The sequence below is a fragment of the Medicago sativa genome, chromosome 1 (assembly GCF_051527215.1).
Source record: "Medicago sativa cultivar Bolivia chromosome 1, Bolivia_mono, whole genome shotgun sequence".
NCBI classification, from domain to species: Eukaryota; Viridiplantae; Streptophyta; class Magnoliopsida; order Fabales; family Fabaceae; genus Medicago; species Medicago sativa.
Window position 1 is genome coordinate 59,956,632 of NC_140749.1, and position 63,758 is coordinate 60,020,389.

The 63,758-nt window shown below is 32.3% G+C and overlaps 4 protein-coding genes, 2 long non-coding RNA genes and 1 other non-coding gene across 8 annotated transcripts in view; all 7 read right to left on the reverse strand.

Annotated features, from left to right (window-relative positions):
* LOC146955940 (uncharacterized) overlaps window positions 1-42 on the reverse strand; it is a 450-nt gene extending 408 nt beyond the window's left edge. Inside the window, exon 1 of the long non-coding RNA XR_015012611.1 lies at window positions 1-42. This exon is cut by the window's left edge and continues 81 nt beyond it. This is a non-coding gene — a long non-coding RNA (uncharacterized LOC146955940).
* An 11,609-nt stretch (window positions 43-11,651) lies between these two features.
* On the reverse strand, window positions 11,652-14,031 carry LOC146955941 (uncharacterized). The gene is made up of 4 exons (XM_085715703.1): window positions 13,940-14,031; window positions 13,122-13,188; window positions 12,178-12,579; window positions 11,652-12,092 (listed from the first exon to the last, which is right to left on the reverse strand). Exons 1-3 carry the CDS (start codon window positions 13,957-13,959, stop codon window positions 12,184-12,186), a joined length of 483 nt encoding a protein of 160 aa, XP_085571829.1. The 5' UTR covers window positions 13,960-14,031; the 3' UTR covers window positions 11,652-12,092; window positions 12,178-12,183.
* Window positions 14,032-21,372: 7,341 nt separating this feature from the next.
* On the reverse strand, window positions 21,373-22,247 carry LOC146955942 (uncharacterized). The gene is made up of 2 exons (XR_015012685.1): window positions 22,108-22,247; window positions 21,373-21,649 (listed from the first exon to the last, which is right to left on the reverse strand). It is a non-coding gene; the product is annotated as an uncharacterized LOC146955942 (long non-coding RNA).
* Window positions 22,248-24,321: 2,074 nt separating this feature from the next.
* ACR10 (ACT-like superfamily protein) lies at window positions 24,322-28,351 on the reverse strand. The gene is made up of 6 exons (XM_085725087.1): window positions 28,021-28,351; window positions 27,381-27,599; window positions 26,247-26,352; window positions 25,758-26,094; window positions 25,364-25,648; window positions 24,322-24,752 (listed from the first exon to the last, which is right to left on the reverse strand). Exons 1-6 carry the CDS (start codon window positions 28,172-28,174, stop codon window positions 24,615-24,617), a joined length of 1,239 nt encoding a protein of 412 aa, XP_085581213.1. The 5' UTR covers window positions 28,175-28,351; the 3' UTR covers window positions 24,322-24,614.
* An 18,620-nt stretch (window positions 28,352-46,971) lies between these two features.
* Window positions 46,972-48,930, reverse strand: LOC146955944 (uncharacterized). Of its 2 annotated transcripts, none has more exons than XM_085725110.1 (4): window positions 48,724-48,930; window positions 48,549-48,626; window positions 48,374-48,469; window positions 46,972-47,216 (listed from the first exon to the last, which is right to left on the reverse strand). In XM_085725110.1, exons 1-4 carry the CDS (start codon window positions 48,724-48,726, stop codon window positions 47,145-47,147), a joined length of 249 nt encoding a protein of 82 aa, XP_085581236.1. In that variant the 5' UTR covers window positions 48,727-48,930; the 3' UTR covers window positions 46,972-47,144. The 2 variants fall into 2 exon arrangements, with proteins under 2 accessions (XP_085581236.1, XP_085581228.1); XM_085725102.1 differs by having other exon boundaries at window positions 46,972-47,219; window positions 48,724-48,862.
* Window positions 48,864-48,950, reverse strand: TRNAY-GUA (transfer RNA tyrosine (anticodon GUA)). The gene is given in 2 exon segments: window positions 48,864-48,899; window positions 48,914-48,950. It is a non-coding gene; the product is annotated as a tRNA-Tyr (tRNA).
* Window positions 48,951-52,736: 3,786 nt separating this feature from the next.
* On the reverse strand, window positions 52,737-55,416 carry XTH32 (xyloglucan endotransglucosylase/hydrolase 32). Its single transcript, XM_085725055.1, has 4 exons — window positions 55,091-55,416; window positions 54,774-54,874; window positions 54,441-54,658; window positions 52,737-53,344 (listed from the first exon to the last, which is right to left on the reverse strand). Exons 1-4 carry the CDS (start codon window positions 55,293-55,295, stop codon window positions 52,978-52,980), a joined length of 891 nt encoding a protein of 296 aa, XP_085581181.1. The 5' UTR covers window positions 55,296-55,416; the 3' UTR covers window positions 52,737-52,977.
* Window positions 55,417-63,758: the final 8,342 nt, after the last annotated feature.

The window sequence follows — 63,758 nt, forward strand, 5'->3', positions numbered from 1 at the left end:
GTAAGCGTACTAATTTGCAATCAAATCAATTTAATGTTGGTGTTAAAAAAAATGTCTAAGGAAAAGTGTAACAAAATTATAAATTATAATAGCTGCATTTTTAATATTAACTCAAATGCATACATACCGCAGAGACGAGAAGTGGATTGTCTTTGCACCGCAGCAATTGAACAAAGGAAAGAATTGCATTGCAAACGAAAATCTGCAAGTATAGTTGTTGTATATATAATACTGGTTTTTACAAAAAAAAAAGTCACGAAAAGGGCTTTTGATGTGGGTTGGAATGTTTTGAATTGTGATTGCTGAAACTGTGAGTTAACTCTTGGTTTTGATGGAAATAGCTTCTGATTTCTAAGCTGTTGCAATCGTTCTCACACAGTCGGCAAAACTCACAAAACTAATAAATTCAGTAATAAATTCGAACTATTAACTACCTGTGCATAAATTGCAGCATCTTTAGAAAGATTGCTAAGTGCATATGCACGTTTTCTGGACCCTCCTGTTCTCAAACCGGCTAACATAAGTCACAAGAGTAGGAATACCATTTAGATTGCTGACAATGTGTCGAATGTTTCCAAACCAGACTGTGAGAAGAGTCATTGATTTCACAATTGCAAAGATGATTCTACATATTCCCAGTGTGCCCGGCAATGGTTGCAACCTTTTAAGGATGTCAATAATATATAATTTATATTACATATAAATTCATATTTAATATTTTATCTTATACACGTATCATTTGGAGTAAGTGTAATGTCAAAAAACATAGTTTCGTTTTCTTTCAAGCTTCGACTATGAAAATTGGAAATTTGGTACAACAACCGAGTTCTCTGAACATGATCACACTAAATAGATTGCGACCATAATATCCAAAAACGATTTCAACATTATCCGAAAAACCATGAAATTCATTTAGTTGAGCCCATCCATCGGATAAATTAGGATTAATTAAACTTTCATTAAACTTTAATGGATTAACTCCTCCATCCTCATTCATAATTGTCCAAGGATCACGAATTGTGTGATGGAATATTTCTACGAAAGTAGGATCAACTTCAGCATGGGACTATTAACATAAATGAATTAGTAGGTACAATGTATTAACATAAAACACAATATAACATTAAGTAAAATCAAACCTGAAATGTCAAACGAATAGCCGAAAAGGTATGAATTGGATCCTTTAGGAGCAAAAGTTTGATAGATATAGTGATGAATGTCAATGGCCTAGGAATTAATGTTTCAGTTGGTAAAAGCTTGGTGAAATTTATTAAATCATTATAATGTATATTTATAGTGTTATATGGTTATATAAGTGATAGTAAAAAGTTAAAATTGTAGGAAGCATGCTGTAAAAATCATTAGTTGTTGTGTTTTAAGCTGCTACATGTGCAACATGCAAGTTAATGTGTTTCTTTCTCCTAGCAACAAATGTGTCAATTTTTGTGTGTAAGCTACACATTGTTGCACATACATACTACATAACATAGATAGCTATTATAATAATATCTTAATATTATTTTTTTATATAGCCATTAATTGAGAAATTAAAAGATGCTTTTATATGATGGTTTGAATAAAAATATTTGTGAAGTTGTGATGATTAAACGACATTGAAATTACTTTAAAAAAATAATGAAATTAAATAGATTTTGTTTTATCTTAAATTTTTTTGAGACCATTAATAATATCATAGTGTTTATTTGTGATTTATGAACACATGTTAAGAAACATAAAAAAACAAAATAAATGTTTTCTGTATTTGATCTATTATTTTATACCTTGAGGATATAAGTATTTTTCCTAATGATATTGGAAGAGGCAATTTTGTTGTTTATGATGCCACGTGAATTTTTCATTTGATAGTCTCCACATACTATAAAATTAATTGATTATGTACTCCTAGGTTGTTACACGTGCCATATGTAGTGTTATATATTTCTTTCTCTCAACAACAGATGTATAAATTTATACATGCAAAGTGATGATATTGGAGGAAATAGTTGAAGGAAAATCGAAAGATATCATACACAGCGGAAGAAGAAGAAGAAGAAGAAGAATTTCGATTTTCTTTCCTTGGATCATTACGAAATTCAAACATGAATCAGTGATTTGATTGTTACCTCGAAATTTGGAATCTGAACGTTGGAAACTGCAAACTGGAATCTAGATCACAGCCAAGCAAGCAGCAAGCAGCAAAGCCTCTAGCAAGTCCACACGAACAGTGCTCCTCCAAAACTCGGTGCTAGCCAAGGAATCAGAAGTGCAGAGAAGAGGGTTGCTTCAAAACGTGTAACCTAAAACTTCAGCACTAGAGTTCTATTTATAGAACATCTAGTGTGCTCTGCAAGTCAGAAGTTACTATTGGGCTTTAGTAAGCCCAATAACGAGTTTAGTAACTCTGCTAACTAATTAGCGTTATTTACTAAATGCACCCCTTATATAAGTCATACTTATATATTTCTCTTTTGACTGTTCTTTGTGTGTGACCCTATAGGTTCTAGTCACGTTGGCAATAATATTAAATCTAATATTTAATACTATAAACAATGAGCGGTATCTAGCAACACATCATTGCTACCCAAGTGACAAGAATGTCAAGTGATCTGACGAAACCTTTCCATGATAACACTCATGTGTATATTTACTCCTTTGTCTCGATATCTTCATTGATCCCAAGGCATAGTTATTGTCACCCTTGTATAGATCAATATTTATATTTCTTGATTCCAAAATATACTGAATAACGAATAAGTCCAATATCTTATATTGACTTAGTTCGGCATGGCCATGCAGTTTTACAGTCATATTTCATCAAGAGGCCTAAGATATATCTCCTGTTATGAAGGAGGGACAAATCCCATCTAGGACACTCATGTCCCTCAGCATGATTCTTCAAGTACCCATCAACCAACGTTATAGTCATCTAGTTACAGACAACGTTTGAATGGCAACAAAGCACTTGAGTCCACATCTAGGGATCATAGTGGTTTCAGGTCTAAGAGTGATATACACCATTATCATTGTGAGAGTATCTTATGACAATTGCATAACTTACTATGTAGTATTCTCACGGCGGGTCAATCCAGTATAAATATTACTCCTAATATTTATACCTATGTATAGACTTAATATCTCAATATCAATGACCCATGAGATGCGGTCATCAGTCTACATACATAATAGTCTTTATGCTTTATTATTATCCCAATTCATATTAAAGCTTGACTATGGATATGTTTAAGAATAGCGTTCTTTATGTAATGTAATCTCATGATTAAGTCACACTTAATATTTCATTACATGAACTATCTATTCTAGGGACTTTATTATTTTGAAACATAACAAAATCAATAAAGAAATGCCTTATTATTATATATATTCACAATATATATTTATATCAATATCATGATACAAAGTCAAACCCAATCAATATTGATTGGATATTAGGGCTTACTCCAACAATCTCCCACTAGCACTAAAAGCCAATCAAATATTAACTCAATATATATTGATCAAGTGTTAGCATCAAGCACACCCTGGGCATGATACTATTCTAGTAGATAAGGAACTCTTTCCTATGTTGGTAGGTTACACTTCTTTCAATTTCCATTTTCGATCTTCCATCGAAAAGAAATTGAAGTGTCAAAGTATACATTTGGATTATTGGTGAGATCAAGTATTCATTGCTCGCAAGATTAAACCAATTTCACCTCAGACGGGATCAATGGAATCCGCAACGCAAGAGACACATGGTTTCGCTCAGTTATGAGCTAAACAATCCAAATCATATATATTTGACATATGTAATAGAAACAACAACTATTTGAAGCTTGTACTTTTACAAATTTCATAGTTGATATCCAAGCATAGCATTTATTCCAAATTGCGATTTGGATATACTGTACACCGATATTAAAGTCAGCATCATTGTAACTTCTTTACAATGTTCCTTTAATCCGTGTTCAAGAAACAATCCTTAGTCCTTTAAGACATCCATGAATATTCTTGAAAGTATTCTAGTGTCGAACACTACAATCAATTTTGGTACATATTGAAAATAATTTTCTAACCATGTCTCACATGTGTAGATAAATTATTTTGGTGACTAGTATGTCATCCACATACTCCACCAAACTAATATCAATGCTCCCACTATTCTCCTTGTGTGCACAAGATTTTAATCAAAGTTTTTCATAAAATTTCACTAATAAAACAAATAATTCAACTTCAAGAAGCTTGCTCCAATATATATACCTTTCTAGCATCCTTTGGATTAACGAAACCCTACATATATGTCAAATACATATACAAGGTCATTCTAATTAAAGAATGCAACATCGTTGTCCATCTCCTAGAATTTGCATTATACAATAATGACAAGTGGGATCGTTAGATTTAAGCATTATGATGATGTAATAGTTTCGTCATGATTTGCATCATGAGTTGCATGAAACCTTCTACAATCAATCACATCTTAAAGGTATTCATAATACCATCCATGTCAATTTTCTAAAAGAAAAATCACATTCCAATATCCATATATGGTTTGTGTACATAGATTCTTTATAAGATCCCATGGCATATAGCTACTTCTCAAAGTTCAAGCCATTTAGATCTTGTGCTACTCAAACTGATGATTTAACAACAACCCTTTGTTGAATCAACTCGTGTTCCATTCTTAGAGAGATGTGTATTTTGTGTTACTTGACTTAATTCAAGTTCTACATCACTCCCACTGGCTCCTGTAGAGACATACTCCTTGAAAAGGAATACTCCAGTTCTAGCGACAAACAAATTTTGTCAAAGAAGAAGATGTAAAAATAATATCCTTTAGTTTCCTAAGGATAGTTACACAATTATACATTCATTAAATTCGAAGTTTAGTTTATCTAATAAACCATATAACCTGAAATTATCATAAAGTCAAAACTAGGTACTCTTACCTCCATATCTAATATGGTGTCTTTATGATTACTTAATTGGAACTTTGTTGTGGGTGAAGAATAACTGTAATTTAATTAATTTCAAGAGTCATTGAGTTATAATCAAACTATTTTAGATCGAGTCATGTCAAACATGAAGCGATATAAATAATCATTATACTCATTAATCAAACATTTACCATCACGACTTACTCGTATAGTCTTTATACTTTTCAAACTTATTCCTTTTACTTCATTGTTAAAATCTTTGAACAATTTCAAAGTTTTCTTGAATCGTGTCAAATACACTTTTCTTATCTACTAAATGATTTAGTAATGTTAGATGAAGTAATAGAAACAATATCTAGCAAATATGTTTAGTTCTCCATATACATCTCATATGTATATAAACTTAAATAAATTACGTGCCCTTTCACCTTTGTTGGTGACCGGTGTACTAATCTATTTTTGAAAAGTGGAACTCACATCCTTCAAATGATATAAAACCAAATGAGTCCAATAGTCCATATCCATGGATTTTGGAAATGTGAATCACACTTGTTTGTACTAAACAGTGATGCCAATGATATACAAAAGGTTCAAATCTCATTTGATCCTTTTCTCATATGTTATAGACTAGCTTATCAAGATCATGGAACTCAAATCCATTACTTGATCAGCACATTGTATAGAAAACATTATTAGGACAATAGGACAATATTTGTCTATCATTCAACTACATAATCCTTCTCTTGTCAATACAAGATTTATGATTTAATATTTCTATTTTATATGGAATTTAATAACAATTATTTGGTTCCATATCAAGTTAAGTTTAAGTCCAAGCATAAGCTCCTATGTCAATAAAACAATTTGTTTCATTCTAGACGTAAGTGGACTTCACTTATAGTTAATCTCCCGCTTCTTTAGAACTCTCTATATTTGAACAAATATGAGACTAATCATCAAATATCATATACTTATGATGCAGAAGTAGAAATTTAACTTTCTATAACTATATGGGTAGATAAGAAGTCTTACTTCTATCTTATATTTTGACCCTTTCAAAACTACGAGCAATTTTTGTTTTTCAACTTTTGAAATAATTGCTTCCCCTTTTTGCAACCGTGTTTAACCTTTCAAAGGTAGAAAAACAGAATTTGAATTTTATTCTTATCCATGTACATCTACTTGATAGGTTTAAACTATTCATCTTATAACATTGAGGTTGAATGATCATATCATTCTCCATCGTCGTTACCACTATGAGATATCCTATATCTACTCATTTGACTCAATGCTTCTGATAAGCGTTGTTTTTCAAATATAGACATAGAAAGTTGCTAGGAAATAACTGCTCTAGAATATACAGTTTTTCTCATTCTTAAGAACAATTCTTAAATTTTGTACCAATTCAGAAACTCTTTTCTGAAAATTTTGTTCTTCATAAGAACTTTTAACAGTATAATAAAATTTATATGCTAAAGAAATTCTAAATACAGAAAATAAATAAAATAAATGTATCATGATTTAAAACATATTTAAATAGGTCTTTAATTAAATACGCTCCCACTATTTTACTCAAAACAAATGACCTTCAACATTTGAATCGGAAAATCTCATTGGAAGATTTTCTAGTGGGTTGAAATCCATATTTCACCTTGCTTTAAGTCAACGGGGGCTGTACTCAAAACTCAGTTATTTAGGTAGGAACTCCTTCCAATTGTATCTCATACAACTTTCAAATCATTTGAGTGAATAACTCCTTACTCTAATCTATCATATAGATGTTCCCAAACATTGCTTCTAAATTTATTTTAATCTTATTAAAATTAATTTAGTTAAGTTAAACCCAAAAGAATAACACTTGGGTAAATTGGATTACCGCACCGCAACTTACTAGTATAGAAAGTGCACCTCGCGGAGGCGAAACCTACACATTTCGATATTAGTCTTGAAGGGTGTTAAACTTTTGGAAAGCATTAAACTTAATATTTTGAATTGAAGGATTTTTATTAAGTTTGATCTCACCTCACCACGGCTTATATATCACATATATTCGCACTCCAATCATAACATGCATAACAATTTATACAAAAATAAAGTGACATGATTATGGCCATCCTAACGTTATGACTCTCTCAAGCCAATGAGAGAATCCAAACTAATCCTAGAAACGACCTTGCTTCTACAAGCTTGACTTCCAGGACTATCCTAACGTCTTGAGCCCTATTACCTCCTTGTATTCTATTTACATTACATATGAAAGAAAACTCGTTTTACATACGAGGGAGTGGATGAGAAGAGAATGTACAATAGAGATATAAGAGAGAGGCACGACACGCAGGCCGTATTTCAAAATCCAAAAGAAATAAAATAAAAGGACTAAGGCCATAATCATTCACATGATAATAATAACAAACACACTTTTATTATTATTAATTATACCTTATAATTAAATAAATTAAATTAAAATTTGACATATGATCACACTACGCAGATTAGCTGGGGTTTTAATTGAGTACCAAAATATATTATATTGAGTACAAAAATATATTATATTAAGTACAAAAATATCTCATATTATGTACCAAAATATATTTTATTGAGTACCAAAATATATTATATTATGTACCAAAATATATTTCAGATCAAGTACTAAAATATATTAGATTGCATACCAAAATATCTCAGATTGTGTTCCAAAATATTCTAGATTGCGTATTTCGCATCAACACTTGACACGTTTATGAACACCCAAATCGTTTCGGCAAATACTATGATCAAATCCAAAAGATCATATATGATATTGAAACTCTTTCAAATCATGATTCTTTTAAATTATAAACAAATCAAGTTAAAGTCATGCAAATCGATTAAATAATTTCAAAAGATCATATATGACATTGAAACTATTTCAAATCACGATCTTTTAAATTAACTATCAATTTAGGATCGTTTATTACCTATCAAACAACTTTTGAAAAACAATCCAAAAGGTAGAATTTTTTATTTACTTAATTATAGTAATATTGACACTCAATAATTATTATAATTAAATCTGCTTTATTTAGGCAATCAATTTGTTTCCAAAACAAATTACAGGGCTAAAATTAAGCAAATATTTTATTACCAAATTCAAAAATCATATCTGATATTGAAACTCTTTCAAAATCATGATCTTTTAAATTTACTACCTTTCTCCAATTAAATAAATTAATTAAACATAAATATTTTCAAGGATTGTTTGTTTAGCATGAACAACCGGATCTATGATGCTTCACCAGATTCGGATATTGAAGCTCACTCTCACGAATTGTTCAAATTCACAACAATCTCTTTGAAAACAATTGATCGAAAGATACAACCATAATAATACAACGCTTGTATAGTTAGGTATCCTAATACAACAATCAAACATCAATAGTTTTAACAATTGTTTGTTCAGTATGGACAACCGGATCTTTGATGCTTCACCAGAATCGGTATTCGAAGCTCAATCTCACGAGTTGACTACAAATTCACAATCAATTATATAAAACCTATTGAACGAATGATATCATCAATATATCACATATAATGATGTTGTATTAAAATCATATATCACATATATGATATTGATCAATCAATTTTAATTAATATTTAAATTTAAATAATAAAATATTAACACTTAATATTCTATTTTATTAACGGATTTGCATTCCAAATTAATTCCTTATAGATTATCAAAATATTAGCAAATCAAATATTTGCGAAAATATTATTATCTCATAAAACAATTTTAAAAGATAATCTAATTTGATTTGTTTCCAATCATGTTCCCGTCGATATGTATAATCGATATGTCGATACTTCACCAGAAACGGTTTCTGAAACATCAAACAAATCGAAAAGCCATGCACAGAAAACATGATACGATGCCAATTTTAATTCTCTTTATTATTTAATTCCGATTCAAAATGTTTAATCATATTAAAACATAAAGCAGTAACAAAGCAATCCGATTCATGGTTTCGTAATTGGCTCTGATACCACTGAAGGAAAATCGAAAGATATCATACACAGCGGAAGAAGAAGAAGAAGAAGAAGAATTTCGATTTTCTTTCCTTGGATCATTACGAAATTCAAACATGAATCAGTGATTTGATTGTTACCTCGAAATTTGGAATCTGAACGTTGGAAACTGCAAACTGGAATCTAGATCACAGCCAAGCAAGCAGCAAGCAGCAAAGCCTCTAGCAAGTCCACACGAACAGTGCTCCTCCAAAACTCGGTGCTAGCCAAGGAATCAGAAGTGCAGAGAAGAGGGTTGCTTCAAAACGTGTAACCTAAAACTTCAGCACTAGAGTTCTATTTATAGAACATCTAGTGTGCTCTGCAAGTCAGAAGTTACTATTGGGCTTTAGTAAGCCCAATAACGAGTTTAGTAACTCTGCTAACTAATTAGCGTTATTTACTAAATGCACCCCTTATATAAGTCATACTTATATATTTCTCTTTTGACTGTTCTTTGTGTGTGACCCTATAGGTTCTAGTCACGTTGGCAATAATATTAAATCTAATATTTAATACTATAAACAATGAGCGGTATCTAGCAACACATCATTGCTACCCAAGTGACAAGAATGTCAAGTGATCTGACGAAACCTTTCCATGATAACACTCATGTGTATATTTACTCCTTTGTCTCGATATCTTCATTGATCCCAAGGCATAGTTATTGTCACCCTTGTATAGATCAATATTTATATTTCTTGATTCCAAAATATACTGAATAACGAATAAGTCCAATATCTTATATTGACTTAGTTCGGCATGGCCATGCAGTTTTACAGTCATATTTCATCAAGAGGCCTAAGATATATCTCCTGTTATGAAGGAGGGACAAATCCCATCTAGGACACTCATGTCCCTCAGCATGATTCTTCAAGTACCCATCAACCAACGTTATAGTCATCTAGTTACAGACAACGTTTGAATGGCAACAAAGCACTTGAGTCCACATCTAGGGATCATAGTGGTTTCAGGTCTAAGAGTGATATACACCATTATCATTGTGAGAGTATCTTATGACAATTGCATAACTTACTATGTAGTATTCTCACGGCGGGTCAATCCAGTATAAATATTACTCCTAATATTTATACCTATGTATAGACTTAATATCTCAATATCAATGACCCATGAGATGCGGTCATCAGTCTACATACATAATAGTCTTTATGCTTTATTATTATCCCAATTCATATTAAAGCTTGACTATGGATATGTTTAAGAATAGCGTTCTTTATGTAATGTAATCTCATGATTAAGTCACACTTAATATTTCATTACATGAACTATCTATTCTAGGGACTTTATTATTTTGAAACATAACAAAATCAATAAAGAAATGCCTTATTATTATATATATTCACAATATATATTTATATCAATATCATGATACAAAGTCAAACCCAATCAATATTGATTGGATATTAGGGCTTACTCCAACAATAGTTTGGATGTTTATAGTGTTATTTTTAAGGTAATGATAAAGATGAAGGCCTTGTGCATGTTATCCAGGTGGAGAGGAAAGAAAGTTATGGAATACATATATGATTTTACAAATCAAATAATCATATAAATTAATATTAATATTAACATTAATATGAATTATTCTCGATAATTATATTACTATGTTTTAGAAATGTACATATAATTGAGATTTGTGCAATATGCTCGATTAATTTTCATGTTTATGAACAACAACAATTTTTTATAAAGATACAGTTATTTCTCTTAATTTGCTCATTTTTTCTTCAGAACAAAGTTTTTTAAAAAATAAAATGAAAGTGATTTATTTAGAATATTTGAGTTTGTGCAATATCTATTAATATGAAGTATACTCCATAATTATATTACTACTTTTTTAATCTCTTTAGTATCTATTTAAAGACCTTTGAATGAGGTATCATGTGCATCTCCACCAAGTCATAGTAAAATAACACTGAGATAGAATCTATTTCTTGGACTCATAAGTTAACTCAAAGGTGTATTGATGACATAACTGTTATGGTAATCTTTATTTTTAGTTCTACACCAATTTCTCTATATTTTTTTATATAATCATTGATAATGTTGATTTGTATATGGTTAATTTTTTTACAGCATTTTCCAAAAAAATGTTTCTGAGCAACTAATTCTGAATAATCACACCAGTTTAACTTTAGTAGATGAAGAAACGGAGACATTATATGAATGTGCTATTGTGTCCGATCCAAGAGATGAAACTTTAAGGTACATTGGTGACGGTTAGTTTGACTATATTACCTCAAAGAAATTTGCATATTGTATGTGACACTTATTGAGTGTATGTAGAGATAGTTAGTAATATATTGTAAGAATAAAGGTACAATGCAAAATTAAAATAATAAAGTTGTATTCCTATCTTTAATGTAATGTTAAGCCTTTCTTATGTTTGTGTAATAAATATTGATTGTTTTATATTATGAGATTTTGTTTTGATTCAAATTATTTTTAAGGTTATGATTATCAGATAATATTAAATTTAAATATATAATTAATATACAGAAGCGTAATTTTTTTTAGATATCTATACTTTTGCTTTTAATATATTATTATAAGGTAATATGATGAATAAATTTGATTTTATTCATAGCCATTGTTTATTGAGAAATAGCAATTTAGGTATTCGATTTAGTTAATTTGAAATAGACAAAATCATAATTATAATTAGTTGCATTCAGTGCACAGAGTACATCAACATATTTCATTTTACAGGCACATAAGAATTTGTAATTTGATTAGCAAATGCCAGCAAAACTGAAAATATAATGCCATTGTTTAAGGCGTAATAGACATCTAGAACAAAACAGAAGCATCTGGTATGATGTGCTTGCCTATCTAGTTAGCAATATTGTTTCAGACAATCTCAACAAATAATGACTTCGGGGGGTCATGTAGTTTGAAGAACAGCCAATCCCCTTGACGCTATTTGCTGTCCTTCAGAAATTTGTTCCAATCTTCTCCTAGATATTTTTCATTTGGACCCTTGTTTGAAGTGATAAGTTTGTACTCATATTGTTTTTGGGTATTCCAATTCACTAATGTAGTGGTGTGTTGTGTGTCTGGAAGTACGTTGATGGAGATCATATTGAGGAAGTGCTAGAAAGGGAATAGTAACATGATTTAGTTAATGACTACGATTAGAAAGATTAAATATTAAAGTGGTAGTGTAGGTGTTACTTACCATCACTTAAGATTTTTGTTTATTTTCCCAAGGCCTAGTTACTTTTTTTCCAAAGTGATACAGATCTGGGTTGTAATAGTCTTCATTGTCTTCTGAATCTGAGTCAATTTCAATGACCTCTTGCTCAATAGTTATGTCTTCAAAAGGAGCATTGTTGTCATTGACCACAGCTATCTTGAACCTATTGAATTTACCGGTAAATTCGAACTTAACCCTCGTTGGTTTGTTACATTGAAATGATGCTGCAACATCTCTAGAAAACGTGATAAAATTATGTTTTTTTGATTGTCCAAACATTACCCTTACAATTTTTTCATTTTGGTCTATGAGTCTTGCATAAGGATGTTTCTTTAGCTTGTTGAAGTAACGTTTGAAGAATTCATGGCAGACACGAATCCTCGTCTGAAATTGTTCACAGATATATAGATATTTTAGAATATAATCATTAGAAGGAAGTAGAATGTATAAAGGAGTTTATTTCCAAATATCAAGTTTATTTCCAGCAATATTAACCAATAAATTATTGTTCATTTTAATTTCTATTATGTATAGTAGAACTATAAATAGCAGAACCAGAAATCATCAAATTTGATCTACCAAATCATAGTATGTATATGTATTTTGCATAGCAAGATATTAAAGGAATAATGTAGTTAGTCATTTGTGCATATGTGTTTGAGCTAAAACTCTTGAAAAGATTTTAAGGCAAGCATGTGGTTACATGCTTGTGAAACATTAGGAATTTAAGAACTTCAACTCTGGTATTTGTCCTTAGATTTTAAAAAATCATTTAAAATGAATTATGCATCATGAGACCTTTCAATTCTGCTTTTTGTCTTATACCAAGCAGATATTCAATTAAAGATATCAGAAGAGCATGACAATCATTATAGATCCTTTCTTTAAAACGAAAAACTGATTTAATTCGAAATTCTATTGAGTACCTGGTATGGATAAACAATTGATTCAAAGCAGTGGGGCAATATTGTGGAATGTATTTGTTTGAATTTCCTGAAAAGAAACAAACAAAGAATTTTGGTTCTTATAAATTACATATAGTAACTTAACAACAAATAATATGTGTGATAATCACTTCCACACTGAATGTAAAGAGAGACCACATTATGACCAAATTGAAACCAAAAATAAGATAAGAACCTATCAGAATTTATTAACTACTACTATTCAGTTATATATGAAAAACATTTATTGGATTATCTTATGTATATCTAAGCACACTTCATTTTTCTCTTTTAAGCGGTCATTTGAAAACAAAATCAACAAAGTCCAACACCTTTTGTCTTATCTTAATGATGTATCCAAAGCTGCTCAAAATAACAGAAAAATACAGGGACAACATAGAATAAATATAAACTCAATCATCAAACTCTAAATTCCAATTCAAATCAAGGACTTAAAAATTGATTTATGTAATACCCAAAATCAAAGTTATGCGATTATTTTAGGATCAAAATTATGACCACAAAGGTTTTATTCTTAACTTTTTCATGTAAAACTCTTTAGATTATAAAACCCTAAGCATCAAATCAAAAATTCTAAATCATATCTAAACTGAGAAAATTAACCTCTGATTGAGATGTAAATAACAAAAATGACATGCATGCATGAACAATGGGTCAGAAACAATAATACCGAAAAAATGAAAATCAAAAGCATACAAAATGATGAGATTGAGATTAAATAACAGAAAAACGAAAATCAAAACCAATAGCTACTCTTGTTTTGTACAAATCAAACATACCCTTCCAAATTGGCAGCCATTTTTTGAGTTGCTGGTTGCTAAGAAAAACGTCGATAGTTGTAGAGAAAAAGCAACTTTTCTGCTGTTGTAGTAGAGAATAGAAATTGTATCTTTTGTCCCTTTTGTTTCTCTGGAGAGTTAATGGGTCAAGTTATTGGGCTTTGAACAAATTCAGAACATTTGGAACAAACTCTCTCAAATGTGACATGTTAGTATTTGTATTGGTGCAAATAACAAAACTATAAATTAGGCATGAGTAGTTAATTAAAATTTTGCCTAAATGTCGTTTTTGATTTTAAATTACAATATTAACTGCTTTTATTTATTAATTAAATTTTGAACGCATAGCCGGTTTTTCTCATTCGGTGGTTATCCGATTCTTACGAAATATTTTCTGATTGTTTTACCTGTATATGTTATGCTCCTTTACAAAGGGTGTAGTTTATGAGTGATGGGAATGGTTCGTTTTTCTTCCACATTTTTGGGTGAAGAATCGCTTTTTTATTTTTATTTGCCGAGAATATATTTTTTTAGGCTTAATTGGACTTTTGGTCCCCTAAATAAATTCTTGTTTTCATTTTGGTCCTATAACTCCTAAAATCAACGTTTTGGTCCTTCAACTTTTAAATCAGTTTTCAAAAACATCCTTTCCGTCAAATAAATCACTGTTCCGTCAAACATCCGTTAATTATTTTTTTTTTAATAAAAACATTACAAAAAAAAAAACCCATATTCCACCACCTGCTTCTCACTCACGTAAAAAAACTCTTCTTCTCTCTCACAAACACCACCACCACCTACTTCCAGCCACCACCACCATATTCAACCACCGCCACCATCATCCTCCTCATCGCCGCCACAACCACCACCACCACCAAATCACAATGGGTTTGACAGAACCCAAAATCCTCTGAACATACCCATCTTCACAACCCAACAACAACTAAGAATCTCATATCCAAATTCAAGCTCAAAGAATCTCTTCATCGTTTATCTTCTTTGTTTCTCTTCTTCACTTCTCCATCCGAATTCAATGCATACACTTTCAATTTCAACAGCTCTTCTCCATAGTTCACAAACCCCATCGGATCCCAATCTCACCATGTCAAAATTGCAATCACAAAACCAAACACTAAAAAACGAAATTGAAAGCTTTTGTTGCATATTCGATTCCCAATTTTGATGAAAAGAAAACCCTTTTACTTGGTTCTACTCCAGAAAATGAATTTATATAAAAAAATAAAAAAAATATAATGGGTGAGAAGCGATATTGACGCAGAGAGAAGAGTGAGAATTTGGATCTGTGCATGGTGAAGGAAATGGCAACTACTAGCATATCTTCCATCACCGTTTCAAATCTTCGATTCCATGGCGCCGCCAACGGCAGTAGTTGAAGGCGGAGACGCTGATGCAGCACCGCAAGGAAGACAACAAGCCGGTGGTGGATTTAGCTTAACCAGAATCATTCATATGGTTGTTTCCTGGTATTTCGCTTCTAAAATCTTCTCGCCTCTAAAAAAATCACCTAACAATCTGAGTTCAGAAATTGTAGATTTTGTAGGAAAGAAGGAAAATAGATGAGAATGGAAGTGTGATTTTTATAATTAGTTTCTGGATTTTTTTATGTAAATGATGAAGATGATGTTGATGTTGAAAATGATGAAGAAGATTTGTGAGGGAAAAAAAAGAAAATGATGAAGAAGAGGAAGGAAGAAGATGAAGATGAAGAAATGGAAAATTAATTCGCTGTTGTTGACTCACCGTAAGATAAAATAGACCTGCGTAATCCAATGGTCCTCTTTTAAAATAAAAATCAAACGGTTTAAATTAATATAATTAATAGGATCTATGGTGGACCACTTTTAATGTTGGTCCACCATAGATATTTGAGGTTAAAGTTAACAGCGTGGGACCATATTGACTGACGGAGCAAAAACAAAGGGACCAAAACGTTGATTTTAGAACTTATGGGACCAAAATGAAAACAACAAATTAGTTAGGGGACCAAAAATCCAATTAAGCCATTTTTTTATCAGTCATGATTTTGTTTTTTGCTTGCAGTAATATAAAATTAAAAAGATTCTTTTATTCATTAAATTTGAGCATACAGAAAAGATAAATATTACAAATTGATTCAAAATAAACAACCTAATTGTTTATTTTAAAAACATGAACATAATGGCTAGTAATTCCATCAAAAAACTTGAACCTTATTATGTCATCATGTTCAAATTCGTTTTCAATCGAAAAAGATTCCAAGCCCCGTTGGAGTGTTCCCATGACAATGCTTTCATGCCGTTGAAATCTAACCTCACACATTGTTCTTGGATTGTGTAGTTTTCCGCAGAGGATGAGGTGGTCAAAGTCATATTCCCATAGAAATTCCTTGAAGTCTTGTGTAACCACCTATATATAGCAAATAATATACATATATATTTGGTTAAAAGATTAATTCAAAGAATAGAAGTAAAGAGATGAGATTTACTAATAGTTCGAAGCATGTACTCAACTAATTGATGTGGTTCAACAAAATCAAGTTCACCCAAAGTGAACTCAAAGAATACCGCTCCTTCGTTGGTGCTAAGGCTATGGTAACTTGGTAAGCGATGAAAATTCATGTATGTACTTCCCAGAACTAATAGAAATCGATTCCTTCCGAGATAGTTGAGGAAAATTTGTCTAAGACTGTTTAGGCTGTAAAATTCTTTTAACTCACTCCATCCTTCTGTTATCAATGGATATGCATAGTCCTTATTGAAAGTTAGGTTGTGAGAGTTCCCTGAATGGTCAAGAATGTTCCAGGTTTGTCCTAGTTCTTCCTCAAAATCCTCTAGAAATTTAGGATCTATTTCAGCGTAGTCCTTAATTGAAGAAATGTTGTTAGTAAGAAAATATATAGACTAATTTTATTTTTAACAAAACATATACAATCATTTTTAAAAGGATATGATAATGAATTCAATATATCCCCTTTTTTTTCTTCACACTAACATATTGTCTAAAATTGTCCGTTATATATATTACTATCTTTTCTAACGCGTGAATAACTTCAAAAACACAGACATTATTAATTGAAGAAATAATTATATGTATTATTACCTTTCCCGGTACATGAACAACTTCGAAAATGCCTAGTATTGGTCTTCTAATGACAATTCTATATGCAGCCATGTTAGAGAAATTGTTTTGATTTTTGGTATAGAATGAAAGAATGGGATGAGCATTGTCTATAGGACCTCGTTTTTTATAGTGAGATATGAACATGTTGAATAGTAAGATACTTAATTGATGTTATTGTGCTACTGTTTTTCAAATTACATGCATTGGTGATGTAGTATTTTTCTATCAATCAAAAGTAAGTATTTTTGTGTATCGTCCATAGTTGTCAAAGCGGAAATGCGGCGCGGCGCGGCCACCTCAAAAATTGACGCGGCGCGGGATGTGGGAGCGAAGCGGGCGATATTTCATGACGCGGACATTAATATATTTAATATTAAAATACTATAATGTTAGAAAAAAAATACTAAAACACCTTAAACATCACTCAAAATTCATGAAAATACTAAAATACCATATATTACTACTATTATTTTATTGCTCAAGTAGTGGTCTATTAGTTTTTATAACCATTATTGATCTATTATTAATAAATAATACAACATTCATAATGTTAAATTAAAAAACTAATTAATTTACGAAATATGTCTTAAAATATTCATAATGTTAAATAATATCTAATGTTAATACCATTGTGTACATTTTGTTTATAAAATAAAGATCAAAAAAGAAGAATGCATGGGTGTATTTAGATAAAAAACTGAAATGAAAATTAAAAAAAAAAAAGACCCAATAGGCCCAGCCCAATAAGATACTATGAAAGTGGGTTATCTTATTATACAACCCTAGTTTTTTATACAGCCGCCAGCCACCTTCTTCATTTGTCTTTCTTCCCTTCCACCATTTTGTCTTCTTCATCTATCTTTCTTCCTTTTCTTCATCTATTTTTTTGCTTTTTTTGCTTCTATTTCTGGAGCAGCGCTACTGACCGCTCCCAGACCGCACCGCACCGGCTAAAATCGGCCGCTTTTGACCGCATCGGCCATCTGACACGCACCGGCACAGCTCAACGCGGAGAAGCCAAAAAACCCGCTATCTCGGTCGCGAAGCGGGCGGCGCGGCGCTATTGACAACTATGGTATCGTCTCCACAGGAACTAGCGCGATATTCAAGTCATTCAACAATCAATATTGTTCTAAGTATATGAATTTAAAATGTGTGTTTGGTAAACCTATAAACTATTTGACATAAAATAAAATAGAGAAGAGATATGACTATTTTGCTTGGGGTCAGAGACACTCAACCAAGCGTAACAACTGCAATCTCTCGATCAAATAACGGATTCTAGCTTTTTAAACAATATTATCACAATCACTCGACAATATCATTTGTGTCCAAATGATATCGTTATTTCTAAGGGATCGTATAAATGTCGATTTCCCAAACATCAAAACAATCACAAAGTCGATCGGATCGTTTAATCGACGATTTCTCAACCGATTAAATGACCCAAAAGCATTAAGTTCTAGATTAAAAGTGATTATCAAAGATTAAATCCTATGTCTAGAATGAAAACCTAGATAGATTATTATTCTAACCATAGATCCAAAAGTATTTGTCAATGGTTAGAATAAACAAAAATTCCATTTAAATGACCCAAAAGCAAAAAGTATAATGTCTAGAATGAAAATCTCTAGAAATGCCATCTCTCTCTAAGAAACCAAAATAAACAAAAGTGTGATTTCTGCCCTTGTTCCAAAACGTGATTCCATGGCATTTGTGTAGCGCAGCTCCCCTTCCTAATATCCTCCCCTTGTTGTTTTCGGGTCAGCTCCATGAAATTGCTCCTCATTACTTTTTCTCCTTGACCCATCTAGCACACCAATGGTTGCTTTAAAGCCCAATTATTCTTTTGATTCCAGCACCCCTAGTAGCTAGAGCACTAAACCACATTTCTTTTTATCTCATTCTCTTTGGTCTTAAAAACATGTCTCACTAATTGACCAATAATAATAATAATAACACACTACTTGACTTAATAAATAAGAAAATAGCAATTTATTTAAAATGACTTTCAATTAAATATTAAACTAAAAAAAATAGATTAAAAATTTAACCAAAAAGACTCTAAAAATTTGATATGACAGACTGTCATCAATTGGCTTGTTTGTGGAGTAATGTGGCAGTCATGTTACTTCAAATTTACCTGCACAGATCTTATGAATTCTGTAGGATACATCATGTGTTACAATGCTTATTCATTACCATGAAAATTTGCTCCAAACAGCTCTGAAGATTGGCTTACACACATGCACAAGGATTTATGGATTAATTTTTATCCAGAGAATCTATGATAGATAACATTCAGCCAATATAGTATATTTTATCAAAATATCAGCAAGAGACTATCTTAATACAACAAAGGAAAATATTACAGATTTTTTTGAGCTCTAATATAGAAGTCAAATGTGGCTGCGATATTGCGGATTATGAATTTTCTGGTGGAATTTGATAGAAATTCCAATGCATCTCATCCTGACCAACAAAGACTTGCCTAGATGTTTCTGCAATTTTTTGTAAAAGTAAGTTTGATGTGAACTCAAATCACAATTAACATTAGATGAAGAATTCGATGTACATATTACATGTTAAAGTAAAGTACCCATGTAAACAGATGCATAAGAATAAGGTGTATGTAATTCAGTAATAATAACATATGTTCAAGTTAAACAAAATATTTATACATTACTTAAATATGCAATTTAAGTGTACTTGCAACATTTAAAATTTCAGTCGTAGCTATCTTGTTACTTGATGTGTGTGCTAAATCAGAAAAGTATATTCAACTATACAAAAATCAGCGAAGACTATAATTATTGTTGATTCTTTTTACAAATAATTGCATTAATTGTTCAGCATGCATGTCATTTAGTTTATATTATACATATGCATCTTTAACATATTTTGTAAAAAAAAATGTTCTAAAAGAAAAATAATCAAATTAAGGGAGATAGTTGCATTTTTCTAAGAAATTGTTATTGATTATAAATGTGAGAATTAAGTAAACATATTACACAAACATTAGAAATGTGCACCTTTTTAAAATATTTATCAAAGCATCAAAAGAGCATATACTACAATCAACATTCGAGATAGTAGTCAGGTCTATCTATTTAGATACACCACTAATTATCTCAAATAGCTAAAATAGACCCGTATATATACATTAGCGACATTGAAGAGATCTAAAGACAATCGAATTTTATAGAGTAAAAAATCAGTCACCCCTAAAAAAAAAATTGCTACAAAGACTTCATTCCTTTTGAATAGTATTTGAAGATGCAGTATACAATTTTTTTTTATTCTGATCTTCAATTACAATACTTATTTTTTGACGGACTTTTGACTACTGAGCAGTATTAAAACTTTAACTTGCATAATTATGCACGATTATCAGGTATGGGATCTGGAACACACATATATAGTTGCGTTTGATCTCTTCCCCATCCATGTTATTTATGTAGTAATTTCAAAATCAGAAGAGTTGAAAAAGATTGTTGATCTAGGAGTATGGATTGTGGACGTAGTACTCCAACATTCTTTTGTTTCAAACATCATAAATTGAGTTGTTTCCTTCTTAATTTTATTAACTCATTTATGGATGAGTAAGAACTATAATTCGAACCTTCATTTTAGTTATAACTTAATGATATAGTGGTGTCCTTCATCTCAAAAAGACAATAATGTAGGAGTATGGACATTCACATTTTTAGAATTTTTCTTCCCTAAAACTCAATGCAATATTTTTATGAAGTCTCAACTTAAAATACTTTCAGAAGGTATGCAAATGAGCAGAACAGCTGCATATGTTTATGGTATTCAACATTTTATAAGCAAAGCTAGAAGATTCAGAAGACAAGATACTTCTGTTAATAGAAAATAGTAAAAGATGCATTCACATTGCAGGCAAGCAAAGTTATTCGCTGGTTAGGTTATGTAAGAGAGCCATCAAAAATAGGTTATACAGGAGAAGTGAAAATGCTCCTAATCCTACTTGAACGCCTAACCGAAGTAACTATCTCCTCTCCACCGCGTCCCTGTAAAAACAATATGATGAAACACATTAGAAACAATTCAACATGTTAACAGTTAACAAAGATAAAATGATGATTCAATTAACAATCAACAATACCCACCTTTGGAATTTTCTCACACACTGTTAGGCTTCCATAGGATGGTGAACTCAAGTAGTATTAAATTCCCCACAAGTACCCCTATATCTATTTGTTTTCTATATTTGGTCAAACCTATTGAACTCTTGCTGCAATTACTTAATCTATGCTATTCAAACAATTCAAGCAATTACGCACCATGGATGAAACTGAAACTTATTGGACCAAACCCAAATATCATAAATTAGTAATAATGAATTGCTCTGTATCTATCTAGTACTAATAATCATTCTTTCTGGCATGAAATTATTATGGATAATAAATTTAAAGTGCTTTAAGTGGTTTGAGTGTTCGATTGGTTGCAACTATCCTAGTAACATACACTTGCCCACGCGTCACATCTTGAGAAGAATCCCATCACCTTCACTCATTGTCTTGATAAGCCAGTTAACCTTAGCAGATATTTAGTTTTACTATATCTCTGCAATGAAAATTAAACCAGTCAATCTCATTATTCACAATCTGTCCTACAAGGTTCTCTTTATTCAAAATTTCCACTCATAGTAATTAGGAGAATATGATTGCAAAAACAATCAATCCAATCCTCTATCCATTTAGTTATTCAAGTTGAAAAATGTGTGTCACCCTCCAATTCTCTATTCATGTGATTTTGCAGTAGAAAAATTTCATGAACAACTTTCTAAGGCACTAATCAGATTTTTCAATTGTGGTCTTTTGATTTTATGAGATTTGAACTTGCAATAACAAAATAGATTCAATATTTGCTGAAAGTAATGATATAACAATTGATTTTATTAATCCATTAATTCCTTTGATCGAAACCCGTATAGATTAAAAAGTCTTGGATGGAAGAATTGGATATGATAACTATTGAAAAAGGAAGCTAAGTTATCAAAAGTAGAGACGGAGAGTTAGTACCGAATTGGAAGGAAAAGCAGGAGAACCAGAGCTGAAGCCACATGTTATTGCCCTTCCGGCCAGCTGCAACAATGTCCTGCAAATGAATACATTGCAAAAAAGCACACAATGAGTTCACTTAATCACAAGTCTGATAAGTGTGAATGTTCGACTATCAAAGCTATATAATTCAAGTTAAGTCATATTAATCCTTACAAACTTTTAATTTATTATTTTTTTATGGTGTCTGGGGTTCGAACCCCGGACTTGACATATATTTATGCATTGTTCCTATCAATTGAGCTAAACTCATGAGGACAAAACTTTGAATTTATTATAAATGAACATAATAAATAAAAAAATGTTTAAAATATTTTCTAAAGGCTAAAAATGTTAAATTTTTTTTTTTTTTTACAAATACTATATTGACTCAATAACGTTTATTTTGTGGAATATGAATACAAATTTGTATCATCATATAAATGACTTGTTAAATATTTGAATAGGAGAAACAATTTAAGGAGCCTGAAATAATAACATAAATAATATCAAAATAGTTGGTTTTTTCTATTTCAATTATACTCTATAACAAATTTCGTTATAAGAATACCATATTTTTGGTGTCTTTCAAAAAGATAAGAATATATATTATAAGATATTATATTTGTTACAATGCAACGCAGAAAAAAATTATGCGCATTAGCGTAAAAAAAAACACACACATAAAGTATTACTCTAAACGCTAATGTGTGTGTGTGTGTGTATTTGCGAGGTTGAAGAAAGAAAATAAAAATATTTGGTATCATTAAATGACAGCGTGAATAAAATTATTTGTAAGATTGTGATGATTAAACGATATTGAAATTAAATATATAAGTGATAAAAAGATAATAAAATTCCTTTGAAAAAAAGGTAATAAAATTAAATGGAACCTCCTTAAAAAAACTTAAATGGAACGGTTAAAAAAAAAATTAAATGGAAGAAAAAAACATATTGAAATATAATATTAAAAATAACAGAAAAGGTTCTCAACGTGAATTGAAGAGAGATGCTTGTGAAATAAATTGTCAAGAAGTAGTTTTTTGAAGTAGCATTCAACAACTTTTGACCAATGCTCATTCCATTCAATTTTATACATTAAAAAAAGTACATTTTTTAGGAAGTACTTAATTGATATTGTATTTGGCCTAACTTCTCCTTAAAATGTAGAGAAGTTGAAAAAAAAAACTGGGTCAAACGGTATTTTAATGTCCCACAACGGCAGTGTAGAAGCAACTGAATTCGGGAGAAAAAAATTGGAAAATAGTTAAAAGTTTCTAAAAATATAAAAATTGGAAAATAGTTAAAAAAAATCGATGAGGTAGCACTCAACCAAACAACACTAAAAAAAATGATATGCATTAGCGTAACAAAAAAACAGACAGACGGACATAAAATATTACTCTAAACCTTAATGTGTGTGTATATTCGTGAAGTTGAAGAAAGGAAATAAAAATATTTGGTATCATTAAATGACAACGTGAATAAAAATATTTGTGAGTTTGTGATGATTAAACGATATTGAAGTTAAATATATAAGTGATAAAAAGATAATAAAATTCCTTTGAAAAAAATAATAAAATTAAATGGAACCTCCTTAAAAAATTAAATGGAACAATTCAAAAAAATAAAATAAAATAAAGTTAAATGGAAGAAAAAAAAAACAAATTGAAATATAATATTAAAAAATAAAAGAAAAGATTCACAGCGTGAGTTGAAAAGAGGTGCTTGTGAAATAAATTGTCAAGAAGTAGTTTTTAAAAGCAACATTCAACAACTTTTGGCCAAAGCTCATTCCATTCAATTTTATGCATTCAAAAAAAGTACTTTTTTTGGTAAGTACTTAATTGATATTGTGTTTGGCCTAATTTCTCCTTAAAAATGCAGAGAAGTTGGAAAAAAGCCGGGTCAAACGATACCTTAATCTCCCACAACGGCAATGTAGAAGCAACTGAATTTAGGAGAAAAAATTAAAAAATAGTTAAAAACATAAAAATTGGAAAAGAAATCCACCAGATAATTACAAGTGGATACGAATAATGAGCTAACAATTTTTATATATCAACGAGATAAACTGGATGCAAACTCATGTAGTACGAGGTGAAAAAGTAGGTAAAAATAAGAAATGATTAAACATATTTTGGTAATTTGTATGATGATATGTATCAATGATCACATGGGTCTAAAAGGATTGAATTTAATGGAGTAGAAATTACCACTTTATTTATTTAACATCGATTATTGTAGTTACCACCAGAACATGAAAGAAGTGAATAGATTTACCACTTTACAACATTCACTTCATTTTCGTCTACTTGCTAGTGCCTTCTAAATTATATACATTAAGTTAGAATTACAAAAGGTATAAAAAACATATAATGTGGCAAAGATTATAATTTGCATACCATATATTTCACAATTACTTCTAGTAAACTAAATGATATCATTATCTGTACATAAGCAGAAGTTCATCCAAAAGGTGGAATGGATTAGTCCCAACCCATCAGCATCTTCCAAACTCCCTCCTCAATCTTGTTCCTTGGAACAGACATCCCCTCCCCTTCGTCGAGTAAGATTCTATAAACCTCCCACTCACGGTCTTCAATCACGTGTCTCCCGATTTCAGCCTGTTGAAACAATTAACCAGAACAGAATATTAACATATTGTCAGCCGAAAAACTAAAAGAGATTGTGAATTACAACATAAAAACTCAAAAATATCTATCTATTCTGATAAATCTTCCAACTACATAGTGGACTGTTGAGGTCCGTATGATTCATGTTCTTCATTGGATAATAGCTTACTATCCTAGAAACGCTATTTTTAACTTCGTTGTAAATAAGTTATTGATGATGTACTTGATATAAAATCTAAAAGATCATAATATGGCTCTATCATAGATGATTGTAGAACCATTTTAGCTAATAACAACAACTTTCAGATTGTTTTACTAGGCGACAAGCTAATGGTGGCGCTCATGCTCTAACAAAGACGTCGATCTCTTATTCTCCTCATAACGACTTACATTTTTCCTTTTGGTTGTATTCTAAATTTTATTGGAAATGAAACGACTTAACTTGGTTTGAGTAAAAAAAAATCTAGCTAAGTAACATTTGTTAACTACTTGTTTTTTTTTTTTTAGCAACTAAACACTGCTCAAGGAAGTTAGATGTTTGAACATTGTGCAGACTTCATAAACAGTGAACAGTTGGAAGCATGAAGGAGATCAGTAATTACCGAAAATATGCAAACATCGAGCATTTTGAGAGCAAGAGTAATATCATAAAAAACTAGAGGCCGTCCATTGCCAGACAACTCGACAGGGTTTGCAACCAGAAGCTCGGTATCAGGGCCTCTACTCACAATAGCTACTCTGAGTGGACGAAGTAGTTCCATTCTAAAGCGCGAGGCTAAAGAATTTTGCTTGTTAGGGTCAACTATTTTTTTGCCGTCTGCTTGCATGATGAACAAGTCCATTTCACATTTTCGTCGAGGTTTTGTAGTGAAACGCCCGAATGAAATCTGGTTAAGTGACAAATTGGTTTGTACATTAAGATACTAAAGGTGATTGCAGAGGTAGAAAGATTAACGTCCAGAAACATTGATTTATCATGATTTTAAATTAGCATACCTTAATGTTGTAGTCCTTTAGAGTTCTCATGATGTCATAAAGAAGACCTTTGTGGTCTTGGCACATGATTTGGAAGAGGGTATGAGCCGGACTAAGCAAGTTGTCCATTGTAATAGAAACATAATCTGATCGAAGAGTTCCACTTCGAACCGAATCCGGCAACATCAAATTATAATTGTCTTCTGTGATTGCAGCTGGAAGGAATGAAGATGCCTGGGCGCAAGCAGTAATTTCTGGGCCAACCAATTCAATGTCGATAATAAGGACGGAATCCTCCAAAACATCTTTTAATTGTTGGATCGTATCGTCCTTTCTCTTTTTTGTATGTAGAAGTTCCCTGTTATTGTAGATTCAAGATTAACAAGTAAATTAATAAGTAAACTCAAAGGAGATAGAATTGTCATCAAAGGGGCATTTAGAAAAACGATGAAGATGTTTCAGGAGAAATGAACTAGCAATTATAGAGTAGCTAATAGAACATGTAAAAACCTGGTATCTGTGATGAAAAACAGATCCATGACTTTGCCATCAGGTGTAGTGGAAACCTTAACTTTGGTAATAATAAGCTCTAGCTCGCAAAGAACAGCTGTAACATCTGTCAACATTATAAAGAGATTCAGCTATTATGTTCTGTCTATCAATTCCATACAACATCAGTGTCACAAAGTAAAAGAAGATCCTATAAAAATAAGCCATGAGATAACATAACTTCAAATCATAAATATCATTATATCTTGGAAATGTTGCAAAATTCTGAAAGAATGTATGTATCCTATTAATAACACATAATGAAGCTTCAAATTTTATGAAAGCATTCTAGAATTTGACATCAATGACCGTCTTACGGAAACCGGTTCACTTTCCTATTTGCATGATTTTCATAACAATCAAACCGAACCATGCAATCCTTTTACCATTCCGCCAAACTAGTGAGAACGAAGGGGGATCATTGTGACCAAAGATTGAAGATAGATGAATTAAGACTTGCAAATTTTGCAGATATGAAAAACAAAAGTTCCAAGAAAAGAAAATAACAAACAAACAGAAACTAAATGCAAGGTCTTAATTCATCAACCATCAAGCTTCGGTCATTACAAGGCTAGCAAAATAACACGTAGAAGTTGATGAAAGAAAAACCACAGCATATCAAGAAGCCTCTAAGTCTTTATTCTCGTCCTTATATCATATTCTGTTTATTGCTGAACAAACTGATATCAAGAAGTCTTGGACTAATCAATAACTAGTAGTGTCTAAATTCTATCAACAAGAACAAGGGAAAACATGCATGTTTGGATTCACGTGAGTTTGAGAAAATCGGCATGAGCCACCTTGCAAAAACTACACTTTGGAGCTTCAATAAAATCATGGTGCCACAGTGATTTTCACAAAACCACTTTGATTCCAAACATGCACATAGTGTATCATTGGCTCCACTTCTGGTGGAGTAGAGCTGATTTTTAGATGTTCAGATGCTCGGAGTAGAACTGATTTTGCATCCAAAATTGATTCTAACATGAAACACTTATAATCAAAATCAATTCTACAGAATGAAATAATCAATTTTGTTACCACATAACCAAACACACACAGACTTCAACATCTATGCTCAGTTTCCAAAATTACCGTGTAATAGTCCTTTTCGATCACGACAGCAAAATTTCAAAAGGAAAACATCAGGAACCTTTGGTTGCTGCAAATCAGTGCGATAATATGAGATTCCAGAAGCTGAGGAGCAAGTAGGACATGCTTCAACCATCCTCTTCTTCAACAAACTCCACCTTGTCTTCTGTTTCCCAACCACCCAGAAAACTATGTAGCACCATTTTCCATCAGTTGACACGTCTTCATCACCACACAAAAAACAACAAAAAACAAAAAATTGTTATTCTTAATCTCAAATTTATGAAATTCAATGCAAAGCTGTTAAACACGGAGTCAGACCACAGACACCAGACACAACACTGACCCATCGATACTAATATAATTTTGAGAAATGATATGATTCAATGTAATCATATGTGTCAGTATTGTGTGGGTGTCGGACACTGACTTGTGTCGGACACCAGGACATGTTTTCGGTGCTACATAGCTTGAAAGTGTCAAAACACAGAAACCAAAACAAACCCATCTCTCAAATTAAGTAAACTCAAACACCCATTTTTCAAATTTAAAGAAAAATGAAGAATTTATGATAAAAATTTGATTTTTAAACGGAATTCAATCTCAAAAAATTCTGAAGAATGTTAAGAAAGAAAAGGGTTACCTCCTCTAACAATGTTAAGGCCAAAGATGAGTATGATACGACACAAGTCACAACCAAGACCAGTTTTGTCAGGACAATTCACGGTAATGACTGTTGGGTCACCTTCTTTCTCTGGCGGTCTCATAATCACTACATCATCGTATAGTATTCCCATATTTTCTTCTTCTTCTTCTTCTTCTTCTTTGTTGTTGTAATTCAAGAGTGACAATGGCTTGTGCTTAAATTTACAGGTTGGTGATGTTGAATCTTTGTTGGAGAGAGAGAGAGAGAGAGAGAGAGAGAGAGAGAGAGAGAGAGTAGCGATAGTGGTATGGTTGGCGCCGGGTTGACTAGTGATTTTTATGGGCAGATGCAAAGGTTTACTACAGGAATTCTGCTCTTTCCAAATGGATTTGCTCATTCCCAAAGTAAATGACCAAAATGCCCCTGTGCATGTTAACTCACACTAGTGTAAATGGCAACGTGAGTTAATTTATGCTGCGTGAGTTAACTCACGCTACGTGACTTACGTCACGTAGGTGTTAAAAGGCTGCGTGAATGAAGGTGAGTTAAGTCAGGTTAGTTTTTCACTGTCATTTTCTTTCTCTTCTCCTTCTTTTTCCCATTCCAATCATTGATATCAATTCATCATATCCCCTTCTTTTTTAAATCCTATCATCTCATCATAAACTTGTTTCAATTTTCTGATTGTTTAATTTCATAATTAACACATACCAGAATTTTCTTAATTGAATTTCCACATTCAAATTCATATAAAAAAAATTGCATCTTTGATTTATCAGTTTTTTTTTCATGGATCTTTATGGAATATGATGTTGTAATTCAATCGCATTCATATATGGAATTTTTTAAAACAAAACATTAGCAATTTTTCAAACGTTTCATGGATTGCGTGTGTGTTTGGTTCAGCTTTGAATATAATTGATTCTGACAGAATTGATTCTGATAGAATTGATTCTGACAGAATTGATTCTGAGAGAATTGATTTATGTTTGGATACAATTATGTAGAATTGATTAAACAAACTGATTTGTGTTTGGATACAATTATGTAGAATTGCTTTTGAATGTATAATTACTAAAATAGACATAGCTAAAGGAGAATTGATAAAGAAGGAGAATTGATAAAGGGCAATAAAGGAAAATAATAGGTTGTAATAATAAAATATAATATTTACTGTTTATAATTGATTCTAGAAAAGCTAGAAGCTAGGATTTGTAGCTTCATGGAGAATTGCTTTTGGAGGATAAAAGCAATTCTGAAAAGCCAAACCAAACACGTTGTTTTTGGCTAGAATTGCTTTTGGCACTGTAGAGAATTGCTTTTGGTTGGGCAGAAGCTGAACCAAACAGGCCCGCACGCATAAATCAAAACAATACGATTTCATGAAACAATAGCAATCGCGTTTTTCAAAACAATCCATAAAACATAAATCAAAACAATCCATGCAATTTTTCATGAAACAATAGCAATCGCACGTTTTTCATGGTTCTTTATGGAATGGGATGTTGTAATACGATTAAATTGTAAACCGCATATCGCTTTCTGGAGAAGAAGAGAAGGAAATCTGCAGTGAAAAACTAATAGCGTGACTTAAGCTACGTGACTTAAGTTACGTTTCTGTTATAACTAGCGCATGTTAACCCACGCTACACATGTTAACCCACGCTACACATGTTAAGTTGCGTAGGGGCATTTTGGACTTTTACATTGGGAGTGAGCAAAACCATTTGGGTAAAGAGCAGAATTCTTACTACAGTGGTGATTAATTAAGTTAACAAGTTTATTCTCTCTCGTCATCAAAAAAGAAAAAGTTTATTCCTTTCTTTTTTTGGGTACTAACTAAGAAAAAGTTTATACTTAGTACAAAAAAAAACGAGTAAATAGTCAAAGACCCCCCCGAAATTGCAAGGTTCATCAAATACCCCCCTGTAGTTAACGAAACATCAATTACCCCCATGAAATTGCTTAACAATGATCAATTTCGTCCAGCCATCCATTTCTGCCGTTTGAATGGTGACGTGGCCGTTATAGGGGGGTAATTGACTATTTTTGTCATAGGGGGGTAATTGACTATTTTTGTTAAAAAAATTTTTTGCTTTTTCTTCTTCTTCTTCCTTCCACATCTTCATCTTCTTCAACATCACCTTCATCATTATTCATAAAAAAATCCAGATTTTTTTTTAGAAAACAACAACAAGTAACACCATCACCTAGAAAACAACATTCATATTTCAACTCATAAAAAAAAGGTTGGAGCAGTGGTTTGATCTCTAAGGATGCAGCAAGGTGGATTGATCTCTAAGGATGCTTTAGACAAAGGTTTGATTATTGATTCAATTTCTGTGTTGGGATTAGATGGAAGTGTTGGAGCAGTGGCTTCACTTGAGTTAGATGGAAAACCACTAATTGGCTTGTCAAGTGTGAATGTTACTACTTCTGAACATGTGCATTTGGAAGGTGAAGGAAATGGTGAAAGTAAGACTGTGATGGTAACTTTGAGAGGGTTGAGCATTCCTGTTGGTAAAAACTTTGCTATGACATGGAAAATGGGATGATTTAGATTGTCTCATCTTAGTTTGTTTCTTTTCAATTTTAGCATGCCAAGACAACAACAAAGGCTTTTTTTTATGAGTTGAAATATGAATGTTGTTTTCTAAGTGATGGTGTTACTTCTCGTTGTTTTCTAAAAAAAAAAAAATCTGGATTTTTTTATGAATAATGATGAAGGTGATGTTGAAGAAGATGAAGATGTGGAAGGAAGAAGAAGAAGAAAGCAAAAAAATTTTTTAACAAAAATAGTCAATTACCCCCCTATGACAAAAATAGTCAATTACCCCCTATAACGGCCACGTCACCATTCAAACGGCAGAAATGGACGGCTGGACGAAATTGATCATTGTTAAGCAATTTTGGGGGGGGGGGGGGGGGGTAATTGATGTTTCGTTAACTACAGGGGGGTATTTGATGAACCTTGCAATTTCGGGGGGGTCTTTGACTATTTACTCTAAAAATACACATGTTTTTGTTTTTGCTTCAGGCAAAATATCACTCTATGACAATCTTCCATGAAAATTATGAATAATATCACGGGTTCGACTTTCTAATGTTCCTGGGATACTGATTAAAAAAAACAAAAACAAAAAATTGTATCAAAAATAGTATTTTTTATATTTCTAAAAGCTTGACTATACATCTTTTAAGATAATTTTACTATATTTGTTGGGCGAAAAATTCTAATATGGTCACAAGACCAAATAAACAGTATTTGGGCACACATTAAGAAGTATTTTTTTAATACTCCATCCGTTTCAAAATGAGTGTCGTTTTAGGTGTTTACACACATATTAAGAAATGCAATGATTAAAAGAAAGAGAATGGTTATTTTACCAAATTATCCTTATTAACTATTGGTTAATTTTAAAAGTAATACTTTGGAAGTAGTGTGCAGAGTCTTAATTGGAGGGTACAATTGAAAAGAAAAAGTTATTATTGCATTGGAAACTGAAAGCGACACTCATTTTGAAACAATTTTTTTTGGCTAAAGCGACACTTATTTTGAAACGGAGGGAGTAATAGAAAGGAGATTGATAAAAAATGATTGAATATTTTAGGAGAATTTCTTTATGTGTGTGCGTCTAAACATTATTTATTTGGTTTTGTGACCATAGAAGAATACCTCTTGTTGACACTACTTAACATTTTTCCTAACAAAATAAAATAGGTGAATATTAGTTTGTGTCTTAAGATACAAGTTAATGAATTAGATATTTTGTTGGTATTCATGTTGTGAATTTAATTTAAAATTTGTAAGAAAAATTAAATGCACAAAATTTAAGAGTGTATTTACTTTAGGATTTTTAATATATGCTCTTAAAAAAAGTAGTCATAATGATAAATTTGTAAAAAAAAAATGTATTATATTTTTTGTGCCTACATCATGGTCACTAGTCCGATTGAAATTGTGTCTCGATCAAAACCTAAAAAAATTGGTTCTTGTACAAGCTCCGATACAGTTACATGTTGTGGATTTGGCAAAGAATCTAACCAAAAAACAAATAGATGGTCAATAGGGTAATACAATTTCTTATATGAGTATTGTTGACACTTTGATGTCGCATCGACATAAAATGTAGTTCATAATATGGGAATGACATCCTTATGTGATGATCTTTTTAAACTATAACATTATTGAGTGGTGTAACTATTTAAACACTATCTAAACGTACACAAAAAAATACAAAATATATTATTTAATTATTTTCTCTTTTTACATTTTTTTCAAATAAATGTGCGTCTAAAATCAAGTAATCGTGAGTCGTGACCATGAAGAATTTCCTTCTAAAAATACTTTTTTTCTCCCCATGTTTCAAGGAGAGTAGCTCATAACATGCTACTTTCCTCGCGTCTTCATCTTTATCTCCAACAAACATTATTTGTCATCTCTTTATTTTATTTTGATCAAGTAAATTAGTTGCTAGAAATCTACTTCATCATCTTTTATTTCTATACACTCTTGATCTAATTGATTTTGATTTATTTTTGACCTTCAAGGTGAAGGCCAGAGGAAAGAGTTTAATCGTATAAATATTATGTTTCATATCACGTATTTAAATTATGTTATCATGAGTTTAACTCAGTTGTAAGAACAATGCATTATATATGCAAGATCCGGGATTCGAACTCTGGACATACCAACAAAAAATTATGTTTCAAAAATAGAATATTAATTTATGTCCCTAAACTATTTTCTCATCTACCATATTCTGACCACAAAACTGTTTCCTTAAAAAAAAAAAAAAAAAAATCATGAACTCATTTAAGGATAATTTTCGTATCTAAGCTCACAGCATTGATAACTAGAATCTACAATCGAGCATCTACCCTCGATTCGAATCTTGTCAAAATGGAATAAATATTGGAGAGAAAATAAAATAATTACTAATTAATTAATAAAAACAAGTGTGTCATTTTCAGCAAAGATGTCTCTCACGTGAGTGGCAGAAAGTGTTAACTAGGGATTCAAGAAAGGTTCATTTCTATTGTACCTACCAAAATAAAATTAGGTAAAATATTCTGCAATATATTTACACATGGATTCGATTCCTGTATCCTCACCCCACCTAATTTTGCAGCTCTTCTTGGCTTCTTCTGTTTTGTGTTTCATTCTTTATTTTCTTCTGTAACAACATGCAATACAAACAAAAATTATTGCATTTTGTTTGTTTTTAACTTTTGTCAATTCACACTATTTCATGGATAGATGCTTGTAGCATCTCAAAGCATCATTTAACTCGACTTGTAAGTATCTTCTTTAATATATGTAGATACTTTTCCGAAATAAAAAAATTTAAGATTATTGTATATTATTAAAAATATATTAAGACATGAAGTACACATATTTAACTAAACGTCAAAAAAAAAAAAAATTAACAAGATCATTTTATACACATATATCCAATTATATTTCAGGATGTATATTTGTGAGATGTTTTAGTCATTTAGAAACAACGTAGCAGATAAACTTTTTTCTGTGATCAGATCGCATGCATACGTAAAAAAAAATTACATTTTTAATGGAAGATATATTTACCTATTTGGATATATAATAATATTAAGAGAAAATTCGTCAAAAAAAATATATTAAGAGGAAATTACACTCCCTTTCCTCTAAAAGAAGTTTGAATTACGTACTCCTCTCATCTTTTATATTAAAATATACACTTAAAAAATAAAACTTATACTCACATACTCTATGAGATGTTTGAATGACAACTCTCTCCCTTAATAATTAATTATGCACTACACTCTAATTTAATTTAACATAGATAAGGGAGTGTAATTCAACTATCTTTTAAAAAATGGAGTGTAACTTACTCTAATATGAACAATTATTCAATTTACTCATAGCATTTCCTTCAAAAAAAATAATACTCATTAGCGTTGTTCTAAATTACAATATAATCTTGAGAATTTTCTTTATCCCTTTCTATTGGATTCGATTCAAATTTTAAATTGCATTAATTATTTCTTATCAAAGTATTTCTAATTATCATGCATCTTTTTATGTAAATAGAAAAATAATTTCAATTATTAATAAACTTAATACTAGCAATTATTTTTTTTCTTATTTTGTCAAATAGTCTAGTAAATAGAAATTTAATTTTTTTAAGATGAATAAATGAGATATTTGGGGTTCAAACTTTGATTTTGCATATATTACATGATGTCTCTACCAGCCGAATATGTTCACGAGGACAAACTATCAATTATTTTATTTAGTTCAGATAAGACTAGGGGCTCAGATCTACATTATTATTATTTTAGGAAAGATCTACATTATCATTTGAAGCAAAGTAATAATTATTAAAGGCTGGAAAAGAAAACACAAGCATAATTAATAATTGGGGACACGTACTTACTCATACTATGCATCTATCTCTGTTTGATGTGCATCAGGTTGGAATATACCATGAGTAAGTATTTGAATCTAAACACAGCAAAAAGAGGGATTCCTTATTGTGTCTCATGGGAACCCAACCAAAGCATAGTTACTCTTGTTGATAATACTTTTTTTTTGAAGGGATTGTTGATAATACCAGTGAGGGACCGATTAACACTAATATGTGACATGTGTAAAACTATATATGGTGATGGAGACATTTAAAAAGTTAAGAGGGTTTTAAACACATGGGGAGGGTTTAGAGATTGGCAAACATAATTTGTCTTTATTTTGCTGTGTTACTGTTTTTGGTTAAATAAAGTTGTTGACTTTTTGTCCAATAATTTCTAGTTTGGGCAATTAGATTCTTGTTGATAAGAAAGAGATAGCCCACCTAGAAGTGGAAAAGTATTCTCTCCCGTTAGAAATCCTCATGTTTCTCATGTGTGACAATTCAAACCATTAAATTTTATTTTTTATAATCCAGAAGTCCTAGCTCAACTGACAAAAATGCCTAAATTGTTAGGTCGGATGCCATGACCAGGGTTCTTCAACTTGTGTGTGTGAGTTTATAATGGCTTTGCCATTTCGTCTATCTACCAAAAAAAAATATTTTTAAAATTTTTTATCTTTTATTTTTTTTGAACATCTAGATTTCACTTGCTTATCTTTTCATTTGAGAGAATTCAGTCCCACTAAAAATAGTAATGAGCATAACACTTTCATATTTGATTCAAACATATGAGAGTTTAAATATGATTAGCTAGCCGAAAAGAAAGAAGATAATAATTCATTCAAGATAAAGGAAAAACCACAGTCGAGAATATCTTTTCCCCCAACTCTCGCTCTGCTAGGGTTATGTGGCGGTGTACCCCAAAATCCATTCTAAATACAAATGTTTGCCAAACTACTGCTGTTACAAATAGTTGAAGAGCAAAAAAAAGGCATGTGGTTCTTGGATGAGAGTGTCTTCTCTTATAAAGATTCACATGGAGACAAAGAAGAAACCAACATAGTCCAATCCAGCCAAATCCTTAAGCTCGTTATCTCCCCGAGCTTCAGCTTGCTCAATAGTTGTTTTCAACGTGGACTCTAGATCTTTTTTCTCAAGTTCAAGCGCGACCATTTTGCTCGCCAACTCATCCGCAGACTTACAAACATATTCATCTTCCTCCCACATTTTCCTTCAAGATTTCAATCTTCTTATCCTAGTTAGCACAATCCTTGATCAAGCCGCCCCAGAATCTCGTGCTTGCCATTGTAGTCAGCAAATTCATTCTCAAGTTTGGATACCTTGGCCTCAAGAACATGCTTATCCCAAATCAAATTATCATTCTTGGCCTTAAGCTCGCTATTTGAGCCATTCAAAGCCACCATTATCCTGACAGCTTTCTTCTCCCATAACAGAACCTCTGTTTTCGCTCAACCCCATCACATGTGCCTAATGTCGTTAATAATTGTAGCATCAGTGACACTCAATGTTAAAGTGACGTGGTCGTGGAACTTATCAACGTTCGACCAGACGCTCAAAAGGGTCAGAAACTAACCATTTGGAGTATGGACAACATCTTCATTGACTTAGGGATCCTTTCCTCGTCCTTTTTGGTTGGAGCTCCTCCAAATCAATGATCACCTACTACGAAGATCCCATATCATCCAACAAAAATCCAGTAAGGATTGGAGAGTTTGGTCGACCAAAATGGACCTAAAAAGAAGGTCATTGACTATGACGGTTGATGACCAAAATGGTCGTCACACCAATAAAAGGAAATTGAGGAACCTCCTCAGGAACGAAGACTCCATGGAGCCTTGCCTAATTCTTTGATCGTAAAACATTATCCAAAGTCGCGTTAGTCTCTGAATTTATAAGGAAATACTTATCCTTGAAGTCTAGAACAAAATTGGTGCAAAATGTTGAAGAACTTCTTGTTTTGCCTCAAGGATACCTAACTCTTACCTCCTTTTTTATCTGCTTCTCGTTGCAAGGTAAACAGAGAAAAAGAAGGAGATGGTGGGGGCCAATTCGAGATACCCACACATTATATTGAAGGCTCGCATGAAGGTCATTGAGTTCGGATGAAGTTGCAAGTGGGCAGTTAGAGCCATCTAAAGATCTCCTTCTGAAAATCCGAGAAGGGCATTCTGAAACTCGTGTTTTTTAGCACAATCTTGCACATGTCGATGAGGATCATGTTCTCCGAATACTGGGAACATATCCTATAGTCTACTGAGGGGATCCTTATTTCCTAGACCTCTTCTCCCTTAAGGTCTATCGCAGTAAAGGGGAGGTCAGTTGTTTAGGAATGGCATAAATTGTAGATGTCGACAAGGGTTCTTCCCTAATCCATGAATCTACAGGCTCCTCGATTGGGATCTAATTTTGTCTTCTTCTATCCATATCGAACCTGAAAGGAAAAGAGGTAAAATAGTGAATTCAACATTTAAATCCACCCTTTCATCAACTATTAGGTCAATTTTGGCGAGGAAGAGTATAAATGTTCCTCACAAATGACACAATTTGACAAAAAATCAAAGAAAATCCCAAATATGATGGTGACCATCACCTACAGAGGCGTTTGATTTAACTAAAAGTCTAAAACCATTGTATCACACTACGTTTATGAAAGAGAAAGGAAGGAAAAACAGTAAACTACGTAAAACATGGTGGTTTTCTAAAAGCTACAAGCTTTTAGAAAATAGTTTCCTATGAGAGCAATAGTTTCCTTGCTCCCCGCAAGCATAACTCCTCTCGGATCTATAAGCTCCACGCGATCATACCAAAAAAAATGGTTTCAAGTTGAACACCAAAGTCACTTGCTTCTTTGCGGGCATAAACTTTTAAAACGAGCAAGGTTCATTGTGAACCACCAAACCTCATAACCCCTAATTTTGCAGATTTCATACAAACTACAAGTATTAGACAAGCATCACACTATTCAAACATAGTCCCCACAAGAATAATGTTTAACTCTACGTGGAATCCCATAATTACTCAAAGTCATCACTCTTGCCATAAGAGCAACGACTTGGGGGGCCATTGTTCTGAATTGTCCAAAGGCCTAAACTCAATGGAGTTCGGGCTCAATAAATCATCCCATTTAATATTGGGCCAATTACTTACTTCACACCCCTCTCCGCGAAGGTGTTCTAGTAGAAAAATGGGGCGTCGATTCAAACACAGAATCTTAATGGCTCCTCATAACACCCATATCGTAACGCTCAACGGTTACAGTTTCTGCAACTGTAACCACTGTGAAACGACTCTTCTGCCATAACAAATAACAACATACACCTCCTCCCTATATAAGGGGACTTTATACAGTTCCTAAAGATACAAATCATTCAACCCTTAAACCCCTAATTCTTGTGCTTTTACTACTTGAGCTTCAGAATGTTTGCAGGTACAATCTTCTGCCGTTCCAAACTTGCAAATACCAGGAACCACCCTGACACCGTTATGTTGATCATGTAAGATCAAATATCAATTTTATGTAATTCAAATCGGTCACCCTAAAGTCAAACAAACATATTATATTTTATTATTAATTTTTAGTTTATATTATATTATTAATGTTATCTTAAAAACTCTGTGGTATTCATATATTTTTTTAAGGGTTAATAGTGTTTTACCCCCCTGTAATATAGGTCATTTCTGATTTTCCACCCTGTAAAATTTTTTGTTTGGTTTTCGTCCTTGTAATTTGAAGATTTCTGGTTTTGGACCTTCATGAATTTTGACAGTACAAAATCGACGATATGGCAGGGGGCTAAACCAAAATTCGCTCAAATTAACAGAAAGTAAACCGAAATTTGCTCAAATTACACGGGGGTAAACCGAAATTTTATCAAATTACAGGGGGCGAAATTTGCCATGAAGGTCCAAAACCAAAAAATCTTCAAATTACAAGGACGAATACCAAACAAAAAAATTTACAGGGTAAAAAACCGGAAATGACCTATATTACAGGGGGATAAAACACTATTAACCCTTTTTTAATCATGGCGTACTTTTTGTTTTAACTTATGTCCTTGATAAATGTAAAAAAAAAAAAAATTACGAAGGCGAAGAGTGATCATTAGTGAACATGAGACGTGCAATAAACGGCTCTTGATATGGTTATATGCAAATGACACATAAATACCCCAAATCATATTGGAATGAGAGAAATTTTGAGGTCGAGCATGTATGATTGAAGAATAACTTATAATAATTTATTGTCATTGCTTATACCAACAACAAGAAGATGTATCTTCCTTCAATAGCTCATAACATAAGAACATCAAAGTTAAACATATTTAACTAAACAATTTAAATATGAGTGACCTTTAAGCGACTTGAAAGTGAGACTCTTAAATTTGTCCAAGATATTGTACATTGTTACTTAAATAATACTAGTAAGTTTTTTTTACTCTTAAATTCGTCCAAGATGTTATACATTGTTACTTAAATAATACTAGTAAGTTTTTTTTTTTCTTCTTTCCTTCTTATGTTTTTAAGGGGAACTAATACTAGTAAGTTAATATTGACTTTTAAGTCTTTGATAAATTAATATGAGGACCGGTTGCTTTGTCGGGTAACACAGGTGGGACATGACCAAACTGGCCACCGGCGGAGGCGGTGAACTAATATAATTACATTAAGAGCATGAACGCCATGTCTTCTCTTCTAGTTGTCTATTTTTTATTTCTTATATTTTTTAAACATTCATTTCAAAATCCATGCAGGTTATTTTATTTAGACTTAATAGGGATGCATTTGTTATTTAATAATATTTAGATGAGATGACATATGTTTTTATAAGTTAACAAATATCTCAAGTTTAAATCCAAACTTATAACTATACTTGTATACTCATCAAATTACTATACGCTAGAAGAGAATACAGTGGTATCAAATTCTTTCTTGACTATATATATCAAAATCACTTTACAAGAATAAGTTGTGATTGAAAGGTGACTTGTTGAAGTTATGAAACAGCCTCTTAGATGAAAACACGGTAAGATTGTGTACAATTCACTATAATGGCGGAACCCATTCTCCGATTATGCATACAAGAACTTTAGCGCACTGAATCGTCTTTTTTCTAGCATAAGTTGTGTATATGAATTTTTCTCAACATTATACACAAATAATTAGATAAATTTAAATCATATATTTCAAAAAATCTCTTAATACATTGGTATATGATGAAATGAAAAAGAAAATAAAAACAAGTTATGAATTTGAAGTGGTTTGTATCATTCGGGAGAAATCATATTTCATTTTTGAGTGAAACATCTACAGACATATGTTACTTTTCTTTCGGTCGAATGTCAAATTATTAGGACTCCTTTCTCTAGAAACGGAGGCTAACACTTAAACATAATAAAAAGAAAAGAAGAAAAGGAAAAAAGATGATGCATATTTCTAGGAGCAAGCTTTGGTGCGCATAGACATTATGAAATTGAAAGACACTAAAAAGTATTAAAGTATTCAGAAAGCCAACGATGCATACGGCATAGGATATGGCCTATGAAATTGAAAGCCAACGGTGCTTATTCAAACTCAAATTATAAAAAAAGATAACAACATGCAAATGAATATTCATGATACTGTGTTCTCCATAAAGAAATAGTATTGAGCAAACTAATCATATTTTATCATGTATAAATAATGAATGATCTGCTTGGCCTTTTTGGTGTTGAAAAGAACGACGCATTATAATAAAAGAGTTACCCCATTTTGTTTGACATGTTGGTTATCGAATTTTGAATTGGAAGTACAGTGTTAGTGATTACTCTTACATCGACTATGAATTAAATATGTTGAGTATATAAGATGTAAGACATATAGACACATACATTTTTATGATTTTGGATGATGATATAACATCAATAGCTCTTGGTAGTCATGATCGTTCGACCCATTGTTTCCCATAATCCCAAGAAAAAAAGTAGAATATATTGAAGGGATGTTTGGTTATGCGGTGAAAAAAATTGATTTAGATTAAATTGGTTTTTTTTTATAAATTGAATTGAAGATAAAATGATTTATGTTTCGATATATTTGTTCATACAAAACGAGTTGAACAATAAATTTGAATGTAAAAATCAATTTTAAAATCAAAAGCTACAAATTTTAAGTTCAAGTAAGATCAGTTCTTAAGACAAAATCAATTCTAATTTATAGGAACCAAACATAAAAATTGATTTATACCTTTCTATCCAAAATAAATTCACTTGAAAAATAAGATATAATTGCATTTGCGATTCTGATAATTGATCTGCTCCTTTACCACTTGAGTCTAACACAAATGGTTGATGCATATATCATGTATAAGTGTCTGTTTAGTTTTGCGTTTTTGACTAGGCTTAGGTTTGCAAGCCTTCACCGTGGCTCTAGCATTTTGCATTATGTTTGGTTGTCTTTTCTCAAAGCAATTCTGCCATTTAAAACTGATTTTAAGTGAAGCTCAAGTTTTAAGCTCTCACACAAATACACCATTATATCTATTTACCGTAATTGCCCTTATAATCCCCTTATATTCTTGAAACATGTTACTCTATAATTATTAGTTTTAAATACAATAAAAAGAATACTGTGGTCATTATACATTCAAAATTAATTTTGATTTAAGTTATCCAAACAACGTCAACTTATAAAAATCACTTTTTAAATTAGTGTATCCAAACGTAAATCAATTCACATCCAACTCACTTTTAACTAAAATCAATTATCTTAAAATCAATTTTGGTAGCCGTCAAACTAAACACATACTAAGTGATGTAAGCTCTTAAATCCGAGTTGGTTTCCTACTAAAAAAACATTGTTCTGCTCCATGTGGTGGATCTCTTCATTATAATGATCTTATAATTTTATCCCCAATTTTTAATTTGTTAGAGTTTGATCAAATCATTAATTTGACCTAGAATGTACGTAAATTTGTTCACATGGAGCAGATGATATGGATAAGAAACATTTGTATGTGTACACGTGAACAAACTAAAAACACGAGAAGAAAGTAACATGTGAACCAGGAATCTAGTGATATCTTAAGAGCTCAAACCCCATTAAGTCAATTTGTCAACTAACTATTTCTGATTAAACACGAGAACAATTTTTTTTTTTTTTTGAGTAACACGAGGACTTCTTTGTATAAGAGGTCCCAAACACACTTAACTATAGAGTTTTGATGAAATTTAATGTACAGCGATGGTATGGTCGGTCATACTTGTACCGATACATATATACCAATTTGAAATATGGTTAATTATGGGGTTGGGATTGCCAATTCTATGTGCGATTTTGATCTCTCGATTACTTTTTGAGCCAATCAAATCGTTTTATTTAAAAAATTAAACAAATAATCCTACCATCCATTTCCCTACTATCTCTCAGATATTGTTTCTCAAATATAGTCATACCATTTCAAATCCTCGGTCTCATTTTCTTTATTGAAAATTTCAGGTTTGAAAAAAATTCTAAAAGTTTACAAACCTCTAAAAGAATTGATAAATTAAAAGTTGAATTTGAATCTTATGTGATGTTGATCATGAATGATGACAAAATTATCAACTTTAAAGCTTGCCTACTTTTTATTGACAAACATGGAAACACCAGTGCCAAATTTAGTATTGTGAATTCCCCTCTCATGTATCGATCACTCACCGCAAGGGTTGCTCACAGTCATCCTCTCTTTTACAACTTCATGTTATAGAGTTTGATTTCAAAATTGATCAGAGTTGGATCTCAAACTATGGTTAGTGTTGCTGAGATGCGACAAAGGTTTACGGTGTATACTAAACACCCATACACTCAAGTTTGTGTGAAATTAAGGTGGGTGAGCGGTAGCGAAAATAATGTGTATCTTTCACCGGAGTGTAGATGCCTTATACAGTGGAGTTCACAGAGAGAGTTGAGAGAAATATAGTTGACTTCATTGAGTCATTTATGATGTAATTGGCGGATCATCCTCTGATTTGCACTGTACGGTGATCATCATTCGAAGGGTGATACACATGCATTAAAGAAAATATTTTACGTGTGATGTGCCATGGATCTTGTCCTAGTCCGAAACAAAAACAAAATAGTTTTTATATTTCTAAGGGCTTTCCTACATATTTACATGAGACCAAATTACCTGAGCTTGAGTTTGAGCTTATTACCTCAGATAACAGAATGTTTTCTGCACAGTTAAATTTTTATTCACACTAACCAATGATACAAGACTACAAGTTATTCATACACTTGCCAACTAAAAGTATATGTTGGAACACTTCATACATATGTTTTAATATCGCTTGCATACAACCCAAATTTTCCTCCTTTGTACCTATTCTATCCTTTATGCTAAAGAAACTCAGCATCAACACCTAGATTTCAACAACTCTAAGTGAGTGCTTGTTTTGGAGGTGGAAACAAAGTAAACATGCATCTAAACAGAAGTTACAAATAGTAGCTTCTCAATTTTCACGGCGAATCACTTTCAAATGTGCGGCGACGGTGAAAAAATGCAAAACCAAGCATACCTTAAGTGACTTTGGCAGAGCGTGCTCTTCTTTATCAAATCTGACCAACATTTTTCGTTAAAACATTACAGGAAGACTTGGAAAAAAACAGTCCAACAGCGAAAAAAATTCACATGATGTTGCTAAAACCCTCACTAACAGCCTTTAATAACATTTCTTCTTTTCTAAATTAAAGCCTCAGTTTAATCAATCCCCACTTTTTTAATGCACTAACCTAGATCAATGAAGGGGATTCAATCAGCATTAAAATATTGCAAAACCAAAGCCTTTTACTTTCAACCATTTCACTTCTAGTAATTTTTTTGCATCCTCAACAAACAATTCAATCTCATCCACACACATACAGATTAAATTGTAACGAACCTCTATTTCTATATCCTAAGTCTTCCCTGTTCACCAAGATTGCAAAGTGACCTAAATGTTCTTTAGCTTTGCAGCATATCACAGTATGTAAACTAATCCATTTAAATGTCACATCCCACCTATGAAGCACGAACACTCCTTGGATTAGGCGTGTCCCGGTGTCGGACACGTGTTGTGTCCGACACTGACACACACCGACACATATAATTACACCGAATTATGTGATTTTCTCAAATTATTAACGGTGTCGGTGTGTCAGTGTCCGTGTTCGTATCCGTGCTTCATAGCATCCCACTCAATAGAGTAAAACAGAATGATTGACTAATTCTTCATCACAAATCAGTTACTACTCAGTAATTTGGCTTTAAACAATCTATATACAAACACCAATGATTTGATGTTGAATGATATCACTTCAAATATTTCTGTCTGAGGAAGACCTTACTTGAACCAACCGCCCATTATTCTATAATATATACATCTTTTCCCATAAAATCATGTTTCAAATAATTTATCACTGCTTTGCACTCCTCTACCAAATATGTTCTACCCATTGAAATAGCTCCCTCCATCTCCAAAGTCACTCTCATTTACCACCCACAATAGACGGTTAAAACATCCCCTTAGAGTCATACTACCCAGCTACCCATCTCCAACCAACTTTCTTAGCCTTTGTGAGAACCAATTATGTTGATATGGTCCCTCCCTCTTATCTATATCAATTAAATCCCTCCACCAGCTAGAACTTCACCTCCAACTCCAAATGATCACCTCATTTTTGTGAGCCCTACTTTTGTGATAATAAGTCTAACCATAAACCTCTTTTTTCCACTCTTAATCTCTACAACTGCCTCCCTAATAAAGACAAGTTGAAAACTCAAATTATTAATCCAAAGAGTTGTTCTCACTTCCTCGCCCCTCCCCCACAAAAAACATATAACAAAGGTTTCATGAATCTCAGTAGCTTTTAGTTTACATTAGTGTGCTGGATTTTTCATGTTTTGCTCTTGTTTAGAGAAAGGTCAATATAAGTCGAGTAGTAGGCCAGTGGATTTTGTTTTTCCTTCATTTTAATGACACTGGAATGAGAGGAGCATCTCATCACTTACAAGAGTGGGGCCTCTTGTTCTCAGATCGATTTCTTTCTCATTAGGAAAACAGACAGGAAGATCTGTTTAGACTGTAAAGTCATACCGGGAGAGGGCTTAACTACCCAACATAGAGTAATGGTGATGGATGTAAGGGCTAAGAGGAGGGCAAAGAGAAGAGACCGTAGCGGGGCTCCGCGAATCAAGTGGTGGCATTTAAAGGGTGACAAACAAAGGATATTCCAACACAAGATATTAGAGGGAGGTTTCAGGCAACCACATGGAAGCGCTAATGATATGTGGGAGAGGATGGCTCATGAGATTAAGAAGGTGGCAAAAGAGACATTGGGAGAATCTAGAGGTTTTGGACCTAGGGGTAAAGAATCTTGGTGGTGGAATGACAGTGTTCAGAGTAAAGTTCGGATCAAGAGAGATTGTTTTAGAGATTGGTCTAAGTGTAAAAATGCCGAAACTTGGGATAAATATAAGATAGCTAGGAAAGAGGCTAAGAAGGCGGTGAGCGAAGCGAGAACTCAAGCATTTGAAGGATTATACCAATCTTTAGGTACCAAGGAGGGGGAGAAATCTATATATAAGCTTGCGAAGGGACGAGAACGAAAGACAAGAGACCTGGACCAAGTGAAGTGTATTAAGGATGAAGAGGGTATAGTTTTGGTGCAAGAGAGAGATATTAAGGATAGATGGAAGAAGTATTTCCACAACTTATTTAATGAAGGATATGAAATCTTACCAGACTCTAACAGGTTAGACATCAGTGAGGAGGACCGAAACTATAACTATTATCGTCAGATTCAGGAGCACGAGGTGAAAGAAGCGTTGAAAAGGATGAGTAATGGCAAGGCAGTTGGGCCGGACAACATACCTATCGAAGTGTGGAAAAGTCTTGGCGATAAAGGAATTGGGTGGCTCACAAAACTTTTCAACGAGATTATGAGGACGAAGAAAATGCCGGACGAGTGGAGAAGAAGCACCTTAATTCCAATCTATAAGAACAAGGGGGATATACAAGATTGCGCGAATTATAGGGGAATTAAGCTAATGAGTCATACCATGAAGTTATGGGAAAGGGTAATTGAGCGAAGACTAAGAAAAGAGACTCACGTTACGGATAACCAATTTGGTTTTATGCCTGGGAGGTCGACTATGGAAGCGATCTACTTACTTCGACGCGTGATGGAGCGATATCGGACGGATAAAAAAGACTTGCACTTAGTTTTCATTGATTTGGAGAAGGCGTATGATAGAGTACCTAGAGAGATTTTGTGGAAAGCCCTGGAGAAGAAAGGGGTGAGGATTGCCTATATTAGAGCTATCCAGGATATGTATGAGGGGGCTTCGACTAGTGTGAGGACGCAGGATGGGGATACCGGAGATTTTCCCATAACAATAGGACTGCACCAAGGGTCAACCCTAAGTCCTTATCTTTTTACTTTAGTTTTGGATGTACTGACGGAACACATCCAAGAGTTAGCACCGAGATGTATGCTTTTTGCAGATGATGTAGTCTTGCTTGGTGAGTCGAGGGAGGAGTTAAACGGGAGGCTAGAGACTTGGAGGCAAGCCTTAGAAGCGTACGGTTTCCGCCTGAGTAGAAACAAGACGGAATATATGGAATGTAACTTCAGTAAAAGGAGAAGTGGGTCTACCTTAGAGGTGAAAGTTGGAGATCATATCATACCCCAAGTTACACGGTTTAGATATCTTGGGTCCATAGTACAAAATGACGGAGAAATAGAAGCTGATGTACATCATCGTATTCAAGCTGGGTGGTTGAAATGGAGAAGAGCCTCAGGTGTTTTGTGCGATAAGAAAGTACCACTTAAGCTGAAAGGAAAGTTCTATCGGACAGCAGTCAGACCGGCAATGTTGTATGGTACGGAGTGTTGGGCGGTTAAGAGCCAACACGAGAGTAAAGTAAGCGTAGCGGAGATGAGGATGTTGCGTTGGATGAGTGGTAAGACTAGACATGATAGGATTAGGAATGACATCATTAGAGAGAGAGTGGGGGTAGCACCTATAGTAGAAAAGTTGGTAGAAAATAGGCTTAGATGGTTTGGACATGTAGAGAGAAGACCCGTAGACGCCGTGGTAAGAAGAGTAGATCAAATGGAGGAGAGTCAGGTTAAAAGAGGTAGAGGAAGACCTAAGAAAACTATTAGAGAAACCATTAGAAAAGATTTAGAGGTCAATGAGTTGGATCCAAATATGGTCTTTGATAGAACATTATGGCGGCATTTGATCCATGTAGCCGACCCCACTTAGTGGGATAAGGCGTTGTTGTTGTTGTTGTTTAATGACACTGGAATGTCAAATACAAACAACTCTCTTCTGCAGTAAAAAGAAAACAAAAGTGTCTCGTGCTATTGTTCACACAACTTTCCTCACAAAATTGCAAAATGATCTTCCCTTTTTCGGATGATCGTGAATATCAAGGTCCGATGTTACAGATATGCAAAAATTGATATTGAATTTATATTGACGAGACTTATCTTCCGAAATAGGAAGGAAAAAAATCAAATGAATACCATCTTACACCAAACTATCAATTTGTATTATAAACGATCTCAAGTAATATGATGATGACGATGACAACACCAATATTTATAATAGAAGTTACAGATATGAACCATTAGATGTGATCATGATTTTTTTTTTTTTTTGTTCCTTTCAATCAAACCTTGATGTAGAGGAGCTACCCCAGATTAATCCTGCTTGACATCTACACTTCCAGGTTTAGTAGGTTCTGTAGGAGATGGTCCAACATTTGCCCCGTCCTGCTATAACATTGAAATTTGTACTTAAGTTAAATTGATGTTAACATTTGTGAAAGCTTTACACATGAAATCATCAATACAATTGTTTGCAAGCATGCACATCCACCAACACAGATATTATTCACTGCATGCATGATGCAAATGCCCAAAACATAATCCACGCACTTGTTGGCCAGCAAAACTCAACAACAACCAAAGGATCAATATCTGGTTGTTTGAAGAATCACTCCTTTATACAGAATCCATCTTTAAGAAGGATAAAATAAAAGACAAAAAACAGATTTCTTCTCAATTCAGAATGTATGTGACTATCAGTAACACAAACCCTTGACAGTCAAACGAAATATCAAATCAACATCAAGCATTTGAAAAATGCTAGAATTATTCCTAAGGTGTCCAACCCCCTAATAATCAAGTATGAGGTTGCAAATCAACAAGATAAAAAATTGGGGGATAGTTTCCGCTTCTAATGCAAATTTTTCCTTATTAATTTCACCAATTATAGTCCATTGCCCAATAAAACTTACGGAGCATTTCCAATTATAATAGAACAACAACAACCAAGCTTTATCCTATTATGTGGGGTTGACTACATCGATCAAACAATGTCATAATGTTCCATTGTAAATCATATCTACACTTCTATAGCCAAACAATTGACCTCTAAATATTTCTTAACAATTTCCTACAACTTTTTTGGTCTTCCTCGGCCTCTAGTGATTGGACAGTGCTCTATCTCCTTACTAAAGAACTATACAGCATCGAGATTTCAGATTGAAGGCGTGTTCGAGTGTCCAACACGCGTGTTTACATACAATCAATTTTATTTTCTTGAATTGTTATTGGTGTCCATTGTTTATGTCGAGCCATGCTTATTTTCTTGAATTGTTATCGGTGTCAATGTGTTGATGACCAATCATGCTTGGTGTTTGTATCTATGAGACTACGACAGTGCTTTCATAGCTAGAGAATAGAATCTACAGGTTTCCTTCACACATACCCAACCTAGTTAAATCGAAATCGAAATTTAACCATCGCTTCTACAATAGTTGCTATCCCTACTCTATCCAATACTATAATGCAATTGACGTAAAAGCCACATAATTGGTAAACATTTCACAAAGAAAATCAAAATTTAAAATTAGAAATTAACTCACTTTATTAATAGTATTGTTTGAAGGCTTAATAGGACATGCTGGAGGAGCCCTCTCTGGTTTTCTATACTCCCAACCAAAAGCCGCATAGATTTTCCCCTGAAAACACAAAAATTAGGATTACTAATACATAATTAACTAAAATAATGATAATGATTAGTGGTGTTGTGTAATATACCATTAGAAAATCGAAGAGAAGAGGGAGAAAGTTAACGATTGGGACGAGAAAGAGAGGCACCAAACAAACCAAGCAAACCTAAACAAAAAAAAAATAAATTTCGTTTATTCATCAAAATTAATATTCGAAAATTGAAAAGAAAAATCATGGATCATAGAAATTATTACGATATTACCATTTTGTGATGAATAATCGATGAAGAAGATTGATTCTGTTGCGTCGAGCGAAACAATGATGTTGTAATTTTGAATTAAAACGCAGGGTTTTTATGTCGTTTACAGGAAAGAAGATAAAAAAATAAAAAATAAAAAAAGATCCGACCTACCGGATTCGAACCAGTGACCTAAGGATGTCTGTTAAACCAACTACAGTCCTCCGCTCTACCAACTGAGCTAAGGTCGGCTGCTGGTTGATGCCTCATACTCATGATAAATATAACAACGGAGTCTTTTACACCATTTTTTACACATGCACAATTCAATTTTAGATTAAATAAATGAATTTAAAATGTAAGGTAAATATTGAGAAAAGAATAAAATATTTTTATTTTCACTTTTATTTTGGGGATAAATATATTATATCAGGCACCAAAGTGTAATAAGGTGATTCATTGAGGTTTCTTCTTTTTGTTATTGTGTTGTAACTTGTTATTCATTCATAATATTGGAGACGATTGCGAGTTTCTTCTTCATGTTTGGTATCTTAATGATGAGACTGTAATACGGATTTAGATGAGGTGGTTAAAAGACTTGACATCATTCAAGAGATGGGCCTAAGATTAGGTCTTGAATTGAATATTAGTAAGAGTGAGATCTTTTGACTTTCGTGTGATAATAATAAACATCATGTGGAGTTGTTCCCTTCAGACATTGGGAGGCCGATGTTAGGGGTGAAATTGTTCGGAGGGGTTGTTAGCCGAGATGTAGGTTTTATTGAGAAGTTCTCCATGAAGAGAGCCACTAGGCTTGTTGAGTTAATGCATCTTTTTCATAGTTAAGAGATCCATCGAGTATGCTTCTTCTACTTTGATCATACATGAGTATTACTAAACTATTTTTTGACATGAGGTCGTGTCAACCGTTTCATACGAAGGAATCATCATTAATGGAAGGTGACTTCTTTACCTATTAAGGTTTGAGGGTTAGGTTTGTATTCGACAGTAGACACACTTATGGTTCAATTGGGTTCCACTAGATGCAAAATTGAGTAAGGTGTGTTTGCGCGCACGTGTGTGTATGCGCACGTGTGTGTGCAAGATACAACATCAAGCATGATATTTATTTGATTTTATGTTGATGACCTATTAGTATCAAGTTGTAATGTTGCGAGCATTCAAAAGTTCAAACAACTTATGATGTCTGAATTTGAGATGACAAATTTGCGAGCATTGTATTATTTGCTTTTGCTTTTGCTTGGAATGAAATTTCTTAACACTAAAGGGATTTTTTTTTTTTACACCAAAGAAAGTATGCAAGTGAAGTCATAAAGAAGTTAAATATGAAGGAATGCAACCCTATAACCTACACCAATTGAAGTAAATCTTAAACTTGAGAAATGGATTTAAGAAGAAAATGTGGATTCAAATTTGTTCAAGTAATTTTTTGGTTCACTTAGGTCCCTTTGCAATAGCATGTTAGATTTATGCTTTGCAATGGGATTAATAAGCATATTTTTGGATGATCCTAGAAGATCTAACATGAACGCATCAAGAAGAATACTAAGATACTTGAAAAGCACACTGAGAAATGCAATTATGTTTCCAAAAGCTATAAAAGAAGCTTATACAATGCTTATTCGCTACTCTAATGCTGACCGGTGTTAAAACAATTCGAAAAGAAGAATAACTACTGCATATTTCTTTATGTTGTTTGAAGAACCAATCTCTTGGTTCTCAAAGAAACAACTTGTGGCAGCTTTGTCATTGTGTGAGACTGAGTACATGGATCTCACATGCTGCTTGCAAAATAATTTGTCTTGAATCAATGCTTAAAGAGTTGAAGTTGACGTGAAGAAATTAATCAAACTACTAATTGATAACAAGCCTCTAATAACCTAACAAAGAATCTTGTGTTACATGGCAGAAACAACACTGAAACACATATAGGCCTAATTTTTTTCTCTCTAAGGAAGCAAGTGAACAACGGGAGGCTTGAAGTGATGCATTTCCCAACCGAGTCACAAACTGCAAATGTCTTGACTAAGGCTTTGTTTGCGAGTTTTGAGGGGAAGGAAAGGAAAGGCTAAGGAGGGGAAGGGAAGGAAAGGGAGGGAAGGGAGAAAGGAGGAAAAACCTTCCCCTTGTTTGGGAGTTAAAGAAACCAACAAGGAAAGAAGATGGAGGGCTTATGTGATAATTTTACTATTTTACCATTTTTTTTCTCTTAAAATCAATACATTATGTTATACTTTGTAATTTATCTTGTAAATTATAATTGTAATTTTGAATTATTATGAGGAAAAAATTGTCAATTTGTATGTTTAACCCCCCAAAACCCCCCAATTTGGGGAACTTAAAATTGGACAAATGAAGCCCTTCAAAACCCCCCAAAACCTTTCCCTTGTTTTTTTAAAACTCCCAAACAAGGGTTTACCTCTCCATAAACCTTTCCTTTCCCTCCCCTCTCCTCCAAAACCCAACTCGCAAACAAAGCCTAAAGGAATAAAAGTTGATAGCTTTTTGTTTTGTGAAGAAGAAGATAATAAAGTTTCTAGGAAGTGTGATGAACATTGTATCTAAATTGTTTTTTTGATTTTATAATATTTTTAGTGTTTTAAAGTAAATGCTAATTAATAAAAAGCATTAATCTTCATTATTTTTTCTTTCAAAAAAATTAATTTTTATTATTTTAAAAAATAGCCAAAATTGCCACATGTATAAAAAATATTAAAAATGAAAATTAATTACACACTCAGCGTGCCACATAATCAAGAAATGATGACTTAGCGCGCCACATAAGCTTAAATGTACAGTCATATGGCAACAGGGTTCAAAATCAAAGAATCTTCATGTTGCAGAGTTGGAATCTAATTTTTTATTTTTTTTACATATGGTAAACCAGAAGTCGTTAATATCACAGCGGTGTAAACATATATTAACCATTTAATTTAAGTTCTTTATTCAGTTATTTTTTTAATCCTATTTAATTTTACTTTTGCGTAAAATTTGTCTTCTCTGAAGTGAGCCACCCTGAGATAACGGTACATAGGAAGGTGACAAACATAATATTGGTGCAAATCTACCCAATCATGAAGTACCTAATAGAGGACCACGTAATTAGGGAAACACAATGACTTCATGACTTAAATCATCAAAGAAACTTTATTCTTCATACATCATTGGTAACGTAGACGAGATATGGCTGCTCGTTTGTAGAACTACCGAGAGGGAGAATATGTCGACGTCCTTCTAAGATTCACTGAGAATTTAGGAACTCTAATATCCGATATTTATTCAAATGCCTCTGAGAAAGTAAGAACATACACATACTTTTACACGTGTAAGTGTATCTCCCTATAGAATTGGCGACCCTAAACACTAAACCGTGTAGAAACTCCGATGGAAGGTTGCAATTGACAGTTGGAGGGCAATGAACCAAAACATCTGAGTAATACCCTACATGTACAAACACATGTGATCAATGTGCAACTTGACAACTGGTAGGTAGTAAAACCCGACAAACTCATTACTTAGATAGAAGACGTAAGAAACTGAATAATGCTTGACCATTAATTAATTCCAACAAATGAATAGAGAAGATTCGAAAAAATTATAACCACCACTAACATTCTGCAATCAAAAACAGACTAAAACCCTAGTTTTTAATATTGTACTCATTGCAACTACGATTCTTTTTGGTTTTGATAGATTTTTTCTTGTTTGCTGGTTCTTCGCTCCTATATCTTTGCGTCCTTCACTCACATTTTTGTTGGGTATGTATATATATGTTTGTTATATTTACAACGACAAAAAACTAGAAGTGAATTTGTTTAACTTCACAATAAATTTGAGCAGCATGATTGATTCTATTGCATTTTTTGAGTAGCATTAATTCGGGGTACTCTGGCACTGTCATTTTTTCTAGCACTACCAAGAGCTTTCCCATCATGTGCTTGCTGACATGACCACTGCAACATTCATCATGAACATGACAATAGTAACATGGTAACATTATAAAATGAAGAGTGTGCTTGCTTAGAACGCCATTTACCTTAATGTCTCAAACCAATTCCAATACACTTTGCTTTTCATCGGACATTATGCCAACAGAGAAACATTACATTACATAAACCAAAAATTTGTTGTGTCAATGTTGCTTTTATGCAACAAACCCCATGAAAAATTAAAAAAATAACAACACAACAAATAATACTAGCAAATTATTTGGAGACCAAATCATCCCCAAATTTATTCACTTTACAATAAAAAGATTTAACCCCAACATTCAGGTGTTAGTCTATGGTCCCTTTTAGGATCTTGGCAATAGTTATAAACCATGTGGTGTCTTTGAACCCAACTCATAGACCAATGTTGTTGTCTTGTCAACCCACCGGACCGATACGGCGAGGCCGTGGCCGGACGACACCAACGTGATGCATAGGCTGTGCAACCACTAGCTTTGAAGTTTGTGTACTTTGCAACAAAAGGTTGGTATTTGTAATCAGCTTTGTATTTTCCATCTTCTGTTGCCCATGATGAAGCATCCCAAATAGAACCATAAACCCACATTGGTCTTAGTGGAAATGTTGCATCACTCTTCCTTGGGTACCTCCTTATGGGCATATCATCCACTAAGAATCTGTACATTGTTTAATTATAATGTAAGTTAAAGAATATATATTACAAAAACAAGTTAATAAAAATCACTTCACTGTACCAAAGAAAAAATCACTTTCACATGGCTGCAATTGTATAATGGTATGGTGAAACTAATTATATATAATAAGGTATAAAAAAACACATGTAGATCACTAGATTGTTATTAGTGCCATTTATAATTAGTAAGGTTCCCCTTCAATATCATGACCATTAGATTGAAATAAAAAAAATAATTGTTATGATTAAAATTTAGTAAGACAACTCTCTACTGTTTTTTTTTGTCAGCTAGTTTAGTAGCTGGATTCACACACATTATATGTGGAGAAGTAGGGAATCCAGATTCGAAAGGAATAATAAAAAAGATTATACTTCTATTCTCACATTCTTTAATTTCAAAGAAAATGATATATTTTTTTCAAAGAAAATGGTATTATTGGTTTGCTTCCATTTCATTTTACAAAATGTCAATCATTCGTGCATACACTGTTGTATTACCTATATTCCGTAAGAATCAGACAAATCAATATGACACAGACAAAGACCCAAGTTACATTATTGCATTTTTTTTGTTATCATCTACCCTATTATGTTTCAGCAGAAAAAGAAATATTGGCTACCCTATATGCTCTACTTTTTTGAACTAGCACAAAAATAAAGTCTAACCGATTATAACACAAACATATGCTTATTAAAAAAAAAAAACAATCATATGGTTGTTTAATTTAAGCATTTCATACAAATTAAAAACAATGATAAATAAATGAAATAGAAGGGTAATTTTAATAAACTATCCCTTGTTGTTATTTAAATTATTATAAATACAAAAGTGAAAAATAATATCTTAAATGTGACACTCTTTAAGGGATAAATTTTTTCTGTGACGATTATTATACTATGTCGGTCTCTATTATAAGAAAAAATTAATTTTTTTAATTCATTTAATTAATTATGTATCTAAAATCAATATTAGAAACTAGACACAATACCATTTATTAAGTGAAATGTCACTTATACTTGAGATCGGAGGGAGTAGGATCGAAAGAGGAGTAATATAGTGAAAATTAACAGTGACTTACATTAATTCCTTAGGATTCCAAACTATAGCATAGTGATGAAATTTTTTGGTAGGATCAAACCACAGATGAAATTTCATTTCTCTGCCTATAATTTTTCCATCACCACTCCCTCTTATATAAACATTTGTCTGCAAAGTATAAGGCTTTCCAAATGTTGTCCCTAGAAATTCAATGTCTACTTCATCATGAAATCCTGGATGCGCTTCATTGTTAGAAAGCTGCAATTGATCAACTCATTAGTAAAATTTATCACACACTCAAATTTTAAAAAAAATGTTTAACCTTCTATTAATTAACTTCATTTTTTTAATCATGATCATATCTTAATCTTACATAAAAAGCTGTTATAACTCCTGCAGTGTAGCCAGGATGAAGTTTAATCGAAGCGCCAAAGTATCCCGATCGAAATGGACGATTCGACTTGAATCCACTTCCTAATAATTAGAAAGAAAAATGTAGGTTACATGTCAATGATATATTTTGTGCATGTTTGAATTCGCCGTAAGTTTCACGAAATCAAATTGTGCCGGCCATTGTAATTTTGGAAATAACTACACTTTAAAGTTTCAGCAAAATCATGGTACCACCGTAATTTTCCCAGTAGATAGAGTATCTACACTAACGTGAATCGAAACTAATCAGATTCATACCTGAGGTTCTATCAAGCCAAATTGTTGTTCCATGTTGATCCATGCTTTGGTGCTGAGGACCCCAAAGGTTTCTATAACCATTGTAAAAGCTCATAGACCTGACTTTGGAACTTGGCCAGTAACCAGGGGAAGGTGGCCAATAGGCATCGCTTGAAGGAGCAATAAAGAATAAACAAGCAAAGAGAAATATGAAAGGAAAAGCCATGAACAAAGGTAAGTAACTTAAATTTTAAGCAGAAAACAAAATGATGCTTGTGTGTATAAATGCAGGGTGTCTGTGAGAGTGATGGACTACTCAGTGAAAGGTGCATATGGAAGAAGAGTATGGCAGTACATATTGATAGTAGTATAAATATAGAAAATTATTGGGTCCCTCTACAATCGACAACTATGAAGCACTGATACAGGCACAGACACAGACACAGACACGTACATCAAACACCATAATGATAATATATAGTACAATTATAATTTAAGAAAATAAACAAAATTGAATGCAATCATATACTACAACCGGATGTATACTCCATCCGAAATGAAATATAAGTAAAAAAAGTAGTTGAAAGGTTGACTTATATGAACTAAATTTTTAACCATAAATTTTAACTTTTCAACTATCATTTTTGCTTATATTTATCAGTGATGCGTTAGTGTACATCAGACACACTTTTAATTCAAAGTGTGGATGCTACATAAACTCTAAATAGGACTGATTATGCAACTATAATCAACTGTACTATAGATCATTAGAGACAAGAAGGGAGGTCTTTAATTGTTGGATTACATTTAATTAGACTTAATTTGGAGGGTCAGTTGAATTATGTCATTCTGTTTTTCCCAATGCAACTACTTTTCTTGTTACTATTTAATGACAAGAAAGCCTTTAAGCTTGGAGGGATCGAGAATTACTCTTAGACAAGATAACGGCATGCAGAAGAGGGTGGTTGGGGTGTCTTAAATGTGGCTCAATATTGTGGTATTTAGATTGGATTGCATGGCCCTTTGGTCTAATACTATACTATTTACACAGTGCACAATATGTATTTTCCAAAGAGAAACTCTTGTGTGAACTAGGACCAAACCTCATTTCTTGGTCACAACCAAAGAGAGAAGAGAGAGGAGAGAGAAGAGAGAAGAGAGAGAAAATGAAAACAGTAAAAACGAAAGGAAAAAACTCTATGTGTGATCAAACCTCATTTCTTGGTCCTGGTTCACACAAGAATTTCTCATTTTTCCAAATAGGCAAAGAGTATACGTGTCTATGTTCGGATACCAATTTCATACCACCGCTGCACTGATGCAGAAAATATTAGATTTAGAGATAAAATTTATCCATGTAGGTAGGAATTGTAAATTTGTCTCAATCAAGTTGTTGCATTAATTAACTCAATTGGAAAGAGTTTTTGTTTTTGTTTTGGATGCTTAACCAATGTTTTTGGGGCACTGGTTAACATTGTTTTAATCATGTTGTTCTAAGGGAAAGAATTTTAATAATCACAAGTTTGGTCGATAATTAAATAAAATTTAAACAGTAGTTGTGTCAGTGAAAATTCGAACTAAAGTTCTTCCGAACAATCAATATAATAGATTTATACATGCTAAATCATTAACACATATTAAGAAACAATACATTTAGACAATACATATTTATCCTTAATTCATTTTGTTTTGTTCTGTTTTGTGAGATACCCTTAAAATTCACTAAAAGGGGAGTGGGCCAGATTCTGATATTGTCAATTCTCAAAATCTTGAGTGAGTAATGGTGCGTTTGAAGATATGAAAACTTCATCAATGAAGTGGGTCAACAACAGTCCTTTAGTGGCCCCAAACTTGATGTGTAGTGGGGGTCACATATATGCATGGTTGATTGATTCTTGGAATAAATTATTCATATAACCTTAATGTGATGATTTATCAAGAAAGAAAAGGAAGAAAAGGATCCATGTATAGATTACAAATTGATTGCAATCAAAGTCATTAAAATTAGGAACATGGACTACACACATAATGCTTTATTTTAGATCAATTAATCGAATATAGTACAGTACTTCTTCCATAAATGAGTTGCATATTTTTTTTAAACAAAACTTTACCTTCTTCATCTTTAATATATATCACTTGATCTAAGTCATGTGGCTTTCTTTCTCTTTCATAACAAGCCCATCAAAAATTTGCTAGCTAAGGATCAGTATAACCCATCAAAAATTTTAGTTCTTGCTTCACTCACCTAGAGCCGTCAAAATGGGTTAGTTCGTAGGGGTCAATCCGCCAAGCTGGTAAATTCTCTACCTATTCGGACTAGCCGGTATGGGGCACAAGGTTAGTACTAATAACATTAAATGTGTCTTGTTCCATGGAAAATTTAAGGGCTATGATACAATTTCATATCCTTTTTACATCCACAATTAATATCCTTCTTCTACATGTTACCCATAATAATGCATACCCCATTTCTCGATATAACTTTGCTAGTGTATCGAATCCTAAATTTGAATTGTCTGAGTTTCTTGTAGACACATGAAATTAATTCTCCTCCTAATCATAATGTGCACTATTTCCATAGATTTTCTTATAAGAGTGCTTATATTTCTGTTAAAAAAAAAGCTATAATTTCATGAATTAACTTCGTTGTTCACACTGTTCACGAAGATGTGGGATGCATCATCCCTTGTTTATATGATATTGTACTCGAGCTATACAACGAGTTACTTTAAAAAAAAATGACCTAATATTCACTCTATTACATATTTGATCTATGTCATAAAGATTCGACAAAGTTTTATAATTGTCGAATGCCCAACAAAATCCTCTCTGTAGCAAGACTAACATATCAAGAATTCATTAACACTCAAACAATTTAAAGTGGAAATTCTATCTTGAGATTTGTGTAGTCAACACATTGAAACATCAAGAAACAACTTTTTTTACATGAAAGTTATCAACTATTTCTATTTTTGAATCCTTAACAAGTGCCCTTAGAGCGATTATTAGCAAGACCCTAACAAAAATTATATCTCAATTCACCAATATTAACCGGGTAAACCAATAAATTCACCCATAAATTTGTAGGACATTCTCAAATAGATCTATGAAATTACGAATATTTAAAAAACATGTCTCACTCTGTCAAATTTTACTCATATTAGTATTTCTGAATGTCTTTTTTTTTATAATTAAATTTTTATTGATAACGGTCCAAACTCAACATCAAAGTGAGCGAACTATATCCACCTTCTATGAAGGGTTGCAAAGAGCCTATGAAATAATTTTCTAAATTGAAAGTAAATGGTTGAATATAAGAATCAAATTGATAATAAATGGTTAGAATATAATGACTTTATTGATAATAAATCGTTAAATATTCATAATTTCATTGGTTAAATATGTTTTTGGTCCCTATAAAGATATCAACTTTTCGTTTTAGTCTTTCTAAAATTTTCCTTCAACTTTTAGTCCCTATAAAATTTTCAACCACTGCTTTTGGCCCCTATTTTTAAGTTAATTTTTGTAATTTTTAAATGAAATTATGCATAAATTTGTAGAATATTGTAAAAACAATTTCCAAAAAAAAAAAGAATTTTTTAACAAAACATAAATTATTAAATATGAATTTTTAACCGTAAAAAAATATAAAAATTCATATTAAATTCATGTTTTATTAAAAAAATTCTAATTTTTTTGGAGAGATTAACTAAGATCCATTTTTTGTTTGTAAAAACTAAGGAATAAATCACTTTGATCTTGTAGAATCACTTTCATACGTACATTATAATGAACATTGACCAATGTCCCACAAATCTAAAAATTTATGGGTGGGATGCCAAATGTACTAGAACTTAAGGAATGGTTTCCCAATTTGCCAACAACAAAAATAAGTCACCAGAGAGCTCCAGCTGCTAATATTATACCCAAAAAATGGAAGCTAATAATACAGATACAATCATACAATCATACAATGTCAAATTATATATGCAACGCGACAAGAGAAATCTATGTCTATTAGAGATTTTGTGGGTTTCAATTCAAATACAAGTTGAAGTATATGTGTGGACAAATTCACACGATTGGAAATATACACTATTTGTCGGTCACACGCGGAGGAGAAGGGAGAATGGGAGGTGAACTAGTCTTGTTGAGGGTGTGATGGGCAGTAGGGACACTTTAATTTCCTTATAATTAACCGACAAAAATTAGAAATATATCATATCTCAAAATAAAAGTTTAACCCTATGATCCTGAATTAGACCTTATAAACTCCTATAAATTGTGAAGGACGATGTCAAGACACTGGATTTAGTACCTGTTTGGTTTGGCGGTGGGGTAGCCAAACACACATCTCAAAGCATGCCTACCGTGGAAATGAAGAAGCTAAAAAACTAAGCTTCTAGTTTAACGTGATTTCTGGCCGCTAATTTGAAAAAGTAAACGCCATTCTAAACATAGGCTAAGGGTTTGAGCTTTTAAACTTTAATTAATCTATATTATATATAAAGAAAGTATGAGATTTTGGGGCCAATCTAGCACATGCTACACTTCTTTTTTGATGTATAATATGCTTTAGATCTTGTGTATAAACCGTCGTAATTTTCGTCTTTAGTTAAAATGAGATTCACTTGGTTGAAGAGTGTGAATATTTATAAAATATCTTTAGTCTCAATTCTCAAACAATATGAAACTTTTTATAATACCCGAACAGTGATATATTTTTATATTTTAGTAGCTCATGTTTTATAATGACTTATATTTGTGTAGTTGATAATTTATGAATTGAGTATGGGGATTGAACTCTCTTTCTCTATATCGTTTTACTAAGACAACCTTAAATCACTTTCACCCTATTGTTTACCTTTTGAGAGTGAAGACTAACTTTGCTCCTTAAAAAAAAAAAAAAACATATTCCATATTACATTTCGAGAAAAGATACATCACTTTATAATCCCTTAAAAAAAATAAACTCACCAATAGAGTCTCCTAACCAATATTTTTCATTGAACCACCTCATATCAGCGACGTCGGCCAACAAAAAAAAACTAAGGGACACTATAATTTAGTTCCTCATCAATTAAAAAGAACAAAATAGTACCATCGAAATAGAACCAGCATAATAAATGAAATTTCCAAAATAGTACTACGGTACCGTCAAATCCTAAAAAAGTTATTTTTTTTGAACAAACCTAAAAAAGTTACTTATTTACAATGTTAAACTTTACATAACATATACTAATAAATATTATTCTAGTTATCTCAAATTAAGTATCACTTTAAGGCATATGAAAAAATTGTCACTAACAGACTGAAATTATTTTTATTTTTATAGAAGCTGGGGAAAATTGTAAATAAATAAATAAAAGTGTTACAGTTTTAGTAGAGTATAATTAAAATGGTCATGTAAACACAACTCGGTTGGTAGTTATAAGGACAATATTATATAAGGGTCGAAGTTCTAACCTTGACTAAAAAAAATGAGAAATGATATGTGTACAACTTTCTTTTCCATACTCACATTATGTTTTACTGTTTTTTTTTCTGTCTATTCTTTTGACCAATAAAAAAAGAGAAAATAAAGATTGTCATACAAATTGTCACTAAATAGTTGTACAAATATCGTTACTTTGAAAACATAACATAGCTAAATTGAGAGTATAATTTTCATACACTGAAGATAATTATGGTCACATGTTATCATGATGTATTTCCCATTTTTACGTTGTTTGCAAACTTCCCTTAGAAGGTATCATGTCTCTTTCTATAGAAAGTGGACGTAGATTTTCCTTTAAGATGTTTGTCCCCTCCAAAGATTATATATGTATAATAACGTAGAGAAATGATTATGTCTGTTACGTTACGAATTACTAACTTGGTCGGTCGTTATTTTCCGTTAATGGGGCAATTGGGCAAAGTTTCTCTTGTTCGTGATAGCTTTGCGTAACCTAGTGATTGGAGTAGCAAAATTTCTTCCTAAACTGCTCGAGCTCTTGCCATATGATTATAATAAGATAAGATTCACTTTAAAGTGAATCAACCTATCCTACACAAATTCTAAAAAGAAAAAAACTATCCCACACAGGTTTGGTGGGAGAAAAAAGTTTGAATCATTCAAATGGTGCCGCATGCATGTGTTTGATGGGCATGGCGTCACCGAAATCAAATGTGTTTCAACAATGAAAATTGGTCCCTTAATCGTCTCTCCTACAACATTCATAGTATGGTAGATGATTTCAAAGTTTGCTACATTGCTATTTTTAATGTTGTGCAAGTTGATAGATTCATTGTTGGAACAGTGGTAGCTATTCTTGTGCCATCGTTAATTTCGATGGTAGTTGTCTCAGCTCCTCTGTTAGAGCTGGTTATGCTGGAAACATAAGAAATAGTGCAGACTTTTTATTTATCAGGTTTTTCAGGTTACCTACAAGGATCACCTGACATTATGTGGACTAGGTTATATGCTATTTCCCGGGGTCTCATATTGGCAAGAAGTTTGGACATTGAAGAGCTCATTTGCTACTCCAACTCTTTACTCTGTATCAACCACATCAAGGGGCTAACCACGAGGTTTCATGTCCTTGTTGTTTTAATTCAAGAAGTGAATGACTCGACTGAGCAAAGTAATGTCGTTGTTTGTCATACTCTTAGAGGAAAATCATTGTGTGGACTTTATAGCCAAGTCTGGAGCATCATCAGATACAAATTTTTCTTACCATGCTCCCCTCTGGAAGATCTTTTGCATCTCCTAAAATTTGGTGCAAATGGAACTTTCTATGTTATAGAGTAGTCTTTGCTAGTTTTCTTTAGTTTAATTTCTTTTTCTCTTTGTTTTGCAACCAAAATAATAACAGCAGCAACACTCTTTTTTCAATGCTCTCTCTAACATTTACTCTTGGTAAATAAATGTTGATCTTACACTTTAGAAATGAGACCCACATAATATGGTGGAACCTACATTGATTTTCACCGATAAAAGAATGAGTGGTAAAAGTGTATTGAAAAAAAAAGTGTTACCATCACTCCTCAAATAATAATAATAATTACAATTGCAATCATTTTGGTCGCGTTTGCATTAATAATAAATGATACTACATTTTTTTTTAACTAAAATAGTGGAATTTTTTTCTGGTGAATAATAAAATAGTGGCATTCATTCAAATTATTATAATACTTTGATTGAAAATAAATAAATAATTGTTAAAAGTATAAAAGATGAATCTACGAAAACACACAACACCTATGTTATAATATACAACGATAAAATGTCAACAAAGTGATAGAACCTATTAATACGACAAAACTCATACTTTCATATTTGTAACATTAAAGACGTCAAAATCATTGATTTATTTGCACCGAATCAAAGTTATTTTGTCGATTTTAATCGAACGAATACCGCAACAAGACATAAAATTAAAATAACACAACAAACAAAACCAATGTACCACACTAAGATGACGAAATGAAAACATGAAAACTATATATACACAAAAATACTCATTTAAATAAAAGAAAAGAAAACAATATAGATTGGTGATTTTAGCGCCAAAAGTTGATCATAATCACTCTTTATAGATGGTTGAAGAAGATAAAAGAAAGTTAGAATTAGTTTAATTCTAACATAATAGCATTTTTTAATTAAACATGTCATAATCCATCATCTTTTGATTTTTTAAGGGATATATACTGATTTTTAAATAATGTGTCTTTTGGGTAATTAAATACTGTTTTTTTTTTTTGTGTTAACCCTCTGATTTCTAAAGGAAATGAATTCTAGTAATCTGGGTTTGGTTGGAAAATATGTAAAATTTGATCGAAATTGTTTGAGTGCACGTTGTGTTGTTCGTCGTATTGAGCAGTGTTGTTTTGATTTTCTGTCTTGTTGCGGCGTTCAATCAATGACACGAGCGTCAGTGTTGCAGAATCGAATACATGAATATTCCGGTCACTTTAATTTTATCGTATTATCTGTAGTCATTTTATCGTTGTATGTTAATATGTTATTAGCTAAGATGTTGTAAGATTGTTCGCAGATACATCCATTGTGTTTTTAGCAATATTAAATAATATATTTTATCAATTTGAATGAATATCCTTTTTGTTTATTATTATATAAAAAAAGTTTAAAGATGCCATGTATTGCAAGTTTAAAGGAGTTAAGTGTTAAGTGTTCGTTTGATAAATAGGAGAGGGTTGCGAGTGATAATTAAACAAACTTCAAGAAAGATCAGTGTAAGAGCATCAACATTGCAAAATTCAAGTTTTTGGTGTTTAAGTGGGTCACTTGTAAACACATCATTCATTTATAATTTTTTTAATAGTGATATTTAGTAAGTACTTAATCCCTTCTATCAAACACCTCAAACAAATATTTTAAATGAGATCCACTAATAATTGTATATCAACTATTGATAATTCTATATCATGAGGTTTCAATATTTTAATATGAAAATATACAAACGCGTGAAGGGAGACAGAGAGAGAATAAGAGCTTAACAAAGCCACTCTTCTTATTAAGTACCATTTTTGTTTTCCCCCAAATGGATGTACTTATTAGGTATTATGGTTAGGGGTTGCAAAACGGATTGAGTCCATCGGACTGAGCCGTTTAACTCGCTATTTTGGCGGGATGAGCCTAGGTTTTGAACTCGGTCTCTTAAATTGGTATGTCCCGTTTAACCCT

Coding starts and splice junctions, on each gene's coding strand:
- LOC146955941 (XM_085715703.1), bottom strand. CDS start 13,959: ATGGCTGCCAATTTGGAAGG. Junction 13,189..13,939: donor ATGGCTGCCAATTTGGAAGG/GTATGTTTGATT, acceptor GTTTCTTTTCAG/GAAATTCAAACAAATACATT. Junction 12,580..13,121: donor CAATTGTTTATCCATACCAG/GTACTCAATAGA, acceptor GAACAATTTCAG/ACGAGGATTCGTGTCTGCCA.
- XTH32 (XM_085725055.1), bottom strand. CDS start 55,295: ATGGCTTTTCCTTTCATATTTCTCTTTGCTTGTTTATTCTTTATTGCT. Junction 54,659..54,773: donor GAGTTATAACAGCTTTTTAT/GTAAGATTAAGA, acceptor GATCAATTGCAG/CTTTCTAACAATGAAGCGCA. Junction 53,345..54,440: donor TGGAATCCTAAGGAATTAAT/GTAAGTCACTGT, acceptor AACAATGTACAG/ATTCTTAGTGGATGATATGC.
- LOC146955944 (XM_085725102.1), bottom strand. Junction 48,470..48,548: donor TTCTCTTCGATTTTCTAATG/GTATATTACACA, acceptor TTGTGTTTTCAG/GGGAAAATCTATGCGGCTTT. Junction 47,220..48,373: donor CAAACAATACTATTAATAAA/GTGAGTTAATTT, acceptor TCAATGTTATAG/CAGGACGGGGCAAATGTTGG.
- ACR10 (XM_085725087.1), bottom strand. CDS start 28,174: ATGGGAATACTATACGATGATGTAGTGATTATGAGACCGCCAGAGAAA. Junction 25,649..25,757: donor TAAAGGACTACAACATTAAG/GTATGCTAATTT, acceptor TCACTTAACCAG/ATTTCATTCGGGCGTTTCAC. Junction 24,753..25,363: donor TCGATGTTTGCATATTTTCG/GTAATTACTGAT, acceptor TTGTTTCAACAG/GCTGAAATCGGGAGACACGT.